The sequence below is a fragment of the Macrobrachium nipponense genome, chromosome 46, assembly GCF_015104395.2.
Source record: "Macrobrachium nipponense isolate FS-2020 chromosome 46, ASM1510439v2, whole genome shotgun sequence".
Lineage (NCBI taxonomy): Eukaryota > Metazoa > Arthropoda > Malacostraca > Decapoda > Palaemonidae > Macrobrachium > Macrobrachium nipponense.
The window spans coordinates 17,693,127-17,765,215 of record NC_061106.1 but is presented as its reverse complement, the minus strand read 5'-3'; the positions used below and the strand labels follow the sequence as shown (position 1 = coordinate 17,765,215).

Below are 72,089 nucleotides of genomic sequence, written 5' to 3'. Positions count from 1 at the left end.
CGGCCCTCCACTGTACCAGTTGTCGTCAATATAATGAGTACGCGAGTCAGTCTCAAGTTCATTTGTCACTCGTCCAATCTAATCTCCCATGTGTGGCCTTCTAGGCCTGCCATATGTGGAGGGAAAAACTCCCTGCACCTCTACCCTAAGGTCAAAACTCATTGAGTGCGGAAGGGATACAAACCTGTTTCCTCTCAGCTGGCTATGTGCCTCACCTGAGTAGAGGAAAAACTGAAGACCTCCCATGTGGCTCTCGGCCTCTCATGTATGGAGGGAATCTGAAGACCTCCCATGTGGCTCTCGGCCTCTCATGTATGGAGGGAATCTGAAGACCTCCCATGTGGCTCTCGGCCTCATCATATGTAGGGTTAACTGAAGACCTCCCATGTGGCCTTAGGCCTCTCATGTACGGATGGAGACAACCATGTCCATCGGTGCGTCTGCGACGGTGTCGTCGATCGTAGTGATGTCCTCTTGTAATGTTGTACCTGCCTGTCTGTACTCTGCCTGGTTGGCACTTGAAAGAATACCCTCACCCTCAGATAGACCTAGACATGTTCTTTCCTATCTGTCCTAATACTTAAAATCCTCTTGTGATATATCATATCATGGAATACCTCTTATACATATTCCTAATAGTCGCTACCCCTTACTCTAAGCCTAACTCAGACAGCAAGATTGTTGGGTTTAAAAATAGAATTTTGGCCAAAGGCCGAGTATTGGGACCTATGAGGTCAGTCAGCGCTGAAGGGAAATTGAGAAGTTTGAAAAGGTGTGAAAGGAAAGAAAACCTCTGTTGCACAATGAGTCCAGTGTTAGGAGAGCGTGGAAAATAGGATGAGAGAATATGAAATCAGAAAAGTGAGAGAGAGAGAGAGAGAAACACAATCGTCTAGGATAAAGAGAGAATATAAAATCAGGGAAAAGAGAGAGAGATAAAATCAGGGAAGAGAGAGAGAGAGAGATTACGATCGTCTAATATCTCCACCTCCGCAAATTGCAGCAAGTTAAAAGGGTATTATCTTAACGATAATACTCGTATAACTCCGTACAGCTATGAACAACCGAACGAGACCTTGTTGCTAATGCGATCGACTCCTATAACAACATCACTTTATTGTATTGGTCAGCGTGTGACAGTAATCGAATCCGATAGCAACATCCGTTATTGTATTCATCCGCGTGGGACGGTAATTACTGTATTCATGTTATAAATGCAGCTGAAGCTAATAAGGCAAAATTACGTTCATCAGCAACCTGGACAGAAGTCCCGAGCTTTTGTATGAATTCCAACGCAGCCGTGGTAAAAGAAACTAATAGCATGAAAGAGCTCATTACTGTTGTTTTCACACAGACAAAGGATTAATAACGTATAGTGTAAGGTTCGTAATACCTATGAAAACGAGTGAAAAAACGAACGGAATCCTAAATTTAACGCCATCTAACCCGAGGGAAAAACTAGCTTCCAATGAGACGTATCAGTCAAATTTTGGTCTTAAATTACATCGTAAGACGAACAGTATGACTTCGTTACATAAGTTAAGTATCCAGATATTCATTAATATGCTAACTAAGGACAAAAACATTAGCCGAGACCAAGTGATATGGTTGAATCTGAAGCCAAGGAGAAAAAAAAATAGACTAGCCGGCATCGTTGTCTGTCTAAACCACACCTCCTTACAATAGTGCTGTTTGACGACAAGCTAGTGTAATTGTAATTTAATTGAAAAGTAATATAAATATTTAAAGGTAATTAAATTAACTTTATTAGGCCTAATATTAATTTCAGTTGTCATTGTAAATTTGATAATACGACTGGTAATACTTTGTAACTGTAATTGACATAAGCTCAATGTAAATACTGACGGCAATAGTCTGTTAGACGTATGAAGACGTCATACATACAAATTCCTTATATCTGACATCTGATTATATGCCCCAAGATAGATACCTCATTGACTATATTAAATGTCAACATAGTTGAAGACACGTCTCCTTTAAGACGTCTGTACAAACTTGGCATAAGTGAGAGTGTTGTTACGTTAGTCATTTTAGTCAATCAGGAGAGAATGAGATGGATACGGCGACGCAAACCCGTATTCGTCATCCGCTGAGTTCCAGCGTGAATGACTGCCGAGTTTAGTGTTTATACTACGCCATATGATGATACACATAAATACAATTATAATGCTTTAGTCGGACAGAATCCGATCTTCATTCTGTTCGATTACATTCATATTAATTATCCTCAGATCGGATTCTCGTTCGTTTTCAATTACACCTGTATTGAATTATCCGAAGTCAAGAATGCCTTAAGCCTAAAGCGTTAGCCAATATAAAAATAACTACCGATATGTTGTACAGCGAATACTTTAGGTTAGGCTAGGCTACTGAATATGCATACGATATATCATCGTGAACACTAGGCTAACCGTAGTTAATTTTATTCGATTTCTCGTTCATACTGAATATCGTAAGTCAATCTGCATTGAACGGAGAATTAGTTGATATTAACAATTATCGTATCGTATACGTAGAGGAAAGTAACCTTAAAGACGAAGGAGCATATCTGAAAGACCAACCCTGGCCTAAAAGCTTCTGATGCAAGGAACTCGAAGCAGGAAAAAGCCTAAAGATGCTCTAAGGACACTGTGCCTCTAAAAACTACTACTTTTAATAGAAACCGACCCGAAGAAGCCTGCACTTCTCTTCCTAAACTAAACACTATGTAGCCTATTATCCCTACTCGTCTATATCTGACCTAAGTTTTATCATCCTGAGAACTTACACATCGAGGAAGGGGAATCTGCTGCCAACACTGGCCTGCTCCGCGCCAGGGGGGACGGCGGATCCTGCCCTCTGGGCTTGCGGATCCCCATAACCCCCAGCACCGGTTAGGGCTGATTCTGGAACAGGCAGGGGAGCTGGAAAAGAACGATTAGTAATTTCAGTATCCCTATTGCTCGATCTATCCTCACATAATCTTAACATAAAATCGGTAACAGAGATGTCATCGAGGGAAGGGGAATCTGCTGCCAACACTGCCTGCTCCGCGCCAGGGGGGACGGCGGATCCTGCCCTCTGGGCTTGCGGATCCCCATAACCCCCAGCACCGGTTAGGGCTGATTCTGGAACAGGCAGGGGAGCTGGAAAAGAACGATAGTAATTTCAGTATCCCTATTGCTCGATCTAATCCTCACATAATCTTGACATAAAATCGGTAACAGAGATGTCATACTCGATGTCAGCGTACTCTCAAGTCTCTTAAAGAGCACTGTCTCTAAGTCTTTATCTTGATCTACGTTAGTCTCTTCCTGCCTACAGTTACTTCTTAATACGAGACCTTTCCTATGTTTGAGATACCCTAACATCTGGTCCAAAGACCACTCCTGACATTCCAAACATCTGGTCTTTACATTATATTGGACAGGCCTACAATTTACGCATAAGGAATGACTATCGTGTCATAGGGTACTCATCCTTTTCTTGCATTGTTGGCAAAGACGATACGTTGTTGAACTTCCGCTCGTCGTTTTCTGTGATGTCGTAGCCTGTGTTGTTTCTTCCTTTGCAGAATCAATGTCTAATGACAAGGTATTAAGAGCAATCCAACCGTAATCCAAAGGGATGCGTAATTCGTCACCAAAATCAATCAAATCAAAGGTGCAAATGAAGGCTGGGCAAGACCAAAAAGGAGTTCGCTGTGGATACATCTGTACTCCACCGCGAACGATAAGTGATGACGTGAGAGGGCAGGTGTGACCGGCCCGTGAGGCAGGGCTACTAGCGGTGGGCTGGTAACTAGGTAACGAGGGTGTTTGCCAGGAGATTGGCAACACTGATCGTTTATTTTAACCAAAGATTTGGTAAATTGTTAATAAATGATGGTTCGGGCTGGTAAGTGACCAGGGCTAGTTCAGGTGTTCAGGGGTGTATTGCAATATATATATATATCATTTACTTATTCTATAGAAATTGCTTTTAAACTTATCCAATTTTAATTGATTAGTGTCAATAACACAGAGATGTCACACCAGTTTTAATAGACATAATCAATAAATCAATCATGATATTGATTTGATGTAGCCTAAGCTTAACCACCTCAAGAAGGCATATACTTTAAAAAACTAATGGTTTTGTTGTGAGTAGCCTGTCAGTGGCACTAGGTTAGGGGGGGGGGCTCCATCATGCTTAAGACAGACTAGCTAAACAACGACTTATTCTAAATATAGGAATGGCCTAGCATTTCTGCACACAGTAGTTAGGGTAACTAAGCCAAAGCTCCCCATCGGGTATTACTTTGGTTTTTCTTTTTCCTATAGTATTTGGTTGCATACCTACTGTAAGAAAATACGAAATGGCTGGCTTCTACCATAGCTCAAACCACCTTCCCGAAAATGAAGTTTTTATTGTAAAACTAATATTGTAATACCTACCTGAACACCTGAATAAGCCCTGGTCACTTACCAGCCCGAACCCTCATTTATTAAAATTTACCAAATCTTTGGTTAAAATAAACGATCAGTGTTGCCAATCTTCTGGCAAACACCCTCGTTACCTATTTACCAGCCCACCGCTGGTAGCCCTGCCTCACGGGCCGGTCACACCTGCCCTCTCACGTCAATACTCTTAACTCAATAACTCTGTATGAGAGGGGAGGAGGGTGGGAATCATTCAGGTGTTCAGGTAGGTATTACATATTAGTTTTACAATAAAAACTTATTGCAATACACCCCCTGAACACCTGAATAAGCCCGATTAACAACATTAATTTGGATGGTGGGGAATCAACTCTGCCCGGCCCTCCACTGTACCAGTTTGTCAAGGTCAATATAATTAAGCACCTCACCCGACTCATTTTCTTTACCAGAATGCATTTGGAGACGAGTACCCGAGTCATCTCAAGTTCCTTTGTCCCTCGTCCAAACTAATCTCCCCATGTGTGACCTTCTAGGCCTCCCTGTTGGTGGGAGGGAAAGACTCTGCACCTCTACTCTAAAGGTCAAAACTCATTGAGTGCAGGAGGGATACAAACCTGTTTCCTCTCAGGTGGCTATGTGCCTCCTGACCTGAGTAGAGGAAAGCTGAAAACCTCCCATGTGGCTCTCGGCCTCTCATGTATGGAGGGAATCTTGAAGACCTCCCATGTGGCTCTCGGCCTCTCATGTATGGAGGGACTCTGAAGACCTCCCATGTGGCTCTCGGCCTCTCATGTATGGAGGGAAACTGAAGACCTCCCATGTGGCCCTTAGGCCTCTCATGTACGGAGGAGAAAAGAAAAACGTTGTGGTGCCATCCATCGGTGCATTACTGCAACGGTGTCTCCGTTCGTAGCGCTGTCCTCTCCTGTAGTGTTGTAACCTGCCTGTCTGTTCTGTGCCTGATAAGTGGAAGAATACCCTAAGATAAGGCCTAGACCGTTCTTTACTATCTGTCCTAATACTTAGAATCCTCTCGTGATAGTCCTATCATGAATGCCTCCTACATATCCCTAATATTTGCTCACTACTCTAATCCTAATTCTGATTACTGACTTGTATAAACTAACGGTTATCCCCTATAAACTGCTCCCGCTGCCACGAACGGACACCTAAAGAAAGAAAAAACCCTTCGTCGGACTGAAACTGAACATCCCTCAAGTAGAAAGAAGTGAAAACCGAAACAGACTTCCAAGTTGCTGCCTGCAGAATCGCCGATACTGAAAAATTTCTTAAGAAAGCTGCCGAAGTTGCCATTCCCTTAATACTATGAGCTCTGACTCCTGTCAACTCCTGAACTATCTGAAGCAGTTGACACTTTAGTTATTGCCTGTTTCGAATGACTTCCCTGAGGAAAAAGCTGATTGCGTTTTTGGAGATCGATCTAGAGGGATTTTTTGGGGGAAAACGAATAAGGTTCTGGGTCTGGGTTTCAGTTCCTTCGTCTTTATTCACGTAAGCTCTCAATGCTCTCACCGGACATAACCGCAACTCTTCTTCGTCTCCTCCCACGAAGTCGGTCAACGCTGAAACTTCTAAACGACCTGGGAAGAGTTAGACTCTGACTCTGTTCTTTGCTCTGAATTCGGGAAGGTAAGACAGAACAGATCCTCTCCAACCCACGAGATATCTTTCGCGATGGCTTGAAGTTCCCCTATTCTTCTAGCTGTTTTGCTAATGCTACCAGAAAGAGGACCTTTTTCGTCAGTTCCTTCAGCGTTAAACTCTCCAAAGGTTCAAATTCTGAAGACGCCAACAAACCTAAGACCATTGAAAGATTCCAGGGAGGTGCGTGAGATGGGTCCTTGGCTTCTCAATCTTGAAAGACCTCAACAAATCATGAATCACTCTGCTGGAAGATATTTCAGGTAGATGGAAACGAAAAGTGCTACTAAGCATAGCTCTATACCCTGCAATTGATGAGTACGAGAGATTCTTCCTTTGTCTAAGAAAGAGCAAGAATTCCGCTATTTTCGGAATTGTAGGACTGGAAATGGTATGTCCCTGCGACCTGCACCAACTTCTATACATGGCCCACCGTACTTGGTATAGTCTTCTTGTGGATTTTCTTAGACGAGAGTAAGCTGTCTAGCCACTCCTCGTGAAAAAACCCGCTTCTCTTGCTGCTCGCTGGATAGTCTCCATGCAGCCAGCCTTAGCACTCGAAGGTTTTGGTGGAACCGATTGAAATGTGGCTGTCTTAAAAGTCTCCTTTCTGTGAGGAAGAGTAGTACTGGGGGCATTATTAGCATTTGTAGAAGATACGGGAACCAAGATCTTTGAGGGCCAGAAAGGAGCGATTAGGGTCATCTGATTGTGAAACAAAAGTCCATGAGTTTCCTCAGTACCTGATCCAACATGCCGAAAGGAGGGAACGCATACACCTTGCATCCTGTCCCATGACTGTAACATCGCGTCTGTTCCCGCTGACATAGGATCCGTCACCGGTGAAAAGTAAACGGTAGTCGGTGGTTCTGACTCGTGGCAAAAAGATCTATCGTTGCTGGCCATCTTTTTAAAAGGAGGTCTACTTCCTCCTGGACCAAGGTCCATTCTGCCCCCAGAACTTCCCTTGATCTGCTCAAGGCATCTGCCACCACATTCCTTTTGCCTTTTTGACCTGCGATGAATTGTGGTAGAATCTTTACCCTGTGTGTCTCGCACCATCTTAAAATTCTCTGTGCCACTTCGTTCAGATTGAAGGATCTTGTACCTCCCTTCCTTTTCAGGTATGCCAATGCTGTGGAGTTGTCTGAAAACAAGGCCACTGTAAGATTTAACACCTGTTCCTCGAAGGTGCATAATGCCTCCTCTACCGCCCTGAGTTCCCTGAAATTTATGGACTCTCTGCGATCCGGATCCCTCCAAAGGCCCTTGGCTTGAGCTCCCTCCAGGGTTGCTCCCCAACCCTGATCCGAGGCATCTGTGAACAGATGAACGTCCGGAATCGGAAGGTCTAACTCTACACCGGTGGTCAGATGATGTTCTTCTGACCACCACCGAAGATCCTCTCGGCAAGAATCGTCCCAGCTGATCACTGCACTCTGTCCCGAAAGTCCCAGCGATTCCTGAGACATGCCTGCAAAGACCTCATCCGTAGACGAGACCGAGGAACCAGAAGGGAGAGAGAGGACATTCTCCCCAGGAGACTTAACCATTCCGAAACTGGTTGTTCTCTTGTCGACCTGAACTCCTCCAGTTGGCCTAGTAACATCTCGACCCTCTCTGAGGTCGGGAAAGCCTTCAAAAGAGGCGTCTGAAAGTCCTCATCCCTAAATAAGTCTTCTCCTGTGAAGGTACAAGATCGCTCTTGTCTTCGTTTATCCTTATACCCAACTTCACACATAAATCCAGCAAAAAGCTTGTCGCTCTTACTGCTTCTTTCTTGGAGTCCGCCTGAATTAGCCAGTCGTCCAGGTATCTTCTCATCCGAAAACCTTGACTGTGCATTATCTTTGAAACTGGAGACATCACTCTCGTGAAGACCTGAGGAGCCGTGGTCAGCCCGAAGCAAAGTACCTTGAACTGGAAGGTACCCGGAGGACCCGAGAAACGAAGGAGCCTCCTCGACTCCTGATGGAATTGGAATTGGAGGTACGCATCCTTGAGGTCCACCGTCACCATCCAATCGTTTCTTCGAACTGACCTCAACACTGAAGCCACGGTTTCCATGTGGAATTTTGTACATTTCACCCTCTTGTGAGCTCTGATAGGTCTATAATGGGTCTCCAAGACCCTGACGCCTTCTGTGTGACGAAAATTCGACTGTAAAACCTGGGTTGGGGGAGCAGGCTCTATTGCCCCTTTTTGGATTAGAGCCTGAATCTCCTCTTCTAAAGCTATACCCCTGATGGATGAAGGAGTATAACTGTGCAGACGAATTGGTGTCTTGGAGAGTGGAGGAACCGAACAAAGAGGAATCTTGTACCCCTTCTCCAGCACCTCCAAAACCCAACTGTCTGCATTGTACTCTCTCCAGTGGACGGTGAACTGAGAGAGGCAACCCCCTACTGGTATTCCCGAGAGTGGTGTCTCCTATTTGCGAAAATTCTTCCTCGAAGCTCCTGTCTTCGAGGAAGTCGAGTGAGCCGACTCTTCGCGAATCTAACCTTCTTTGGAGACCTAGAAGGAGAACGAGAATCTGCTCCGCCGATTACCTGGAGGACGACAATCCTTATTTCCTTTTGGAGATCTAGCTCCTTGTGCTGCCACCCTGATCAATGCTTGTTGAGACTCCACTGTTGAGGTTGATGATACAAAATTCATCATATTGGTCACTTCCTGTTCGTTAAATAACGAACTCGTCAATGTTATTGGAGAACGGGACAAAATCCCTTTTGTGTAGATCCGGGAAATGCGGGGGCAAATGACTAAGGTAAAGGTCTCGCCTCTTCTTACCAATGAATGTCGTACACCCTGCCACACAATTTGCCTGGTGTGCCAGGCCCATGGAAACTGAAGTGATGAGGTTATCAAACAGTCCAGGGTCTGAAGGAACAAAACCATCCTTCTTCAAGAACCCCATCAAGCCAGACAGAGTCCACATTGTATGTGACCAAGGCCTCCGTCTGATTCCTGAATACGCTTTCCAAGGCAGCTGCCTCTTCAGAGAAACACTAACGAGCCTAGATGAAGCCAGAGATCTAGGAATTAACCCCCTCAATAGATTCATTGAGAAGGAACCCGAGTCCCGACGAAGGGTTCCCAGATACTCCATACAACGCCTTCCTTGGAGAAGGAGCGCCGAGTCCTGCCTATTAAGTCCTACCACTGAAGCTAGTCTCTTGTCCCGCCTCTTTCAGAGCTTGTTCGACTCTCCCGAACCAAGGAAGTTTGTTCGAAGAGTACACTACGGGAGGTTTAGTAGCATATAATTCCTCGAAAACTGAATGACTCTGCTGGAAACGGTTGATCCTCTCCCTTTGCCTGCAGGAAAATATCCTGGATGAAATGAATCATCCTGCTGTATTCGCTGTCACGCACTTGACTCGAAAGATCCTCAACAGCAGCTGTGTCTTCATCCAACTCGTCTTCTTGATTACGTCCGAAGGCCGAGCTCGCCCTGTCATAGAAGCGGACTGTACATCTCCTAAACCTACCGATAAATTCAACCCTTCACCACTTATACCCCACCCCTCCCTCTGCCAGCCAGAAATACCGTCAACAGGCACAGGTGGATGACGAGGCGTATCGACCACTCTGCCAAGACGGCAGTGTTGTCAACAGCTCAGGTGAGCTACTGTCCAATGACTAGTCTGGAAAGCCAGACTGTCTATCAGGTGCAGTGTTACCGAATGCAGACGAACTCGGCATCGTCATATTCACGCGTTCTCCTGTCTCGACGACGCAACAGTCGCGCTCGCTCCGCCCACCTCTGGTTGCCAGATACTCCCGGCCAAGCAGCCTGAACACCTAAAAATTCTCCTGTCCTTACCCCTTCCACCTTTCCTGTCCTTGCCCCTGCTACCTGTGTTTGTATGTTTCCTGCCTGTACATTAGTCATATTACCTACCTGGAGTGTTGACCATCCCGCAGCTACTGTCACTCCGCTACTAACCTAACCGCCATATCTGGCATCTTCAGTACTCTATCTTTAGTCTGCCATTGCGTTGTTCATAGCTAATGTACTCCGAGAACCTACGTCTACCGAAGCTTTAGAGACTAAATGGTGAATGTTACCAAGAGAAGCAATACCTGAATCTGGAAGGATATTCGAACCCAATGAACCCCCGTACGGAGGTTGATGAAAACCTACACCGTCAGTGCCGTCTCTCTGCCCTGACGAAAAACCAACGTTCATGTTCCTACCACCCCTTGCCAACGAGCTAGCCATGTTACTGTCAGTCAATACAGTATTCCAACCTGACTCTCGGGTTGTGCGCAGTGAGCTCAAAGAACCCCCAAAACCCTGTCGATATTGTCGTATCAGTCTTGAGGAACGAAACTGAAGAGTAAGGGTACATCCTAACAGATACATTGTCCGTACTATCCGACCAAATCACCTGACCACTGACACCATCCGAACAAGGAATACCGGAATCAGATGCTCCCCCCACCCCCCGACTACTAGGAAAGGAATTGAAAAAAGTCGAAGAACCCTCAGAAGTAGGAAACATAGAGGAAGGAGAAATAGAAACCCCTACTGACCCAGAAGGCATAGCAGATATCAGTTCCGAAGAAGTAACAGAAAAGGAAGAAGAAGAAGGAAGGAGGAGAGAGGAAGGAAGTTGAAACATAGATTCAGAAGGGCTACATCCCTCATTCATCTTCTTTAAAGAGAGCCAATAAATTGAAAAATCTCCACCTTGAAAATCAAAACTAAGATCATCTTCAAATTCAGGAAAATTCTTAAGCACGTGATTTCTGATGTCACTGTAGTTCATCAGAAAACACTGCCTAACTAGAGTTCTATACCCTTGTGATAGCCCGAGAAAATTAGCATTGTACTCTGCTATATTAGCCCTTGATCTAACCTACCCGAATGACTAGGATTAACCCCCGGACCGAACGGAACTCGAGAAGAAGAAGGAATCTCCTCTACGAATTTATTAGTAGACGAGGACTGAATTACATTCTTACTAATATCTTTATCTGTTTTTCCCCGGGATGATAGACCCGAGGGAAAAATACAATCCGCTGGATCGAGCGGCGAAAGAAACCCTGGTCATCTTTACTTCTGGTCTTTTGTTCTAAGGCTAAAGAGATCTTTTCCTCCACACCTGGTGCTATTTTCTTATCTGTCACTTTGTCTCCTAATTCTGATATAAACTTACCATCTTTGTTAGGGATTAAAGGGGAAACTGCTACTAACTCTGCCTGCTCCGCGCCAGGGGGGACGGCGGATCCTGCCCTGTGGGCTTGCGGATCCCCATAACCCCCAGCACCGGTTAGGGCTGGTTCTGGAACAGGCAGGGGAGCTGGAAAAGAACGATTAGTACTTTCAGTATCCCTATTGCTTGATCTATCTTCACTCAGCCTTGACATGAAATCAGTAAACAGAGACGTCATACTCGATGTCAACCTACTCTCAAGTTTCTTAAAAAGCACTGTCTCTAAATCTCATCTTGTTCTACATTAGACTCTTCCTGCCTACGTTTACTTCTTGATACCAGACCTTTCCTATGTTTAAGATACCCTAACATTTGTTCCAAAGACCTACTCCTGACATGCTAAACATCTAGTCTTCACATACATTGGACAGGCCTCAATTTACGCATAATGAGTGACTGTCGTGTCTTAGGGTACTCATCCTCTTCTTGCATTGTTGGCAAAGACGATACGTTGTTGAAGTTCCGCTCGTCGTTTTCTGTGATGTCGTGTCATAGCCTGTGTTTGTTTCATCTTTAGCCGAAAATCCATGTCTAATGATAAGGTATACAGAGCAATTCAAACCGTAATCCAAAGGAAAGCGTAATTCGTCACCAAAATTTAATCAATTCAACGGTGCAAAATGAAGGCCGGGCAAGACCAAAAAGAAGTTCGCTGTGGATACGTCCGTACTCCACCGCGAACGATAAGTGATTGACGTAAGAGGGCAGGTGTGACCGGCCCGTGAGGCAGGGCTACCAGCGGTGGGCTGGTAAATAGGTAACGAGGGTGTTTGCCAGAAGATTGGCAACACTGATCGTTTATTTAACCAAAGATTTGGTAAATTTTAATAAATGAGGGTTCGGGCTGGTAAGTGACCAGGGCTTATTCAGGTGTTCAGGGGGTGTATTGCAATATCGTAAATATGGCCCTAATTTGTGACTTGGGAGATAAAACTTACTTCAAGAGGAAAGAAGAGGTCTTGAGGCATTGCTTCGATAGATGCTGGCTCTTGACTAATGTCTATATCCTGGGTTACAAGACGTGTTAAAGTACTTCTTCGGGAAGGTGGTCATGCTACAGTAGAGGCCGGCCATTCGGTATTTTACCCTATTAAGAATTTACGTTATATTTTTGTTGGTCTGCTGTAAATTAACCTGTAGGTAATCAACCTCAGTGACATGTTGACCACCCTTGAATGCTATCGCCCATGCGGAGTGTTAGGTATAGGGGAGATTTTGGTAAAAATTAAGAGAGTTTTTCTAAGCAGCTACTCCACACGGACTACTAGCCTATTATTGTGGAAATTTATTTTTCCTATACTTTTAGTGTTGATGAAGAATTGGTGGTTTAGTAGTACCTAGGTATATTGACGGTCAATCATTAGGTAACCTATTAACCCCAAATCCACACAACATGGTTGAGGATCCTTTTGGAAAACGGGATTTTGGGTCGGGGGAAAACCTATTAGCTATAAAAGGAACTACCTAGGCTACTAGGTAGCTGTAGGTAGTTATAGTTACTAACCTAACGTAAAGTAGCAGGAAGTATAGCCTAGTGCCTATTAGGGGGAACAACCGACTGGACTAGCGGATCCAGTTTCCACCGCATGTGAAGCCACCCTTCGAAAAAGTACTTTAACACACCCTGACACAGGAGATAGGCATCAGTCATGAGTTATTGGTGGTGAGAGCAGGAGCTCGAGACCTCTACTCTCCTTTCGAAGTGAGGTTAATGAAAGTCTGGCTCTACGCAGTGCACACATACCTCCATGACGCTTTCGGAATTTTTACTTACAACTCCGAATATTTAGAAGATTGACGCCATCTCGATGTTTGTGGAGTCGCTTGTGTCAATAAACTTCCCATTCCATGTGCTAAATCCGCACACCACTTGTACCCATAAACGCTGGGCACTTTCTTCACAAAGATAGTAAACAATGACTTCCAACCACGACTTATCCAAGGAAACTAATATTTTTTGGTAGAAGAAGATGAAGCGTGCACTAGATAATTATTTAAATAAATAGTTAAACGGCAGTATAAGGTCATGAATTGCATAAATTTTTTACATATTCATGATTATTAATTTGAAAATATTCATTGTTGAAAAAGTAACTAGATTCCTGACTCAAATAACAGTTTTGCTGTGAACAGTACCTACGGGGTTCTTCGCGCTCTTCAATTGTTTATTAGTGTTGCTAATTGGTATGTGTTTACCCTCCAAACTGGGTATAAGACTTAAACAAAACCGGGGAAATAAGTGAAATTAGCGTATCTATTTGTAGTATATATACATATTAGAGCAATTTTATCATTATTGAATTACTATGACAACTAGAATTCATGGAAACAGTTTGTAAATGCACTGGTGTACGTGTGAAGCTCCACTAGATTGGGAATGACGAGTCATTTTGCCGTCTGCTCGTATCTACTTTAGAAAAAGGGATAATAGACATGAATTTAATAAAGATTTTGAAGTAACAAAGTAAAGTTAAACTAAATAATGAGTAAAGTAAACAATTAAGGGAATAAAGCTTTGCACCTCATAAACCGTGTACTCGTGTGGTGCCCGCAACTGAGTTTGTGGAGTGAGCGCTTAGGAACCAGGAACAGCAACGTAGTTCAAGTGCAATTTGGAGTGAATTAAGACCAAAACTGAATGGACTGGCCAACTCACCAACTACCACGGCTAGGCCATCCTCCGAAAAAGTACTTTTAACACCCTGACACCGGAGATAGTCATCAGCCATGAGTTGTTGGTGGTGATAAAAGGAGCCCAAGACCTCTACTCTCCTTTCGAAGTAAGTATTTTCTCCAAAGTTAGAAATTAAGGCCATATTTTAAGATTTAAACAGAGGGTAATGAAAAGGGTGGCCAATGCAGTGCCCACAACCCCAAAATGCTTTCGAAGTTTTTACTTACAACTCCAAATATTTCAAAGATTGACGCCATTTCGATATTTGCGGAGTCGCTTGTGTCAACAAACTTCCCATTTCCTGTGCTAAAACAGCACACCACTTGTACCCATAGACGCTGGGGCACTTTCATCACAACAATCGTAACCCCGACCTCTTACCAACACTTATTCGTACTTATTCAAGGGGACTATGGCATTCTTTGCGGCGTTTCGCGGCGTTTTGCACTCTTCAATTGTTTATCAGTGTTGTCAATTGGTAAATGTTTACCCTCCAAACTGGGTATAAGACTTACACAAAACCGGGGAAATAAGTGAAATTAGCGTATCTATTTGTAGTATATATACATATTACAGCAATTTTATCATTACTGCATTACTATGACAACTAGAATTCATGGAAACAGTTTGTAAATGCATCGGTGTATGTGTGAAGCTCCACTACATTGGCAACGATGATTCTTTTTGCCATCATCTGCTCGTACTTCAGAAATATCTGTAATTTTTCGGGGTTAATTTGGTTGCAAAAAAGGGATAATAGACATGAATTAAATAAACATTTTGAAGTAAAGTTAAACCAAATAATGAGTAAAGTAAATAATTAAGGGAATAAAGCTTTGCACCTCATAAACATGTAGTCGTCTGCTGCTCGTAACTGTGTTTGCGGAGTGAGAGCTTAGGAACCAGGAACAGCAACGTGGTTCAAGTGCAATGTGGAGTGAATTAAGACCAAAATGTGTATAATTACAATCAAATAAGCACTGTGGAGTTTCAGTTGTGATGGCAGTAAGGATAAAACCACCGATTACGAGGTAAAAATTAATTCAGTTCAAACCATGACCCCGGGAATAAAAAGTTTCATACTTTCACTAATATAGGCAACAAAATGTTGTTTTATTGTGCTGATTACAACTGCAATCTTGAGTAAGATCAATAAACGTTACATATATATACGCTAACATTGTTCAAATGAGTGCTGGGAAGGCTGGGAAAGATGGTGGATTGTCTGTGGTTAGACCAGCCAGCCACACGATTGCCACTAAATTAGATTTCAAAACTGCCTTGAATACAATTTTACGAAGAGCTCACATGCTTATTTTAGTTCATATCTTTTGAATTGTATGCTTAAAATTTGTAATTGTATTCTTGTTTCACCAATTAAATATCGAATGAATAAGGCCTGGCCAGCACGATGATGATGGATCGTCCGCGGTTGTTTACCCTACTTTCACTAATATAGGTAGGCAACAAAATGTTATTTTATTGTGCTGATTACAACTGCAATCTTGACTAAGATCAATAAACGTTACATAGTATATACACTAAAATTGTTCAAATGACTGCTGGGAAAGATGTTGGATCCGCTGGGCTTACGAACGGCACCTCAAGCGTTGCCGCTAAATTGAACTCAAAAACTGCCTCGAAAACATTTTATGAATACCTACCTCACATGCTTATTTTAGTTCGTATGGCGCTTTCATACCTAGGTATACCTTATATCACATTATGTTGAAAAAACTTCAATCTTTTGAATGGTATGCTTATATATGTAATTGTATTCTTGTTTCATCAATTAAATATCGAATGAATAAGGCTGATCCACGCGATGACGATGGATCCACTGCGGTGTTTCCCCCTACTTAGGCGGGGGCCTCTGCCCCCGGTGAAGGAAACTCTACTTGTTTAGAACACCAAAGCTATTTTACAGAAAGAAGTTAACTCACCGGTAACAAAAGACATGGTAAAAGTCCTGTACCCTAGTATGCAGTGGGATGATGGGATCGCTAGTATTCGTTAGTCGCTACTCGCATTACCTGAATGAAGAAACACAATAGTAGTAATCATAGTAGTAATTGCAAAACGTTCCCTCTGAAACGGCTCTCCTAGCTACTCCGGTATGCTTGAATTAGTTTTTGTGTGGTACCATATACCTACTTCTGATACGTCTTCCATATTCTTAGTTACTTTATTTAACAAACATAGTTAGTATTTACCGTATCATTAAAAGTTGGTCGGTAAAGTAAGAAATTATCTAAATTTTCATTTAAGTCTTCTCATTGTAATAATTTGGCTAGACGACGTTATTGACAAAGTCGAAATCTCCTTTATCATAGATGTTTAAGTGTTCTTGTGGCTTTTCTCGCTGTTTTCATTTAAACTGGCTTTTATTTTGGGGGTTAGGATGTTACCTTTTTTTGTCTCTTCATAGCTTATTGTTATATTGTAAGGACAATCTGCTAATTTTTTATAAGTATAAAACTCTGCATTTGATATAATATATATATGTATATATATATATATATATATATATATATATATATATATATATATATATATATATATATATATATTATATATACATATATGTCTTTTACTGTAATACAAAAGTACAATATGAAGATAAGTGGCCCATGAAACACTATTTGAATATTGCAACCATATATCTGTCCATATTTTATCGGTGAGCAGAGGCACAGAAGGAAGTGCTCGATATACATGGTTACAACGTTCAAAAAGTGTTGTGTTTTATGGGCTTTTGATCTTCATATTAATATAATATATATATATATATATATAGATAATAAGATATATAATATATTATAAATATAATATATAGTAAGTTTATTTGTACATAATATTAACTTTCCAACTTTATCAAATTAACAAGTCATTGCTAAGAGTTAAAATAACTATACTCCATTCTCTTAGGGAGGGTAGCACAATTCTTATGTATTTTATAGGGGTCGTGCGAGTTGGATATGTCTGCAAAGTGATCCTTGTAAAGTGCCGAGTTTGCTAGATGTTCAAAATGAGTACGAAGAAGCGGAAGGCAAAAGAGGAAAATACTGTGGAAATTAAATCAATTAAGTAGAGGAAAGATCTAACTAACTCACGAACATTATCTCATAATTATCTAAGCGGCACGTAAAGATGGAACACTAAAGAAAATACTGGATGAGGATGAGTCAATTCAAATCGAGAGAGAGTCAGCAAAATGCAGGCATTGCTCTGATGTTGGCGACGAAGGAACGTGCTGCGAAATATGTGATTCATGGTTCCACTACAGATGTTCAGGTATTGAGGACAAATACACACCCATACTTTGGAGTGACAACATATTGTATACATCTGTAACAATTTCAAGAGGCCTTGAACAAAGAACAAAATTAAAACACTCATTGAAGATGATCTTGAAGAAATAAAAGCAAGCACAGAGATATTAGCAAAGTTGACGCAGGATTCGGCTCTGATAACTATAGTATTATCACATCAACCGTGCATTTGATGTCTAGGCCAGTCCCTTACGACGTATCCCTCAGGAGAGGTGCAACATAGATCCCACCCATGTGAACTCTCGAGAGAGACGGAGAGTTTCCAGCACTGTGATTGGCTTATCAACAGCCAATCAGGCGCGTCGTAAGGGACTGGCCTAGAAATCAATTTCACGGTTGATGTGAATCTGTGGTAGAACCTGGATACAACAGGTCTACATGGGTACTTTTGATTCGCTGAAGCGAATAGCGGTGTGTTAGGAGAAAGGTTCACAGAGCTCTCTCTCTCTCTCTCTCTCTCTCTCTCGTCTTCTTCTCTCTCTCTCTCTCATCTCTCTCTGCGGCCAGGAAGATATTTTCTGAACTCTAGGTTCATGTTCATCAAGTTGATTGGAGGGTAAGTCGTAGAAACACAGAGGTAGCAAAATATACTGAATTATTCAAGTTTTACATCTTGAGATAGCTTTGCAGAGAAGACTTTAATGTCTATACGAGACTATAGGAGAAGAGGAAGTGTTTGTTACAGATTGGTTTACAAATCCATAGGCTAGCAAACCTAACAAAAGATACATGTGTACGAACGAGCACTACTTATCTAGGCTAAGACACGTTATCTCATGAGAGCCGAAGTAGGTTGCCCAGGGAATTAGTTGTTGTTGTGTGTTTCTATTTGTGCTTAGCTAAGGTTCACACGCATCCTGGGCTGTGGCAGTGGCGATTCTAGGGGGGGGTCATGGGGCGGCAGCTGCCCTCCCAGATTTTGGCCATGCCCCTGGTTTGCACCCCCACTTTTTTAATGAAATATTATATATGGAATTAATCATTATTGAATATAACAATAGCCACTATAACTAGTCACACAAAATTGAGCTGAGTACTCTCAAGAACGTGATGCAAGGTTCTGTTTTGCTTGTAGGCACTTTGCATCACCTTCTTATGGCAATATAGACGATGCATTTGTAAAGAGTGGCTTTAGACGATGGAAAAAGGCACAAGGAAAAGATGGGGCCATTGCAAAGCACCTGAGCTCATATATCCACAAATCCTTTATACTGAGGGCTATCAGAAGAAAGTCCGTGAAAATCGTCATTACATAAAAACTCATGGTAACATTATACTCCTGACAGTAACACAAAATATAGCACAAAGAGGTCACAGAGAAGGTGACGATGAACAAAATCCAGGAAATATCAGTAAACTTCTTAGATACATTGCCGAACATGATCCTGTTTAGCTGAATGTGTCAAAAGTGGTCCAAAAATGAGAAGTACACCAGTTCTGCAATACAAAATGAGATGATTGATACATTTGCATCGATTGTGAGGGGAGAAATAGCTGAAAACATAAAATCCTGCCATTACTTTTCTGTTCAAGCCGTTGAAGCCAAGGATGTGAGCAAAACTGGGCAATTAGCACTAGTAGCACGATTTTATGATGAAATCTCACACTGTATTCAGGAATGTTTTATTTCATTCACTCCCATGTCTTCATTGGATGCTGCCTATATCACAGACATAATACTATTGGCTTGAGATTTGATGGAGCATCAGTCATGAGTGGAGGAATTAGTGGCGTTCAGAAACGTATAAAAAAGAAAGTACCCTATGCTTATGTTCATTGTTATGGTCATAAGTTCAACTTGGTTTTGGCAAGTGTTGCAAAGATTGTACCACAAGCATCTGAATTTTTCAGTCTTCTTAAAGAAGTCTATATCTTTGCTAGTAATGCAGTGGTTCATGAGAAGCTCCTTTCTGTACAGTGTGAAATGTTTCCTGAAGAACAAATTCGAGAACTTCAACATCTCAGTGATACTCGCTGGTGATGTCGAGCTACCTACTGTGAAAATGCAGATGATACTGGAGCTCGAGCTGTATCTGCTAGAGGTTTACATGCTCAGATGGATGCAGAATTTTTTTGTTTATTGCAGTTTTCCTCTGAAATTCTGGGAAAAATAAAGTATCTCAGCAGCTGCAGGACAAACAGGCAGACATTGGAAAAGCAGTTAAATTTATTCCTAGTCTTCGTGAAGATTTAGCTGATGTAAGAAACTCCAACTTAATTGAGAATTACTCTAATAGGGTTTACGAACTCTGTAAAAAAAAATGTGACATTTCACCAACAGTGACAAGAAACAATTCAAGAAAACCTCGACAGCTCCGTATTTTATCATGTTGGAAACAGTATGAAGTACTAGACTGTTTAAATAGCGAATTAGATCGTCGTTTTTTTCCAAAGACTCATGCGTGGTCTGTGGCATTTCAGCTCTCTGTCCTGCCGGACAGACGTACTTACATGATGATGACTTGAAGTCATTTGCTTTATCATATTCAGTTAATCAAAATGATTTAAAACACGAGCTACCTTTAGTTAAGAAATTGCTCCAGAAAGAACCTCAGCCACCTACATCATTAGTAGAGTTTTTGTCATTTATTCATCCATATAAATCTGTCTTTGATTGCTTATACAGGTTACTATTGATAGCTGTAACACTTCCTGCTACTAGCGCTTCTTGTGAAAGAAGTTTTTCCAAAATAAAAATAGTAAAAACATTTCTTAGAAATTCAATGACTAGTGAGAGACTAAGTAACACTGCATTATTATCAATTGAAAGTAAACGGACTGAGAGTTTTGACTTAGATAGTTTTGTAGATAGTTTTGTAGATGAGTTTGACAGCCGACATGATAATCGTAGAGTTAAACTGCTCTAAATATCTTGAGAATTGTCTCGACATGGTCCATAACTGTTTTGTGTTCAAATGTGTATTCTAAAAACTTACCATTCTTTAATAATTGCATATTTGTATGAATTGTATAGTTTTGAATGTCGAAATATTTTGAGAATTTTCATGATAAGCCTCATATCTGTCTGCTCATTTCATTAATCAATACATTTCCTTACTTTGTTCAAATGTGCATTATACAAACTTGTAATTCTTTAATAATTGCACATTGTTTGGGATTGTATATAGTTTTGAACGTCAAACCAGCATTTTCAGAATGGTCGTGACATGGTCTATATCTGTCTGTTCATTTCATTAGTTAATACCTTAATTTTGTGCAAATTTGTATTACACAAACTTGTCATTCTTTAATAATTTGCATATTGGTTGGGATCGTATATAGTTATGAATGTCAACTGAACCTTTTCAGATTTGTCAGACATGCCCCATGTATATGTGTTCTATTTCATATAGTTACTACCTTTCTTTATTTGGTTCACATGTGTATTATATTTATCATACTATCCATTCTTTAATGTTTGTTTATTTTTTGGAACTGTATATACTTTTGAATGTTAAATTTTCATATCATACAAGTCAGGTAAACTATCCGATGGATGCTTTACAGTTGTTTTGCTTAGGAATCAAACAAAATTCTATATGAACATTTACTATTAGTCAAATTCATTCCTCCATGAGTAAAAATGTTTCAAAAATTGTAATTATTTTAGTCACCTTTCCTATGATGCCCACCCAATAATTATCTTTGTCCCGGAGTTGCCCCCCCCCCCCCCCAACTTTTTAGAGGGGTGGAATCGCCACTGGGCTGTGGTTTTTGGCAGACTTTCCTGTTTAACCCCTGACCTGATTACGTTATGTGTACTTCTTTTAAGGAATGTTCCCACATTACTTTTATCATGTAATAATCATTACATATCGCTCGGTCACGATAACAAAATCAAATATATAAGAACAGTCAGGTCGGAAAGTAGCCCTACCACTGGATGTGTGCAAATGTTATTATATCAGATACAGATAATACAAAGTTATGGTAAATAATTAACTCATATAATCAAAACATGATTATTAGGTAAATATTAATGGTATATATGCTAAGGAAGATTATATAGATATATATGTAAAAATCATAGGTGCTTTGAATGGAAATCCCAAAGAAAAAGAATATCTAAAATATTCGCAGCAGAATTACATAATCAAAGATAATATTCTGTGTAGATCCATGATGAGGAAAACCCGAAGTACACCGCAGGTGACTAACGACCAGGTAGTAGTACCAATCTCTCTTATACCGACTTTCCTAAACTGGTTGCATTCCAATCCCTTACATGGTCATCCTGGGTTCTCTATCATGTCACAGAAAGCCAAATAACTATTCTACTGGTCTACGATGCTTGCAGATATAAAAAAAAAACATAGAAAATTGTCATATTTCCCACGAAAACAAAGGAAATTCAATTTAGTCATGGCTCAATCATTGAAAGAACCGAAGCCCTATTTCTTACGTCAAGTAACGTAATTCTGGAAGTTGATATGCAAGCAATTTTCTTGCCAGAGAATGATGTAATTAACCTGAAAACAGACTTATCTCGATTTGCTGAGTCACTGAATCAACTGCACAAAACTTACTTTACCTAAAGTGACGAACATCCGCTTGCTCAGACCTTGGGTATCGCTGAGTTATTGTCTTTTGATTTGCAAAATAAGACGGCCGAAACAGAATGCTTAGCACACGACCTTCTTATGTGGACCGTACGACACACCAGTGTAGAAAGGCGTAACCCTTTTATATTTGCTGAACTGTTTAACCCATGACTTGATTACGTTATGTGCACTTCTTTTAAGGAATGTTCCCACATTACTTCATTACATATCTACTATAGTGACGTAATGCTGAACATTGATGAAATTCAAAGCAATTGACAATGTTGATAAAGATGTAGTGTGACAAACAAAGGCAAAACTTTTGCTGAATTACTAAAGACAAATGAAAAGAGGCAAATTATGATTAGAATAACGAAACCGGTTGATAGGTTAAAACAACAAGAGATCTACACTTATTTGTAAGATTCCCAGACGGGGAAAAACTTAGAAGAGGCAAAGAAGGAGATTCAAGAGATCAGCGGCAATGTATCAGTGAATGAGAAGGGTAAACTTAAACTTAAAATAAAAATCGCATATGTCTCGAAGGATGAAGATGATCATTGTCAATAATATTGTAAAGAAAAATCCCTGGATATGTAATCTCATTCATGGAGAGGACGACCTGAAAATTGTAAAGGGAATGAAAGCCTAAGATGTACACCACATATACGAAAGGTTATCTATGATAGAGATGACAAATTGTGTACCAAGATTTCTAGATTTTGTGTTAGGGTAAGTTCACACCAAATGCGTCGCGTCGGGTCCGCTAATTCATGACTCACCGTGAATCGCCACCCCAGAAACCGTTCACACCAAATGCACCGAGTGACGTCATGTCGCGTCGAATCAATTCACAAATAGAGCTGGATCTATTTTTGACGTCAGTCATAGTGAGTCTAATGTCATTTGGCCTTAAATAGAAATGGGTTGTTAGAGTTTTCTACTGTATTTCTATATTGCATTTCAATTTACAACCAAGTTATGTTCTAATAAATCTGTACTCCTTTATATCTTATTTTCACTTTTATATAGGACAAAATTTAATATAATTAATTTTTTTATCTTTTCTCAATATCCATATGATATAAATTTAAAATCTTAAAACTAATCTAAAGTTTTTGAAAATCATTATGGTCGAGTAGTTAATTATCATATATAAATACATATATTATTTTTCTTGATGTCTCGGCTAATTCATTTAGAATTGTATCTTTTAGTTATCTTGTAAAATTCAATAAAAATAAAACTTAGCTTAGTAAAATGGCCATTTTTCCTCAGTTCCAATTGCCCGCCTGTAGTTAGCATTTTTTTCTCATAGACTAAAAGGTAAATAAAGGACAATCCCCAAATTTATTTTAATAGATAAGACGAAAAAAAATAAAATTCCGCATTGGGGGAGAGAGAGAGAGAGAGAGAGAGATCAGACAAAAAAGATACGTGCTGCAAAAAATCCCTAACGCTCTTACAAACTTAAGAGCTTCCCGTACACACACACACACACACACACACACACACACACACACACAGAGGGGGGAGACTATATGAACTGGGTATGGCTTCTGCAGCCTGCAGGTAACACACTTCAGCTGTTGTTGGGACGTTGTTGTCCAGATGTTCGAAATACGGAGAGAAGTCTAACGCAGGAATAGTCATGTTGCTAACTGTGGATGCCTATTCACTGGTGAGGTTCCTCCTAACTGCTGATGATGGAGCTGAACAGCCCAATGAAAAGGAACTAAACGAGAGAATTGTGGCCTCGCGAGACACCATCCAATGCCAGAGAGAGCAGCAGGTGAACTTGGACAGGATAATTCTTCATCTGCAACAGAGGCTCGACTACCATGAAGAGATTCAGAAGGCGGGCGGAAGGGAAGAACACACTTGTGTGATCCAGATCACTCAGGAGGTGTTGCAACAGCAGGCCTGGCAAGACAAGGCCCACTCACTCGAAACTGAAACTTGCTTCTGAAGAAGGAAAACGATCACGAGAAGAGGGAGAAACGGTAGCTGGAAGAGAAGATCGTCAAGATGACAGAAGAAAATCAGCAGTGAAGGACAACGCGAAGGAAAATGGGCAGAGAAACGATGCCCTATGTGAGAGGATAAGGGAACTGACAATGCAGTTGGCAGAGGCAAACTGCCAGGCTGAGAGGCTCGAGAAACTCCTACGACAGAAGGAGAAAGGCCTGCAGCTAAAGACCAAAGAAGCGGCGTGGATGGCAAGGCTCCTCCAGGAACAAAAAGACGCGACCGAAAAGTGGGAATCCGACAGGAAAGACCTCGAAGCCAGGTTCCAGCACCTGCAGAAAGAAGTGGAAGACCTCACAAAGGAAAAGTGTGTACTCCAGTGAGAAGTTCAGGCTGCGAGACTCAAGAGGAATGAGCTGACATACCTTCTAAAAGAACGAAATCATCGCCTGGAGTCACTGAAGAGGAAGACTGGTGTCCAGGGCGAACGGAACGACCTGCTGGAAGATAAGGTTCAACAGCTGCAAGGAGCAAAGGAGAAATTGGTGTGCAACCTCAAGAACCTCGAGGAGAAATACAAACGCCTGGAGAAGGAGCAACTATTGATCTTCAAGGAATGGCGCGATCAAGTCTGTGCTGGCCTCACTCAGACGGATCAAATGTGAAAAATTTGAGGAGAATATTTGTTGTATGGAAAGTTTGATGTTTATTTGAAATAAGTTTGAAGGAAATTGAACTTGAACGGAAATAAATATGTTGAAATGTTTTCTTGGAGTTTTATTGATTCCTGAAAGCGAGAGGAAAATGGGAGGACTGTAGAAACCGTGAAGAAAATGAGAGGATTCGTGGAATGCCAGGACAAGAAGCAGAGAATTCTGAGAACCCCCAGGAGAATTGAGAGGATTAGGTAGGATTCATGGAGTGCCAGGGGAAGAAGCAGAAGATTCAGAGAAGCTTCAGGAGAATTGAAAGGATTGAGTAGGATTTGTGGAGTGCCATGAGAAGCAAAGGATTCAGAGAAACCCCAGGAGAATTGAAAGGATTGAGTATGATTCACGGAGTGCCAGGAGAAGACGCAGGATATTCAGAGAAGCCCCAGAAGAATTGAAAGGATTCAGTGGCATACTCTGGTTCTAAGGCTAAGCATAAGTTGCTCTCTCTTGGGACGGGTGGGCAAGGCCCGCCTCGTGTCCCGGGAAGGGCGAGCAAGGCCCGCCACGTGTCCCGGGACGAGCGGGCGAGGCCCGCCACCTGTCCCAGGTCGGGCGGGCAAGGCCCGCCATGGGTCCTGGGATAGGCGGGCGAGGTCCGCCACGGGTCCCAGGATGGGCAGGCGAGGCCCCCAAGGGGTCCCAGGACGGGCGAGCGAGGCCACCCCACGGGTCCAGGGACGGGCGGGCGAGGCCCGCCACGTGTCCTGGGACAGGCGGGCGAGGCCTGCTTCATGTTCTGGGATGGGCGGGCGAGGCCCGCCTCGTGTCCCGGGTCGGATGGGCAAGGCCCGCCTCGTGTCCCGGGATGGGAGGGCGAGGCCCGCCACATGTCCCGGGACAGGCGGGCGAGGCCCGCTTCATGTCCTGGGATGGGCGGGCGAGGCCTGCCACGGGTCCCGGGACAGGCTGGTGATGCCCGCCATGGGTCCCGGGATGGGCTGAGGCCCACCATGAGTACCAGGATGGGCTGGCGAGGCCCACCTTGTGTCCCAGGACAGGCGGGCGAGGCCCGCCTTGTGTCCCGGGTCGGATGGGTGAGGCCCGCCTCGTGTCCCGGGACAGGAGGGTGAGGCCCGCCACATGTCCCGGAACAGGCGGGCGAGGCCTGCTTCATGTCCTGGGATGGGCGGGCGAGGCCTGCCACGGGTCCTGGGACAGGCTGGCGAGGCTCGACATGGTTCCCGGGATGGGCTGGCGAGGCCCGCCTCGTGTCCCGGGACAGGTGGGTGAGGCCCTCCACGGGCCCCAGGATGGTCAGGCGAGGTCAGCCTCATGTCCCGGGACAAGCAGGCGAGGCCCGCTATGGGTCCCAGGACAAGGGTGGGGCGAGGCCAGCCACATGTCCCAGGACGGGTGGGCGAGGCCTGCCACGGGTCCTAGGACGGATGGGTGGGCAGGGCCTGCCACGTGTCCTGGGATGGACGGGTGGGTGGGCAGGGCCTGCCACATGTCTCAGGACGGATGGTTGGGTGGGCGGGGCCTGCCACGTGTCCCGGAATGAACGGTTCTTTCCCCAAGAAAAGGGATCATGAGTTGAAAGCCACAATAATGTATTGATGATGTAGTTTTTAAAATACGAAAAGGTTAAAAAACAGGGAGCTTTCAACCGTTGTGCAAACGCTCGAAAGTCCCCTGTTTTTAACCTTTTTGTATTTTGGAAAAATGCTTTATCGATACATGATTGTGGCTTTTAACTAGTTAGTCCGGTCACGGCATAGTCATGCACCACAGATAAAAACGATCAGAGTCAATACTTGCAGCTCAAAGTATTGGGGTATTCATGAGGGCCATGCATCCACCTAACTGATCCAAAAATAGTTTCTAAGCACTTGATTCATCCTCTAGATCATTATATAGTCTAGGCTATATAAATAGCTTAACATATCAAATAGTCCAATACAAAATTTGCTAGAAAAATACCCTTACTGAAAACTCAAATAACGACCTGCATAACCTTTCACTCATGTTTCTTGAGTTTACATCTCAATCCCTTTACCTGGAATTCATCAAATCAGTTATCTGTTACGAAATCAGCTGTCACCAACCACTCTTGGAATTAAATTAAATATCTTTCTCCTGGAAGCTTTACAGCAGTGCACATGTTTTGGACATCAACTGGGCTGCATACTTTACATGTTGTCTTTGAGTTCCTGGCGCAGTGATTTTGAATCAGTTTTGGTGTTAGATTGTGTTCATTTGCTGTTTTATCCAACAATTCTTGTACAGAAGCAGATGAAATAAAATCTCCCCTTTCTGTGTGAAATCTATGTTCCATAAAATTGTTCCTTATTAGCTTAATCATGTGAGGCACATCAGCAAATGCAAATACACTCTTATCTGCACATGGATTTTTAAAAGGAACTTTCAAATTCACTTTCTATAGGAAATCTCAAGAAACTTATACCTTGCCCTTTGGTGTTATTCTCTTAGTTATTACAACTGCAAACTGAGCAATACAAACCAAGAAACTTTTTGCTTCCAAGTGCAATTTCAAACTAAGCAGACTGACTAGGCTCATGTAGCAAGACGGGCTTCAGTGACGTCATATTTTGCCACTGCTCACGAGTGTTAGGCCTGTTTTATCTAGATCTTGGCCGATGCAAAGTATACGACTGTTACATGCCCTATCGATGCTAAAAGTATCAGGAATTTGGTCATAGCGCAACAATATTATATTGTAGAAATGACCAAGTCTGCCCTAGATAAGGTGGAAATCACACATCAAAATCCAACACCTTCAAGTGTAAAAACTATGTTAAGAAAGGCCATAGTGATACTAAACATAAAACATATGGCAATAAGTGCATAATATATATAAAGAAATGTCAAAGGTGAAGAATAATATGGCTCTGGCTTTGACTATTTATCTTCTAAGACTATACAACAAAATTCTCCCTGAAGTGAAGATCATACAAGAAAACAAATTTATAAAAAAACTTAAGACTCCTATTCTGCAAGAGCTAAGACCGCCTAAGATGTTGAAAAAAAAGCTAAAAGACAATTACAAATTACAAAAAGCATCTTATTTTGAAAATATACATGGGCTAGTGAGGTGATCATCCCTGTGGAGGGCTGTACGACATAAAACGAAACAAAGTGAACAAAGTGAAGCCTATACTTTGATTATTTATTCTTAGCATTTAAAATTTTATTACATGCAACAATACCGTAAGATTAATTTAATATACATGTAAATCTATATGTTCTTTCAAATTGGCGAAACAAACTAATTTAGTGAGTGATAAAGAACTGTTTAGTTTCCTCGCATGGTTTTCGTTATACGCGTCGTTGTTACTTGCTAATTCCTAAGTATATTTTGTTTAGTGTAGTGTTATAACTAAATAGGTAATAGGTACGCAAAAGGAGTACTTCTTCATATACCCTCCATTTCCCTGTTTTACCTATCCTAACACCCATATCCTTTCCTTGATATGTCCATATATAGCCAAAGAATTGTTGCTTCCAGTTGTCCTCTTTGCCATTGTCCTAACATGTACCAGTAGGCCAAGTGGTGGGAATTTTATCAACGTTCAACTATTTCCAGGAGCATATCTACAGGTCATTGGTTTATTGGCGTAATAGGCTAGATACCTATGACTTGATTCAGTTTAGGGGTAAATTAAGATCGGTATGTTTAAACTAGGTTCATTTTAATGTAGGCTGAAATACGATTCCTAGATCAGGCGACTTCGGAGTCGTTTTAGGGTAAAACCGCTGTGCGACCACTTTTTAACTCGATATTTAATAGGTGAAATAACGATACAATTGAATATTTAAGCATACCATTCAAGAGATTGAAGTTTCATCAACAAAATGAGATTATGAAACCGCTATACGAACTAAAATAAGCAAGTGAAGTCTTCGTAAAATATGTGTTTATGACAGTTTTTGAATCCAATATGACGTGTAATGATTGTGTGCAGTGTGCAATTCGGTTCTACAATCGGGACCACGTCCTTCCCAGCGCTCATTTGAACAATATTTGCGTATAGGGGGAAACACCGCAGTGGATCCATCGTCATCGCGTGGATCAGCCTTATTCACTCGATATTTAATTGGTGAATCAAGAATACAATTACATCTTTAAGCATACCATTCAAAAGATTGAAGTTTCGTCAACATAATGTGATATATGAAAGCGCCATACGAACTAAAATAACTATGTAAGGTCTTCGTAAAATATGTTTTCAAGGCAGTTTTGAAATCCAATATGGCGGCACCCGCGTGAGGTGCCTTTCGTAACCACTGCGGACACACCATCTTTCCCAGCCTTCCCAGCACTCATTTGAACAATCTTAGCATATAGCTATATGTAACTTTTATTGATCTTAATCAAGATTGCAGTTGTAATCAGCACAATGAAACAACATTTTGTTGCTTATAGCCTATTAGTGAAAGAATGAAACTTATTCCCAGGGTCATGGTTTGAACTGAAATTCATGTTTACCTTGTAATCGGTGGTTTTATCCTTACTACCATCACAACTACAACTCCACATTGCTTATTTGATTGTAATTATATATGTTTTGGTCTTAATTCACTCCAAATTGCACTTAAACTACGATGCTGTTCCTGGTTCCTAAGCGCTCACTCCACAAACACTGGTGCAGGCAGCACACGAGTATATGGTTTATGAGGTGCAAAGCTTTATTCCCTTAATTGTTTACTTTATTCATTATTTAGTTTAACTTTACTTTGTTACTTCAAAATGTTTATTTAATTCATGTCTATTATCCCTTTTTTGCAACCAAATTAACCCCCAAAAATTACAGATATGTATATTTGAAGTAGATACGAGCAGACGACGGCAAAATGATTCATTGTCGCCAATCTAGTGGAGCTTCACACATAAACCGATGCATTTACAAACTGTTTCCATGAATTATAGTTGTCATAGTAATGCAATAATGATAAAATTGCTCTAATGTGTATATATTTACTACAAATAGATACACTAATTTCACTTATTTTCCCAGTTTTGTGTAAGACTTAGGGTAAACAACCACATGGACTAGCCAACACACCGACGGTCACGGCTGGACACCCTCTGAAAAAGTACTTATAACGCGTCCTGACACCGGAGATGGTCATCAGTTGCGACTTGTTGTTGGTGAGAGATGCAGCTAAAGACCTCTAATCTCCTTTCGAAGTAAGTATTTTCTCCAAAGTTAGAAATTAAGGCCAAATTTAAAGCTTAAACAGAGGGTAATGAAAATGGTGGCCAATGCAGTGCAAACTTCACCAAAATGCTTTCGAAATTTTTACTTAGGATTAAATAACTTAGAAGATTGACCCTATCTCGATGTTTGCGGAGTCACTTGTGTCAACAAACTTCCCAATTCCTGTGATAAATCCGCACACCACTTGTACCCATAGACGCTGGGGCACTTTCATCACAACAATTGGAAAACGGTCCCTGGCCACAACGTTTTTAAGGAAACTACTGTTTTGGTAGAAGACGACGATGAAGCGTGCACTAGATAATTATTTAAATAAATAGTAAAACATAAATATTTTACATATTTATGATGATTAATTTGAAAATGTTTGTTATAGAAAAAGTAACTCGATTCCTGACTTAAATTTAAGTCATTATTTTTCGGAATTAGAATAAGTAGAGATATTAGGTATTCTTTCAAATCAGTAAAGAAATTAATTTAGTGGGTCTAGGCTGACAGCATGTTTTTTGGGGCTACAGTAAATTCAGACAGCATGGTAGACTTTCATCCCTACATGCATTAACTTCGACTTCAAAGTATATTTTGTTTAGTGTAGTGTTATAACTTGATAATACGTATGCTCTCCTTTTTCTTGTTTTACCTATTTAACCCCCATATCCTTTCCTAATCCTTATCTGTCAGGATACAACTAAAGAATTGAAGTGGCCATTTGTTCCCTTTGTCATTGGAGTGGATGTTGGTAAGTAGCATGAATTTGATCAAAGTACAACTTTATTTCCAGGAACAGATGTAGAGGTCATTGGTTTACTAACCTAATAGATAGGATTTGTTACAGTTTAGGTGTAAATTATGACTGTGTTTAAATTAGGCTACCTTTAATGCTGGTGTTTAAATTAGGCTAACTTTAATGCGGGCTGAAGTCCAATTCCTAGATTAGGTCACCGTTGTCTTGGTCAGGCGACTTACTTAATAGTTCAATAGGAAGCAGTTTCGTCGATTAACGTTTGACTGACTTGGTTTAAAGACTTTACTGTTTTCCTTACTTTATTTACTTGTAGAGGTGTTTACTTAATTAGGCTGTTGTAATATTGGAGCTTATGAAAATTAACTTCTTAGATTTAGACTGAAAAATTTTACATAGATTTACGTAATTCCATGGGTATTAGAATAATTAGCCAAATTAGGCATGCTTGCTTGTTTACCTTCAATTTTGGTAGTACTTAGTTTGCCTTAACTTTACCTTAATCTAGTCAAAACTTACTTAATGAATGAATTCCTTGGCCTAACTGAACTTGCCTGGAATTCTTATGGCCTTCGTTTAACCTGATAAATGCCTCAGTATCATTTTACAATAGTAGTCCAGTGTTGCAGCTATTGTGACAAAAATGCTATTCTTCAGAATCTAATAGGTATATAACTTTACCAACGCCTTTGTAATTACTTTGTGCATATACATATCAGCAAAATATTTTTCCCCTAATTATCCTTGTTATTTTGTTATAAACCATCTAAGTTACTTATATTACGTGACGTTGCATTTTGCCCGACGAGTAGGTGGTGAGGTAGTACCACAAGTAGCGGGTCTGTCAGTTGCCACTCATGGGTGGGGAGGTAGTTGGGTGAAACAGGGTTGTTGCTTGGCCTGATAGAGGATAGTATATTTTCATTTACTACACCCCTTGTTACGTTGTGATGCTGTAGCCTATTTTTGACAAGTAACCATTAATTACAACTTATTATATTGTATATCGGAGAGTGTAATGATAATGAAAATTACTTTTAATTTTGTAAGAGCATCCATATAATACGTACTGTACTAGAACCACAACCACTACCTATCGCAAGAATATACAAAAGATTTAGTAAATTCTTGTGTGTGTGTGAGAGAGAGAAACAAGAACACAGAAAACAAAATTCATTGGTATCAAAATTACCCTTTATTTTAAACAACCACTCATCAGATGCTCAACAGAAAAACATTCAGGAGTGTTGCCATAATTTACACAGGCAACCGCATGTTGACATAGGTTTTTGGAGTTGCCATGTCTATTATTTTCCTAACTGAGTAGGATATTATGTATGTGTGTTTGCGTATGCTGTTATATGTATATGATTTTTTTTTATTGTGCATATTTCTAATATATTAAAACAAGTTAAATTTGGTCGGTGGGGAATTTTTTTTTATTATACATAAATATACATGACTAAAATAAAGTTCTATACATTCAAAATTTTACCAGACAAATAGTTATATCATGGAAAAATAATGCAAGTTAAGTAATGTCATGAGGAAATTTTTGAGAAGAGATAGAAAATGGCATTCTGAAGAGGCTTATAGCAGTTCCCCCTACAGCCACTCAAGAGGCTTGCAGCAGTTCTTGAGTGAATTAAGTTCGAGTCCCTTGTAGGCTGAAAGAATTTACCTAAAATGTGCTTTTACTTGAATGTATTTACTTACGATTTACAAAGCAATTTATGAATCCTGTGGTCTTTCTGGCACAAGTCTGAAAACACGTTATGTGAGCAAAAGAATTGTACTGAACTCCCCCTTCTTTACTATTTACCTTATTACCAAAGAATATTCAGTAGAGGGAATTACTCTTGTAATTCTATTCCTTCGATCCTCCCCTGAAATGAATTAAATCAACACCCACATTTTGAGAGAGAGAGAGAGAGAGGAGAGAGAGAGAGGAGAGAGAGAGAGAAGAGAGAGAGAGAGAGAGAGAGAGAGATGATATGAAATTTCAACAAACATTTTGAGAGAGAGAGGAGAGAGAGAGGATTTGAGAGAGAGAGAGAGAGAGAGAGAGAGAGACGAGAGAGAGAGAGGAAGAAAGAAGAGAGGAGAGAGAGAGAGAGGATATGAAATTTCAAACACAAACATTTTGAGGAGAGAGAGGAGAGAGAGACGAGAGAGATGAGAGAGAGAGAGAGGAGAGAGAGAGAGAGAGAGAGAGAGAGAGAGTATTATAATGTAATTATATGATATACTATATTATATATAATATAATAGATATACATGTAGCATGTATATTGGAGGTGAAGAGGGCATTGTGGCATTTGTACTATATAAAATGTCTATGTAATTTTAATAGCCTCAAGGGCTCATATATATATATTTATATAGATTGGAATGACAAAAAAGCATTATTTTCTTGTTTTTTTATTCTCTAATGACATATACATACAATGTGTAATGATTTTGACAAAATTAACTAAAACAGTAACAAATAACAATCAAGAAATGCATCTTTTGTTTATTAAGAAATATAATCGTTTTTTTATACTAAAAATTATAAAACACCTACTTGTCTAAAAATAAAGACTCCTTTTTCTACAAATTTCAAATAGTATTCCATGTACAACATTCTGGTTAAAAAAATATTTAGATAATTTTTTGTAGTGTATGTAGCTATTGCAAGTACAATACAGTATAATTCAATATTACTTGAGATACCACTTGAATCACAGTTATGAGAAACATTCAGTCATTGGTCAAGAGTTTCATGGGCATTTTCACCCTTTTTTTTTTTCCAGAAAGCCGAGAAAATAAAAGAAATAAGCACCTTTCTGTGAAACAAGAATTGATCTTGACCAGTCATAGTCAACATCATTAATTGTATCATAAGGGTCCCAAAGAAAGATTGATTTCCAGTATTTAAAGGATGAGTGGACCGGCAACTTGGGCAATCTGAACTTTGCTGATGCTTCTTATAGGGATTCATCTGTTATCTATTACTACATCCTGATTCTAAAGTGAGATGGAAATATCACATTTACTAACAATAAAGGGAATTAATAACAAGTATAAGAAGGCTGTTGAAAATCTATTAAGATTCCTTTTCATCATTGTAAGACCATAGCCAAAGTTTATGATTTTACTTTACCTTAAGTTTATGATTTTACTGTACCTTAAGATTATGTCTCGTTCAAATGAGATGTCAGTCTAACTTAAGTCAATTACAATATTTTTAATTATTTGATCAATATTATGCAGACTTACAGTTTATGTGGGGAGACAGAGCTCTTGAATTCTACTGCTAACAAGTGACATGATAGTTAAAAGACATGTAACACCTATCTTATTAAGTGAGTCTCTTGTCTCGCTTTTTGATATTGTTCTTTCACTGGTTTGAATGCATATTATGTTCATAAGGTAGTTTAATAAGGCCACCGAGTCACATTATAGACTCGTAGGACTTGCCTATTAGAAACAATTACAACAGATGTAAGAGAATGGGATAGTTGTATAGGGAGATTGATTGATTGATGTTGCTGGATGGGAAGACACCAATAGGGATAGATTCATATTAAAATTGCTAGAGCAAAGCGGCTAGGAATTTAATCAGTCTTTTGTATTGTCCAAGGGGTGCCATGCAAGTTACTGCTTTTTGAGAGTTCCAATATATTCAATTATCAACCGAGTTTCAAAATGTGAAACAGTGTTATTATTAAACTAGTACTTAAAAATAATAATAATAATAATACTATTGATAATAATAGTAATAATAAGGCAGTCCCTGGTTATCGGCGCTCCAGTTTTTCGGCACTTGTCTAGCGAGGACAATAAATTTAGCTGATCTCAAGGTATTGGTGCTATTACAGCCGATATTTCGGTTATCACACTGGCGGGAACGGAACCCCTGCCAATACTTCAAGTTTACTAAATGCTGAGGATTATTAAAATATTTTAACTAAGCTATAGCTAAATCACTAGTGACAGAATGACATCAATTAAGTTGCTAACTGCAACCTAAAGCATGAAAGAAAACAGGATTAATACTTATCTGAGATCATAACTGTTGCTATTACTGTTCAATATAAACCTTGTAACTAGCATAATATTACTCTGATTCAGTCCACTTTTAAAAACATTAAAAACCAGTATTATAAAAAGTGTGAACTATGCTTAATGCAGTATTCATCTTCATATAGATTCTCCATTTTATAACATTGGCCGCTCATTAGTTTTTTCACACTACTAAAAAATGCAGCACTTTTCAATATTACCACACATGTGGAAGACCTTTTACATAATTTACTAATGATAAACGTAATGCAATTTTGTGATAGCAGTACTTTTTTTTTTTTAACCAAAGTTCATGTTACATAAAATAAAATAGCAACTATTTTTTTTTATAATTGGTCAATTATGATTTACATATCATAACATTGTGCAGTACATATACAAAACAGGCAACTCTCCCAGTTTTTTGTGCATAAATATCAATGAGGCAACAACCATTCAGACTGTTAATAAGTAAAAAATATATATGTATGTATATCTGAAGTTACTGATTTAATAATAGACAAGGAATGACATTGAAAACCTGTTTTTTAATTAAGTACATACATTCTCTTGTCTCTTTATCAATACTATATGTATGTATGTATACTGTACACTGGTTTGGTTAAACTATTAAATATAATAATAATAATAATATGTAATATAATAATAATAATAATAATAATAATTACTTGTTTTCAAAATGAACTAGTCTCATTTCAGAAATGAAACATGTTTTATGAGTAGCAGAAAATGATAATAGGCAAATGTGATAAGCTTTGGAAAATAGTTGTGTAAAAGCTGCAGGTAAATAAAGATGCAATTCCCAACAATAACCTATGTTACCAAGTGGAAAAAATTGATGTGCAATTCTTATTTATAAAGAGCAAAGTCATATACGTACTAGTGACGTGCTTACTCTTGCTGACACTATATACTATGATTTTGGATACACCAGCATACCTCATAAATTTAAGTGTTTAAAAATTAATACTGATTAATGTTCATATAAGAAGTAAATAGACTGGTTCTTTTGACATAATTGGAAGCTGCTAAATGCAGATGAGATATGATAAATAACTTTATCTGGTTTATGATATATCACGGCCAAAGTCATCACAGTAACTTGGAAGAAAACTTAGTCATGAGAGGGCATAATTGGTTTCACAAAAAATCCCTCTGCTGACATATTTGTTTATAGTACTACAGTACGGGCACTTTTACAAAGGTGATAAGTAGACAGACTTTGAAAGATTGCTGTTGATAGCTGAGCATTTATCTCCAGTATTTCAACAAAGTTTACTTTGATAAGACAAGGAGGAAACAGTTAATCAGTACATGAGACAATTCTAGTACTGTAAGAATAAATGATTCTCATACTCACAAATTAGCTTGAAAATCTCCTTGAATAAGAAACAAGATAGTATATGGTTTCTTCCAAGGTTTTATAACAAAGAGTTGTAATAAAGACAGTCGAGTAATCATGGTAAAATTATATTCACAATATATCAATCATTACTTGCACATTTAACACAAAGCTGCAATAACAATAACACATTTAACACAAAGCTGCAATAACAATAACAATACTGTGCTAAATTCTATACCCATTAATACAGGATTACGAAATACACAACCACTGAACAAGACAATTACTTGGCTGAATAACTGGGATTACCTGATTCATGCTTTTCGTGCCATGAATGTCTACTAGATGGTCAAACATTTAAGACAGTATTCACGGGTTACAAACACCTTGACAATTTAGTAATACTTGAATGATTGTAACTATTAAGACACTATTTATTAAGATTTTTAATATCAATCACTATCTAATTGTAATTGTTCCCCCGAAATTAAATACTCACTTGTTGCAAGTGTGAGTAACTTAATTCCTCATCTTAGCTCTGACTGAAAAATCAGGTGGAGTCTGGTTTCTTGGAGTGCTTGTGAACGGCGTCAACAAAAGCTGCCAAATTTTCTGGGTCCATATCAGGGTACATTCCATGGCCCAAGTTAGCTATGTAGCGGTTACGGCCAAATTTCTCAATCATTTCTTTTACGGCATTGCTGATGAATTTCTGTAATGAAAGAAAAAAAATGTTGTATCACTAATAAAGAACACAAATCTGCCTGAATGTATAAACAGTGGAAAATTCAAAGAACCTAACTTCCTTCTGCTCACCAGTTTCAAATTACAAACCCAAGCAAAGAGGAAACTATATTCTTGCTAAATACATTACATGTTACAAACAAGAGACTAATATAAAAAGTGATGAAAGAAGGAAGCAGGTTCAAATACACAAAGTAAATACATAATGTACACCTAATATACTGGTTAGGATTGAAACTCAAAACCAAAGGATATTTCTATTTGTAATAAAATCATAAGCTAGAATTTCTGCAAAGGATAAGAAATAACCCTTGTAAAAGCAAAGGATATTTTTTTTTTTTTATTAAAATACAATAATTTCAGATTTGTAAATGTAAGAGGAACTTCAGTAAAAGCATTGTTTTTTTTTTATTTTTATAGTTCAATGATATTTCAGTTTCATGAAAACAAAACAATTTACCAGATTATGCCCTCACAACAGTCCATAATGACAAAGTGATCCCCAAACCAGAATTCTTTTGTTCAAAAAAGAAAGGGAGTACCCAGCCATCTACCACCTCATACACCAGAATGAGCAGGAAGCTATAACTGGCATCTTGGGTTGGGGGAGGGCCACCACTGTGAACATAATTGCTAGTTTGAATGAAAACCAATTTTTTGTGTTAAGCTAATGGATCCATAAGGGTTCTTGGAACTCAAGTATTAGGGACCATGGCTTTAAGAAACTCAAATGGTTTGACCCAAGGTGTTGATGAACCAAATAGAGTACAGGAAAGGGTTCATGCATGGTCTAGTATTGTAAGGTCATGTATAGAAACAAATCAACTGACAACTAAAATGCAGTGATAAAATTTGGATGACTATATCTCCAAAAATAACACTGGGATATGAAAATGTGGAAGACAGAGCTTTAACATCTTCCTCCAAAGTAATGTTACATGTACCATGATTACTGTTTCGATAAATTTAACCATTTACTATAAGAACAATACACTTAGTACTGACATTTAAAAAGTTAATAATTAAGCATCAAATGATCACCTGCCCATTTTCATTCTGTGAGACTTAACAAGGTAACCCAAAAAGACTAGCCTGGTTAGCAGAACACTGCCATTGGCTGGAGGTCTGATTCTGTAGGAAGTGCTGAAAACCCAACACTAAGTCAGGGATATAATCCTTCCTGTCCCCGAAGTGAAGGTCAAAGCGGAAATGCTGAAGGGGTGAATGTAATGGAATGGAATGAAACAAGGATTTTATGCTCTGAAGGGGTGAGAAATCTTGGCTACTTGTTGACTGAATCTTAGATATAAAAACATTTATGCTAATACCCTCAAAATGAAAACACTGATGTGAGCATTATTTGGCCATCCATGGCAAAAACATTAAGTTTACAAGGCTAGCATCATCGGCAAGACAACTGCAATCAGTGTGAAAGCTGTCAAGCCTTGAAAAATGTTGCTTCAGTTTGGTCAAATTGGGAACATGAGGCTGATCATCATCTAGGTAAACCTTGACTCAATGACTGTTGAAGAATGGCTGACCTTTGGCTGTAATGGAAGAAAGGATGGCGTTCCTGTCCCAGATACTAAATTGAGGTAAAGGCTTAAGCACAAGTCTGACACCTGACAGCTTAATAAAATTGGTTTCCTGGATGGTCCCCCACACCCATGACTCAAAATAAAATATTGTTGTTTTTGGTGTTGGTGAACTGTACCAGTTTGAAGCAGGAACAAGCTCCAACTGCCCTAGTTAAAGAGGTCACACCACTAGTCCAAAAGTTGTTGCAGCCCTATTGTAGCTGTCTCTATTATCAATGATTCATTTGGTGCACCAGTGATGTTAATGACACCAAAGTTTCGGTAAGACTGTCGAGTAGTGGTTAGGTGCAAAAACCTGTGTCTAGAAATGGAAGACATTCTTTAAACATTTGAAGTACACTTGGAAAGTGGATGAACAGAATTTTTAACTGCACCTTAAAGGTCCAAAGAACTAGGACACTCAAAACTGCAGGGGCATACGTACTGATTATTACAACTTAAAGACTGAAAACAGAGATGTGTGTTTAGGCAACCAAAACTGCACTAAATAATTGCTGCTACTGCACCAAACACATTTCTGTTGAATGACTATACATTTCACTATTACCACTGTTACACCCCAGAAGGCCACTGGCTGCACTAAGATTGACTTTGGACATCTTTGCTTATCAAGTATTCTTCATCAACAAACAAAATACTGATTTTTGTTAAAATTATTATTATTAATAGGTGTTAGTTTTTCCAGACCTCTGAGTCTCAAGTAGACTCTTCTCGGGCTGGTTCTCAGGGATCATCCTGAGAAGAAAAAAAAAAAAAAAAAAAAAAAAAAAAAAAAAAAAAAATTTAGACTTTCTTAGAGAAACCCGTCTTATTTAAAAAATTTATGATTTTATTAATTGAAAAATCCCTGCTTTCCGCAAGAATATTTTTCATTTCTGAACTCCGCAGAATAAATAGATCCTTTGCTGGGTCCAATGGGTTCATTTCCTCAACAAGCAAATGCTGTACTGTCATGGGTGTTTGACATCTGTTTACATTTCACTGGGTCAGCATGTGGTGTTGACATCAAGTGACCATGTGAGAATCTTGTGTGTCCTATACGTAGCCTTGCTATATCACCTCTTTTGCTCTTTCCTCCTGTGAGGATGTCCTCCATGCATAGACTTCAGTTTTTATATTTTTAAGTTTGTTTGTTGTTGGCACCGAGGCCCATTCTTCTTTCCAATCCTGGTAAATTAATGTTTTAACTGATTTTACCCAGTCTGACACTGGGGCATATGAAATTGTTGGAGGGATAGTGCAGGCTAATTTGGCAGCAGAGTCTGCATATTCATTTCCTTTATTCCCACGTGTGCTGGGATCCAACATATTTCCATTGATATTCCTGATTGGAGGAGTTGATGAATTTTATTTGAATTTCCTGTACTATTTTGGTTTCCTGATTTATACTGTCCTATTGCATCTATAGCGCTACGTGAGTCACTGAAAATTACAGAGACATTTGCTTTTGCCTCAGATATCATATCTAGAGCCATCTGTATGGCTGTGACTTCAGCAGTAAATACTGATGATATTGAAGGTAGGCTTTTTTTACTTAACATATTTTTCGAATATGCAGATGCTCCTACTCCAACATTATTTTTGGAGCCGTCTGTATATATCATAAATTTGTCGCCTTTTTCTTCTAATGTGCTCCAAAGCATGTTGGCGGTACATTTCCGTACTTGTCATTTGTTTTTTTGAGTAGGTAAGACAGGGAGGTACATATCTTTACTCTATTTAAAATCCATGTGGTGGCAATTCCATTGGTGGGTGAAAAATTGGATTCATATTATGTATGTTTCATTATGTATCTAGCTCTTTTTGGGAAAGAGCTAGTACTATTAACTGCTGTTACTTGATTACAGTTTTGGAAGCAGTAAGTTGCAGGAGACGATCCTGCTTGTAATGAAAGACCTCTTTGTATTGTTATTAAATTACGGTGATGTTTTAAGGGCAAAACACCTGCCTCCACCAAAAGTGAGTTTGTTGGGGACGATCGGAAAGCTCCTGTGCACAATCGCACGCCTTCATGGTGCACTGCATCGAGAGATTTTAATGCAGATTCTGAGGCGGATGAATATATTGGACAGCAGTAATCTATTATGGATAAGACTGTTGCCTTATATATCATTAATAAAATGTCTCGCTTTGCTCCCCAATTAGTGTGTGATAACTTTTTAATATGGCAAGGGCTTTGATGCCCTTGGCTTTAATGTATTTGATGTGCTCTTTCCAATTTAAATGTTTGATCAAATATTACTCCTAGATACTTGATTTTTGTACAAAATTGTATTTCAGTGTTATAAAGATGCAGTTTGATTGTTTGGTTCTTCATCCACCTTTTGTCTTTGTAGAAGACGATTGCTTTTGTTTTATCAGTTGAAAATTTAAATCCAACTGAATTTGCCCAACTACATATATTTGAAATGGCAGTACTGAGAACTCTCTGAGGCATGTCTCAAATTACTACTCGTATAGTAAATGACAAAGTCCATCAACATATAAACTGTTTTTTACACCACTTGGTAAATTTATAGTAATGTCATTGATTGCTAAAGCAAACAATGTACAGCTCAAGACACTACCTTGAGGGATTCCTTCTTCAGTTATAGGTTACTGAGTAGGAATTTTTCTACTACTTTACTTGAAAACGTTCTGTTTGTTAAGAAGTCTTAATAAATATTGGTAAGTGGCCTCTTAGTCCCTTGGAGTGGAGTTTTTGCATGATGTTATGTTTCCATGTTGTATCGTATGCTTTTTCTATATCAAAAAAATATAGCTACGTTTAATTTCTTTTGTTCAAAGCCTTTTTTGATATGATCTTCTAAATGTGTTAAGGGATCTAGGGTTGATCTGCCAGCTATTGAACCAGATTGTGTTGGTGTTTAAAACATGGATTCTTTGGTTATTACATACGTTAATCGTGCATTAACCATTTTTCTAAGATTTTGCATAGGCAACTTGTTAGAGATATCGGTCTATAATTGGATGATTACTTGCATCCTTTCCTGGTTTGTTTATTGGAATAATTATGGCATGTTTCCATTTATCAGGAAAGACACGTTTTAGCCAGATACTATTGTAAAATTTTAATAAATATGATTTAGCTATAGCTAATTTTCTATCATTTCAAATGATATTTTATCATATCCTGGTGCAGAGGGATGACAAGAGTTGATGGCATTATCTAGTTCATCCATGTTAAAAAAATATAGTTATATTCCAGGTCTTCAAGAGTTTCAAAATTGAGTATTATATTTTCTTTTTGTTTTCTGATACTTTGAAAATGTGTATCTAGGCTGGAGTAAGCACTGATGTTTTCAAAATGTTTCCCAATTATGTTTGATATTTCATAAGTATCATGGTATATTTTTCCATTTAAATGTATTGCACTTCTTGGAGGTCTTATATGTTTTCCATTGATTTTCCTTATCTTTGCCAGATATCCCTTGTGGATGTGTTTGAAGATATGTTTGAGACATATTCCTTCCATGATGCGATTTTTTTCAGCTATTACCGTTTTTCTAAATTTGGCTGTATATTTGTTATATAGTGGTTTAATGTGGTTAATTGTTATGTTGATAACTATTTTTGTTTAATATGTTTATACTATAGGGCATTTTGTTGAGTGATTTAAGGCGAGTTTTGAGTCTGTTTAGATTGCGACTCAATATATGTTTTATTTTACTTAATGTTGTTAATGTTGGATTCCACCATGGGACAGGGGATTTTTGTGGAATGTGTTTTGGTTTTTGGAATACTTTTATCTGCAGCATTTATTATGAAGTTTGAGAAGGATTCACATGTAGTATTGTGATCTTCATTATGTGGGAATGGTGGTTATGTTTCGTGTGTATAGGAAATAAAATTTATCCCAGTTAGCTTTTTGGAATATTATATCTTGTAGGTGGCAATATTTTGACATTACTTAAGTAGTTCAGAATGATTGGGAAATGGTCACTTGTGTATGAATCGTCTAGGACGTTCCATTCAAATTTCTCCGCTACATCATTTGAACATAATGAAATGTCAATTGAAGAAAAGGTTAGGTGTGTATTTGAAAAATATGTTGGAACTTCACTTTCATTGAGACAATACAGGTTGTGTTTCATTATAGTATTCTCTATGTTGATTCCGGATGTGTCAGTGGGGTTATTAATATCCCATAATGGATTATGTGCATTAAAATCTCCTACTATAAGTAGTGGTTCCTGTATACTTTTGCTAATAAGTTCAGAAAAATCACTGAAATTTGCATTGAAATTTGGTTGGTTATATAAAAAATTACAAATAGTAATTTTACTTTTATCAGGCATATACAGTTTAATTGATGTTATTTGATATGGCATAGATGGTATGTCAACAGGTTCATATGTAATGCTATTATGAACGTATATGGCTGTGCCTAATTTTCCACCGTCAGTTGGTGAATAACAGGCATTTTATAGTGTTGGATATTTGTAGGGTTACTTCCTATATGTTGTAGACATATGCACATTGGGTTGTGGTCTCGTATGATTCTTTGTAATTCACCCAGACGTAGTCGGGTTAAGAGACCATTTATATTCCATTGAATGATTTTATATTCCATTATTGGGAGGAATTGGTGTTAAATTCTGTAAATTGATTGCTGATTTTACTTTATCTCGTAGTTTATATGCATTTGAATTTTTTATTTGTGGTTTTTTAATCGTTGTATTTGTATGTGGTTATTAGATTCTGCAGTTGTTTGTTTTTCATAGTTGAATATTAATAAGTCTATTTTTGATTTTATAATTTCCTTTTTGTATTTTAAGGATTCAGAACATAATTCGTTCTCATGTTGGTGTGTTAAAGGGGCACCTCCTTAATTTGGTAAAATTGTCAATACAATTTCGTACTGTGTCCTCTGTCTTGGTAGTTAGTTGGTTATATGTACTTACAAAGCATTCATTACAACCACAAGATGAAGCATGTTTGGTAATGTTAATTATTGGTTCAGAAGTTTTTGGTCTAGCTTTAGAAATTTCTGGTTTTGTAATTCTATTGTTCCTTTTCTGTAGTGATAAGGACTGTTGGTTTGAGGGGTTATTTGTTTTGTTGTTGTTAATGGGATATTTCGGTCTTGTGGATGGTTGGGGGGTGATAGTTATATTTTGGTTTGGTTTAATGGTATGATTTTCATTAGTATTATTTGATGGAACTTGTAAAGAGTGATCTTTACTGTCCAGATGTTGGCTGTTTGATTGAGATTGAGGGTAATTGTGTATTTCCACTTGTGATGAGGTTAGTTTAATATCTTTTTTAAAATGTTCTCCTGGTGTAGTTGGAGTCTCTCTGGATTGATTGTAATTTTCAATATTTACCTTTTTTCCCTTAGGTGGGGTTCTTTCTAGAATTCTTTTCTTTTTGCCAGTTCGATTATCATCATTATTTAATTCTTCTTCTATTGGAAGTTCTTTTCCATGGATAGAACGGAATTCATCTATGTTAGTGGTGGTATTGGTTGTTGTAATATCACTTTTATTTTGTGTTTCAGTATTATTGGTATGAAATCCAGTTTCCCTGTTTATACTATCTTGTTTGTCATTGTGCTGTTTGATGTCTTGATTTTTAGTCACATTTGAAAAGGTGGGGGTTTTGGATGGATTGTTAACGCCTCTTACTTTTAGCTCAAGTCTGGCTTCCATGACTGACATTCCTGTCCTATTTATTAACAACTGAAGTTCTGTGTTATATTGGTACAATGAACACTCCTTAGATTTTGCGTGATGGGCTAGTCCACAATTAATACATTTTGATTGATTACAGTTCCAATTAGTGGTATGGTCATCTGATGCACAGACTGCACATATAGCTTTATTGCGGCATCTTTTGTATGTGTGTCCATACCTTGAGCACTGTGTACATTGTAATGGTTTAGGAACAAAAGGACGAACTTCTCTATTTTGTCCAAGAATTTTTATTTTAAATGGTAAGTCTTGGCCTGTAAATTTTATTTTGGCAATGTTGATATTTTTACTTTTATCTTTCCTACTTGAAATAGAGTATATTTCTAAATCGTGGATATTGTTATATCTCAATTTTAGGGAGTCTAGCAATAGTTGTTTTGAAGGAAGCTCCTGCTCGCTATTGGGTAGGATGACTGTACCCTGTACATAATTCAATGTTTCGTGGCTTGTAATTATTACCTTTATATTATTTATTTCTGTTATACTTAAAAAGGCAGTGGACTGCTTTTTATTGGTTACTGGATAAGCCATTCATTGTCCTTGATGTGTCTGCATTCCATGTCTTGTGTTGGATATATGTTAAGTAATTTGTTTTCTAGCATCGCTGCTGAGATTTTGTTGTCAGCTTTGAGGACTAGAAATCTTGACCAATTATCTGGTCCAAAGAGGTCATCAAAATGTACCAATGTGGGATTAAGTCGGTAATTTTTGTTTCTTTTTGGTCCTGTTTTTGTTTTATGTTTGCTTGTCTATTATGATTTTTTATATATTTTTCTGTATTGCTGGGAGGATTATTTGTCTCTAATTCAGAATTATTGTTCATCATATATGGTTCCATTGTTACGATATTGGAGTTTACTAATTTATTTTTGTTTGTTTCTTTTTTATTTATGCACTCTATTTGGTTTTCTGGCTCTGCTGCTTTACTTGGAAACAGGGTGTTCCTTTGTATCTTTATAGTACTTTCACTACTTGTGGCAGTACCTAGGAAATTCGGGAGTGACGTGCCAATGGTCATCAACTGTGCCGTAGTTTTTCCATCATGGGTGGGGCCCAGGGGTACTCAAATCATTTATTTCACAGTTCATAAATTTTGAGTTTATACAAAAAAAAAAAAAAAAAAAAAAAAAAAAAAAAAAAAAAAAAAAAAAATTCTTGAAAAGATATCATTGGCCCTTCGCGAAGTTAAATCTTCTGCCAAAGGCACAAGTGAGAAAGGACTCCCAAATGTCCGCATCCCTACCCTACCCCAAAAGGGGATGGCATAACATGACTTAGTATGGCTCAAGTGTAAGCAGAACCCGCTTGCTAGGACTAAGAGTATTATTTGTTAATACAATTAGCCCCATCCTAATCACATTATGGGCAAACTGGATAGAATGCCGAGAGTTCTATTCCTAGAACCAGGCCCCCCCTGGAATCCGTGGTCCAGCTCCACAGAATAGTTTCCGCCTGAAAAACAGGTCCGAACATTGTCGGGTAGATGATGGATCTACCACAGTTCTCACTATTTAGCTTCGGATTTAACTCCACATTAAGCCATGATATGTTTTCTCATTTATTTGCTTTTAAAAATTTTGGCAAAAAATGGAAAAGTCCACGTAAGTTTACTCGAAAATATATAATGTCATATGGGACTCTTGGGTTCGAACCTGGGAAGAGATTCCTGAGGTTCGAGAGCCCCCTCACCACGTCAAGGTGGTCCCAAAATGAGGGGGTTTTGTTAAAAAATAAGACCACTATCTTTTGTTTGTTTTGTCAGGTTAAGAATTTCTTTTGTGTAATTCTATTACTAGATCATCTGTAATATTCCAAAATCAAGTATTAAAGTTGTTATCTTTGAATAAATGTAGAATCCATTTTCAAACAGTTGAGTAAAAACTCTTGTGACTAACTTACAGGTTTTCATTAAACTTCCAAGCTTGGGTAATTCATCTTGACTTTTGCTAGGAAGGATAGGTTTAGCATTATCAGCACTCAATATTACGGTTCTGGCCAAGTTTTAAGAATAAAATCCAAGAGAGATTGGTGTGTGTGTGTGCCAATTCACATTAATAAAATCATCAAACATAAGTCTTAAAGTTTTATGTTAAGAGCTGCCATGGGCAACATTCTAAATTTTTATTTCGGTACGTATAGCTATTGGAAAACGAATCTTGATTTCACTATCAACTTCTGCAACCATTAAATCTGTTCAAATGTGAAATAAAGAGAGTGCTTAAGGTAACTCAAAAACTCATGAAACGGCAAGCACAGAGCATAAACATTACATAAAAATCCATAATATTGTCATTGGCAACCAACTGAATAAATTCTCTTTACTTTTCTGCATATAGGGCGCATGGGTCAAGAATTTCCCTGAAGAGTTTTATTTGGCCCAACAATTTCTCGAGCCAAGGTAGGATCAACGGTCCAGTCGATTCCAATAACTTCATAATCAAGAGCAGCAAGATCCTTCAGAGCATAATGTCCCCCTTTAGGAAATACAATCTGTGGGAAGGAAATAGGAAAGATTTACAAGTAAAGCAACATTTGGCAAGTCCTTATGAATGAATACTCTGATGATTCATTATATTAAAAATAAAATGAAATGGTCTACACATTGTCAGACTACCACTACTAGAAATTAAACAATACTATTCTCTCCCTCTTGACTGATGGAGCAGATTCAGATATACTAACTTGATTTTAAAGATCTTTAAGGCAGCTGAGACAAAGTAATTTTATCAAGGATGAATGGAGTGAGTGGTAATGACTAACTGTTAAGAAATACACGATTTTAATTCAAACAATAAAATAAGTTATTTTAATAAAAAAAACAAAAAAACTAACACTCAGCATTTAGGAAAGTTACCAACATTGCAATAGGCATAAAAAAATGGTTGATTAAAATATAATACCTACCATTGGAACGTCTTCCATGCCCAACTGTGCTACATTTTTCTTCACATCATCACAGATTTGCTTAAGGTAAGGCAAGGCAAACTCACGGAATAAATAAGGCCCTAAATGTTCTGCGTGTGATTCAAAAACCTGCAGAATCTGGAATGTTATAAAGAGCTTGTTAATATCAATCTTGAATGGTATAAAGAGCTTTTTAATGTCAATTATTATTTCCCTTTAAAACTTTGAGTGGGACTGCACACTCAGTTTGAGTACAATACATGAATATGTATATGGTATGGGCTTGCAAGCCAACAGCCCTTAAACTTTGGTATCAGTAATAAAAAATCAAAATACAGAAAATTGCCAAGCAAGTGGTGGGTTAATGTGGCTTTTCTTAACAACATTCACTCCAGGGTGTGACATCCTTGCCTAGATGAGTTAGGGTAGAAGAGAGACTAGCCTTGGCAGGCAACTCTTTCAGGAGTAGGACACTCTGGGAAATCAAACCAGTGGGTAGAAGGGATCTAGCCTTGGTAGGCAACCATTTTAAGAGAAGGTTACTATAAATACAAACCTTGTTCTCCAACCTTGGATTGTGCCATGGTCTTTGGTTTGAGTTCCCTTGCCTGAGGGGACAATCAATCATTTTTCCTCTTATTCACTTTCCTGTTCTTTTTTTTCGAAAAGTTTGTAGGACAGGCTGATAAAGTAAAAGTTGCTTGGTGGATTATCAGGAAAGTGCCTTCGTCTTTACCCAATCTTTTCCTCTGAGTGTTTAATTTCTAAATCCATCCTGACTGTCCTCCCCAGTTGTTGTGACAAACCTGGCAGATTTCTTTTGCCTTACAAGGTATGCTGGCCCCACTTTGTTGACCAGGTGCCTCCAGCACTTTCTTTAATATGTGGTGACATTTATTCATACTACCTACTCTCAAAGGAATTTTTAAAAATATATATGTATGTGTGTATGTACTGTTGTTGTTGATGTTATTGTTTATTGTTTTGTTGATTTTTACAAAGTTACTTTTGTTATGAGTCTATTCACAGTATTAGTTTTGATACTGATTTTGTTAACTTTTGATTTAGTAAATCACAAGACACTTATTTAAAAACCTCAGAATCCTGGAGTGGGTTGATATGCTTTAGGATTACTTCAAGATTTCCTTACAGGCAGGCAGCAGTGGGTTGCTGTGGACGTGATCTTAAGTGAACCAAGCCCTATTTTGTCTTGAGTTCCACAGGGCAGTGTTCTTGGTTCACTGTTATTTTTAGTGTATACAAGTGATATGGTTGTTGGCCTGAAAATCACGATTGTTCAGTATATTGATGATGTGATTCAACACTTGTGGGTGTAGTCAAGTCTCAACTTATGAGAAATGAAGCTGCCCTCAGCCTCAGTCGAGACATGGAGTGGATCAGTGAATGGTGTAGTTGGTGGGGTATGAGTCTGAACCTTCAACTATTCTAGGTGTAACTTTTGACTCGCATCCAACTTTTGAGAAACATCTAATGAAAGCTTCAGAAAACGTTGCGCAAAAGTTTGGTATCGATAAAATCGGTATATTCTGTTTTAGGTCATTTGTACTTCCTTTACTAGAATACTGTTCTCCAGTGTGTGGTTGTCTGCTTCTGCCAGAGATTTATCTCTTTTAGGTAGAGTGGTATGTGGATGTAGGTTTCTACTATTTCCTAATATAGTACGTAGCAGTTATGACTTGGCCCATCGATGGCTGGTCTAGTTTGTCACTTTTTCATTAAGTTGTATTTTAACAGAGAGAGACATTTCCCAATCACAATTGATCCCTGATCCCCTTTATCTTCCAAGGTCTGTTTTTTTCCATCTGTCCATCCGCCTGTGGTGTTTTTGTATGGTAACACTGCGTCCGGGCTTTAAATATTTACGGTATGTGTAAGTTTTAGGTAAATAAAAGGATATCTGGGTGTACATTTACAACTGAAAAGTGTTTTAATAATTTACTGTATGTGAAGTACACCGTTAATATTCGAAATAGGATATTATTATAATTGTTGAATGTAAGCCGAATGTAACTATCTAAAGCCCGGGACGCAGTGTTACCATACACAAACACCACAGGCGGACGGACAGATGGAAAAAAACAGAGTATAGATTTACTAAACAGCAGCACCAATATGTAGTAAATGTTTAGCCTCGCTGTCGAACTTCTCAGTTCCAGAGGTCCTTCATTCTTCACACCGTTCAACTGTGGAACAACCTTCCGGAGGATGTTGTGCAATTGGAACTTCAGAAATTCAAGCAAAGATGCAGTGCATTACTACCCTAATATTACTCTCCTTGAATTTTAATGTGTTTTTATCTATTTTTTTCTTTTTTTATAAGTGGGATCTCTTCTTTCTGTAATTCCCTTTACCTTCTTTTACTTCTTTCTAATGAACACTATATTCTTTGGAAGCTTGAATTTCAAGTCAATGGCCTCATTTGGGCTTGTTCCCTATGAATAGGTTTCATCTACCTATTATTAATAATAATAATAATAATATAATAATAATAATTATTATTATTATTGAACAAAAATATAACTTATTTTGATTTTCAATAAATTACATAATTTCAAATACATATAGAATTTGTTAAGATTGACAAAAGTAAAAAAAGCACTCGGTGCCAAGCAATAAGTTCTATTAGTTTCTGGTGGTCAGGTTAGTCATGCCAGGCAATTGCAAAATCTGACCCACAAACCTTTCTAGATGAAAATTCAGATAATATTTTTAATTATGCCTATTTTTAAACAAATGATTCTTAAAAATTTCTTCCATTTCTGAAATGCACCAAATTCTAAGGATTATATGTCCTTGAAGATTCACTAACTTTACATCTTGTGGCAATAATCTGTTATTTTACCATACTGAATAGCAACCTGAATTTATTCTGGTAATATATGAGAAAATATCCTTCTTTTTAAAAGAATTACTAAAGTTATACATTCAAGATACATGGTACTACAGTACTACTTCCAAAGCTAAGCTAAGTAACGATGACCAAGGAAACATGGACTTACTTGTGCTCCAGCTTTGACTTGACCAACCAGGTAACTGACAGTTGCGTCCGTAATGATTTTAAGAAGTTTGTGACTGGCGTCTGGAAATCTATACAGCCAACCTTTGGCATTACTCATTGTTTTTGAGCCTTTCCCTTCAATCATATAGGCCATGATTGTCCACTGCAAATGGTAAAATCTGTTACACATGATTTATACATACATTGAACTGTCAAAAGAGTTGAATACAACTCATTATAACTACAAAGGTCAACAGCAAATCACAACAAAAAGTAATGTCTAGTATTTAAAAGCAAAAACTCATTTCTGTATACTATATCAGTAACAAAATTACTCAAAATCAATGCAGTAAATAGAAATACAGATGGTTAGTTTCCTACACTTTACTTTGCACAATCTAATAAACCACACATGGCAAATTACATGATGTGTTCAATAAAGTTTTTCATTTGTACATCAAATTATTAATGACATGATTTCCTTGACCAACAAGAAATACGATAAGTTCATATTTACATTCATGTTCACCTTAGCTCTGGAGCTTCCAGTTTCTGACTGAACACATATCACATACAACAGGTAATTCTTTAAAAATTCAGCCAACATAGCAATCTGCTTGAGAAATGTGCTGAAGCATATGATCCAAATATAAATTATTACCTAGCAAACTATGCAAACTTACCGGAGCACCACTAAATCCAATAAGAGGAGCTCTACCTTGGAGCTCCTTTCTTGTGAGGGTTAAAGCTTCAAAGACATAATTCAGCTTGGTACAAACATCATCTGGTGATCCAAGCCTACTGATATCCTCTGGTCCACGAAGAGGAGATGGAAATACTGGGCCCTGTATGAACAAAAGGTACATATCAGTGAAAACTTTCAAAACATCTTTTGGTGGTAATAGCAACAGATTTGTCTACACAACTCAAATAAAACAGCTTTGTTCAACATAAATGCTAAATGACAAAGTCAGTACAGTATAGGGTATATACTGTAAAGTATTTTGAAAACATAAAATTAGCTCCTAAAAATTGAAATGCCATGCTCAGAAATAAAAACAAGCACAGTGAAGAACATTTCTTTGAGGAATAAGTTGGAAATAGAAAAACCAAGACTCAAAATGGTAAAATTTCAAACCTCACTACTTGATAGAAAGTTGTTACAACACAATAGTAATACTTACTTCCCCTGGTTTCATTTCCACTTTCATCCCAAGTGCCTCAGGAATGACTAATATATCAGAGAAAATAATAGCAGCATCAAGGGGGAATCTCTCCAGCGGCTGAAGTGTAACCTTGCAAGCCAACTTTGGCGTCTGACACATGGTAAAAAAATCACATTTAGCACGCTCTTCCCTGAATTCTGTTGAGTGATAAAACATTGTTAGTGTTACTATGGTGGAAAGATGAGATGATTTTCATGAAAAATTAATTATATTCTATATGCCCATTACTTTAACTTATCCATGCATCTGGACAAAGAACCATTTAGGATGAAACTCGTGAAATATAATTAACAAAAGGTGATCTAACATCACACAATAAACTTCAGCTTAATGAAAACCACTGTAAAAATGACTGGCCCCGAACAATGGAGATGCTTACGCTGCCTACAATTTTAATGATGTACCAAGTACAGTACGTAGTTGCAAAGAATTTAAATGTTTACAAGAGTACAATTTGTCAAATTTGTAAGCATGAAGAAACAAATCAGAAATGTTGTCAACATGTTGCTCTCCAAAGAAAAATTTGTCATTGATGCTATGAACTTACCAGGAAGATACCGTCCAGCCTGCCTCATTGCCCAAACAGGGACAACATCCACTTCCTCTCCTCTAGCTGCTCGAAGCAATCGATCATTTTTCAGTTCTGGGAATACCTCCTGAGGAAGAGTTTTCTCCTTAATCACTGATTCTTGAGGCAATGAACATGCACAAATTAACTATTGGAAATAAACTAAAAATTGCAACAGTTTTTAGATACTTAATTTAAGATGTACAAAATGTGTTTTTACTTCTCACCAAATAACCCATAGAATACAAGGTAAACAAGCACATACATAGTGAAACACCGCACAAAGAAAAATTTTTTAACTATAGCAATTCAATATCAATAAAACATTGAATGGAAAGCTATTTATTCCTGATATTGTCAAATACAGTAGTTTATGTACTGCAAAATGACAAAAGTGAATCCTTCTGAACTTGAATGCATTACTTGGAATGTTTTGAAAGTAATGAGGAATGATTCAGTCAGCCAACCCGTGTCTTTCCACTTGGCACTCACCTTGAGCACTAAATATATTTATTTAATAATATGAGTAATTGAAAAAGAAAACCCACAAATTCAATTTGTAACTTGTTTACTTCTAAGTATTTACATTAAGTTTTACTCCACACTCGAGTACTTTCAGGCCCTTCTGTGGCCCATTCTCAAGAGATGTTTGGGATGTTAGCCTGGGTCAAGGCCCAGCAGTCTTCTGGAACTTCTTCTCGTTGTGCTGTCATTTATGCGATGGCTGTTCTGGTTTTCTTGAGAGTTGCCAATCCCCTCTTGTCGCTCTGATATCCTGAGCTGATGGTCAATGGGATTCACCCTTGTGGTAAGGGTGTGGTCACCGAAAGTCTGTTGGGCAGGAAACCTAATCTCCAGGTCAGCAGGGTCAATCTTAGCTAGACAAGAGGGGATTGGCAACTCTCAAGAAAACCAGAACAGCCATCGCATAAATGACAGCACAACGAGAAGAAGTTCCAGAAGACTGCTGGGCCTTGACCCAGGCTAACATCCCAAACATCTCTTGAGAATGGGCCACAGAAGGCCTGAAAGTACTCGAGTGTGGAGTACAAAACTTAATGTACAATAAAACTTAGAAGTAAACAAGTTACAAATTGAATTTGTGGGTTTCTTTTTCAATCGTCAGAAGAAAACTGAAAGAAGTTTTTGTTTGGTTTAATATTGAGTAAAATACGATAACACATTTTTTATGTATATCAACAGTAAAAATTATAAAAACTTATAAAGCAGAAAAGTATGGCGAGAACAGTTACAGGTATGCTTTCCAGCCTAACCTATCCTAGGGTTCTGAGCCCTTGCATGGTTGGGGAGGCTCTAGACTCTCTACCTACATGACTTAGAGTGCCAAAAAAGGCCTTGAGTAAAATACAGGGATGCAACCTAAGGCTACCCTAGGGCACCAAGCACTACCTGGCCTGGGTGGCAAAGTGCCCCCATCTTAACCTGACCTGGGTGGCAAAGTGCCCCATCCTAACCTGACCTGGGTGGCAAAGTGCCCCATCCTAACCTGACCTGGGTGGCAAAGTGCCCCATCCGAGCCTGATCTACAGTGATGTCAATCATAATAGTGAAATACAGGAGTCATTCACCTTAATCTAACATTACACACCTGGTCCTAAATGGCACCTGGGGACACCCTTCTCCTTTTCGGCACTACCTACAGCACATTTTTTACCGTATGGTTGGGAGGAATACAGCTATATAAAATACACCCATTAGTACTTCTTACAGCCATTATGAATCTGAAAAAACTATCATGAAAAATGGGGGGGAGTCAGAAAACATAAGGTATTTTAGTGTAAGAATTTATATAAATTCTAAAATTTATTACATAACAGATAACAAAAACAGCTCCATAAGTTCTCAAGAAGGGTGGATGCACCAAAAGCACCTGTTATCTCCAAATTTAGGCAAATGTTCAAGAACTTGAAAGTACCAACACCTTCAAACTTATAACTTACCTAAATAAACCAACAGATACGAATAACTTACCTAAATAAACCAACAGTACATTCGTATGGAAAACATACTTAACCAGTATTTTTATCAAGTATTTTACCATGTCTGATAGTAAATAGGAATATCAGCATTAGTGTCTTGATCCCTAGGTTGGGTTAATAGGCTTACCATGATCTTGAGTTTTGAGTATTTCATTAAATCTCTTAGGCTGCATTTGCACCAAGTGAAACGATTCAATTCATGAACAATCAACACGATTCATGATTCGTTTTGATTTGCCTAGCTAATTTCAACATAACCGCTTACACCAAGTGAATCGAGTCAATTCAAATCATGCCTCTTTGCTTGGTGTAAATTGTGACATTGAAATTAGGGTGGCAAATGAAGTCTAATCATGAATTGAAAAGATGTGATTTGTTTGCTGTAAATGCAGCCTTAAACTGATGTGCTTCACTCATTTTGAGATTTCCCCACACCAAAAGAAAAAAAATAGTTTCCTATTGTGGTTCCATCAAATTGGTGGGCATAAGGCTGGCTCCTTGGCTGTCTCCCAGCCTCTAGGACAGCCATCCTCAACCAAGGTTCCGTGAACAGTCGCCAGGGGTTCCGTGAGAATTCATGTTTTATTTGATTATTTGTTATTTATATATTTTTCTTTGTGAAATATGCCGTTAGAAATCGTAGGCCTACAATTTATTTTATTGTAACATATCATGCAAGATTTTTTTCTCAGTTTTACTAAAGGTAATTATTACAAGTGTTCACGTACTTTTATATGTATATGTGTGTGTGTGTGTGTGTGTGTTCCAGCAGATTCTGAAAATTTATTATTTCTGAGAGGGACCGACTGTGTTATCACCACCAGAACTCCCACTGCTCTTTGCACGCCCAAGACAAAGATAGAACAAAATTGGTCAGAGTAATCCCAGCCCATAGTCGGGTGCAATTGGGTATTCAATGCCAATACACTAGTATAGGCTAGACAGATTTCGGTGTATAGTATACTGAGGTTCCTTGGGATGAGAAAAATTGTCTCAGGGATTCCTCAGAGTGCCACTGCTCGAGGAGTAGGGTTAACTTGCACTAAAGGTAGTAGTCTGCAGAGTAGGGGATCAGAGTTACTGTAGGCCTATAGGCATTTCAGAGGGAATATCATCTAACCAGACTTATCTTTAGCTAACCTAACCTTGGACGCCATGCGCCATGTTCTAACCTAGGCCGGGGAGAGGGGCGGTGATTGCTTTCCCCTGGAACTGCCCCCCTCCCACCTTTAAGTAATTAATGAACTCATCCGCATTCCGTTTATATCTTATTGTTAACATCCCAGAACTGAAGTTACAATAATAATAATAAAAAAAAAAAAATGGCCAACCTGCACCGTAGCCTACCGTAAGTCTCCTTATTACCATTTTACGTTAAGTTATACTGGCCAGCCTTACCTAGGTTATACATCGTCTGACAACCAATGATAAGATTGCCTCAAAACGTAACAAATTCAGACCTACCTTAATCCAAGCTGAATAAACCTTACCTTACCACTCATACTTTTTGCAGACGTAACGCTCTAGTAAACGATTTCACCGGTACCACAACTTTCCACCGTCTTTATCGACTACAAGCAAGAATAATGTTCACACGTCACAACCAAAACAAACTCTTCTTCTTCTTGAACTATGACGTCATCCGCCTCGGAAACTGTGCTATCTCTTGTTTGTCAATTTCTTGTATTCTTAGCCACAACTTTGCCTTGAAGGATGAGTTAATTTTTATTTAATTTTCATAGCGTGTCGATAAAAGTTCATGCCTTTGAAATATATAGTCAAATATCTGTTTGCCTTCCTATAAAAATTCTTGCCTTTCAAAAATATAGTCAAATGTCTAAACATCTTTTTCCCTTTAGTGTAGTGAGTCAAACATTTATTTATTGATATATTTTTACTAAATGTTGTGGTAATAGTCTTGACAAAACGACCAGTACATATAACATAAAAAAACAAACTTTGCGGCCTCACTCGGGGTGTATTCCCAAGATTTTAGAAAGATTACAGCTTTCAAAATGTCTCGATGATCACTTTACGTGGTGTACCCGTGCGTTAATCTCAAATTTCTCCATTTTCATGTTAGATAGGTCTGGAAAAGTACTTCTGCGTTTAGTGTCCTTTCCTAAAAGTGTTAGATGTAGAAGATTTCACATTCATTTCTACCGATTATGTTTTTTTTTTTTTCAAAGTACGACATGCTATTTGGAGGAGAATCTCGATAAGGGTTTTGAGTGTAGAGTGATTCTTATTAATTTTAGTGCTGCTTTCGATATAGTAAATCATAAGTCACTTATTTTGAAACATCAGAATCTTAAGGTGGGTGGATATGTTTTCGGATTATTTCAAGATTTCCTTACAGGTAGGCAGCAGTGAGTTTCTGTTGATATGATCTAAAGTGAACCAAGACCTATTGGGTCTTGTATTCCACAGGGTAGTGTTCTTGGTCCGCTTTTAATTTTATCGTATGCAAGTGGTAGGTTGTTGGTTTATGTCGATGATACAACACTCGTGGGTGCAGTAAAATCTCCACTTATGGGAAATGAAGCTGCCCTCGGTTTCAGTCGTGATATGGATGAATGGTACAGTCGGTGGGGTATGAGGTTGAACTCCAGCAAAACGAAAACTATTGAATAGCAGATCTCTTACTGATTATCCACCCCAAGGGGAATGATTTACTAAAAGAGTCTGAAGTTTTGACTATACTTGGTGTAACTTTTGACCCATTATCTTACTTTTGAGAAACATCTAATCTAATGAGTGTCAGCAGATGGGGTAGGAAAGTTTGGTATTGTTCGTAAGGCCTCATATATTCATAACGGTGATAAAATCACTGCAACCTGTTTTAGGTCATTTGTCCTTCCTTTGCTACAATACTGTTCGATATCGATATCTGTTTCAGTCAGATTCGCTGTGATAGGTTTTTGTTTCCTAACATTAGCAGCGCCTCAGTGGCGTGATCGGTATGGTCTTGACCTGCCACCTCGGTGACCGCGAGTTCGATTCCCTGGCATTACTGAGGTGTGAGATGTGTATTTCTGGTGATAGAGGTTTCACTCTCGACGTGGTTCGGAAGTCACGTAAGCTGTTGGTCCCCGTTGCTGAATAACTATGGGTTCCATGCAATATAAAAACACCATACAAACAAACATTAGCGGTTATGACTTGGACCATCAACGGATGGTCTCTTGTTCACCAATTTTCGATAAGCTGTATTTTAACAGAGAACTTTGGCTATTACAGTTGATCCCTGATTCTGTTTTCCTGCCGTGAGCAGTTCCAGAAGTCTTTTATTCCTTACACTGTTGGACTGTGGAAAATTCCCTTAGGATGTAGTGCAGTTAGGACTTCAGAAGTTCAAGCTAAAACACAATGCATTCACTTTGTATTTTAATGCTTTATTTTTACCCATTTATTCATTCATTCAAGTTCCTAATAACTGACTGGCTCTGCTTTCTGTATGTCCTATTATTTTCTGTAATTTCATTAAATGATCACCATTATTCTTTGGAAGCTTGAATTTCAAGTCAGTGGCCCCTGTAAGCATTGGCCTTCAGAAGGTATTTATCTTCTGAAAAATATAATGATAAATAAAGAAGTACAAAGGTTAGAAGGATATAGTCCCTATTTGTGGAAGTAGGTATCAAGGTTTATATCGTTTGTTAGACGTGAACGTCCTTTTCTCTTGCCAAATATACGTTCTTTACCTCACTGCTAAGTTTGATCAGAAAATGAGTTGTCGAAATAATCAAACAAAAACTATCGTAGATTCACATCAGCCATGCATCTGATGTCTAGGCTAGTCCCTTACGAAGTTCCTGACTGGCTGTTGATAAGCTAATCACAGGGCTGGAACTCTCATTATCTTTTGAGAGTTCACACAGGCTGGATGTATGTTCCACCTCTCCTGAGGGATACTTTTGAATGAATTATCCCTCAGGAGAGGTAGAACATACATCTTACCTATGTGAACTCTCGAAAGAGACTAAGAGTTTCCAGTCCTGTGACTGGCTTATCAACAGCCAATCAGGAGTGTCGTAAGGGACTGGCCCAGACATCAGTTGCACGGTTGATGTGAATCTACTATAGCTTATCTGAAAGGCTTTGCAAGATAGTCTGAAAGCTGTCATCACGATTGACAATAAGTTCCCATAGATTATTACCCCTTAGGTGGGTTGGTGCCGTCAGTGCACCTCACGCGGTGCACTGTAGGCATTACTTAAGGTTTTTTTGCAGAGTCCCTTCGGCCTCTAGCTGCAACCTCTTTCTAACAATCGTTACATAGTACAGCTGCGAGTTTTTTTTACCTATTAAACCTTTCAAGCCTTGTTATTCTCAATTTCCCTTTCAGAGCTGAATGACCTCGTGGGTCCCATTGCTTGGCCTTTGGACTACAATCTATATTCTATTACATTCCATATATATCAGAAGCCAGTAGATACTCATAACTTGTCTTTTCGTTAGCTTTATGCTTGCTTTCTTTCGCCACGCAACTTCGCCATGTGTTCGAATCCACTCTACTTTCAATTCAACCTCTTAAGGTGTAAGAAATTAGTGGTGTTTCGACATTCCTAATGACTAATCTTCGTTGTATATATTACTAAATCAGCTGTGAGTTTTGAAAGATAGTTGTAGTAATGTTTTTTATCGTTTTTTTGTTTTGTGTAAATAACGTTTGTTCTGGGCAAAATATTTTAAATACTTTATGGTGAAAAACTGTGAATATTTTAAATATTTAGTTATTAAAGATGTTGTATTTCTGGTGATAGAAGCCGTTGGTCCCGTTGCTGAATACTGGTTCCATGCAACGTAAAAACACCATACAAACAAACAGACATCAGAGAACAATGTCATACTGTGCAGCATGTATCAGACTGTTGAGGTTTGCTGTTTGTTACAAATCTTTTTATCATTGCTGGGTAGGTATATTACATTCAGTCATTCACACGGATTTTGAGCCGACATGCTTGCTTGAATGCTTGTGGAAGAGATATACATAATCAGTTTGGGAAAGTCAGTAATCGTCTGGACAGGTTTAACTTGAGGAAAGCACTAAAAGGACTTGAAGTTCCGAGAGCAAATTCCCTAGATGTATACTATGTTAGATTCACATCAACCGTGCATTTGATGTCTAGGCCAGTCCCTTACGATGCTCCTGATTGGCTGTTGATAAGCCAATCACAGGGCTGGAAACTCTCAGTCTCTCTCTCGAGAGTTCACATAGGCAGAATGTATGTTTCACCTCTCCTGAGGGGTACTTTTGAAAGACGTATCCCTCAGGAGAGGTGGAACATAGATCCTACCCATGTGAACTCTCAAGAGTGACTGAGAGTTTCCAGCCCTGTGACTGGCTTATCAACAGCCAATCAGGAGTGGCGTAAGGGACTGGCCTAGACATTAAATGCACAGTTGATGTGAATCTAATATAATATTGCACCAGCCCACTAGGTTAGGTTAGGTTTAGTTCAATTCTATTCCAAGGTGAAGTTGTAAAAAAATTCGGGTGTGGGATACATAATGAGATTATTCTCAAGAAGATTCTATGGTTCATTTTTAAGACATGGCGTCCCGCTTTTTGCAGGGAAGGTCTCGGTGCTCGGTTGCAGTTCGGGAATGTGTGTCTCGAGGGGTAAGGAAAACAGTCCTTGTTACTTAATTTTGCAGTCAGTAGCACCTGAAGTTCGTTTTTTTTTTTTTTCCGCCAATGAAAATTTTTCATGAAGTCACTTACCTGCTTCTCTGGCCTCATTTTGGTATCTTCCTCCTCATAGCGAAACAAACGGTATTTTGCAAGGTGTCATCATCGTTTCTCTGTTGCATTCTCTTTTTATTTATAAGAAATAATGACGAGCGCCTCAGTGGCGTGGCTGGTAAGGTCTTTGCCTGCCACCTCGGTGGCCGCGAGTTCGATTCGCGGGCATTCCATTGAGGGGTCAGCAATGTGTATTTCTGGTGATAGAAGTTCACTTTCGACGTGGTTCGGATCCACGTAAAGCCAATAGTCCCGTTGCTGAATAACCACTGGTTCCATGCAACGTAAAAACGCCATAACAAACAAACAAAAAATAATGACAAAGAGTTTGAAGGAAGTTGTCAGCGATGTCCAGTATAATTCCCTGAGTAATTTTAATGATGTAACAACTGAATACGTTCCTCAAGGAAGACATTCTCTCCTGTTGAAAAGGCAGAGTCCTTGAGTTGTTAAAATTAATAAAACTATTGGAAGTGGACCTTTCCCACAGGCATTTGATATCAAATGTGATTTTCTTCTTTTTTGATAATTGAAAAATTTATATCAGTTACTCTAGGTTTCAAAACTTTTTTAGTTTTACTTATGTTTTCTTTTACGGAGTTCAGAAACATAAATACGCAACTAGGAGACGGAAAATAGAGTTTCATATCAGATAGTTTTTTGTTATGTTAATTGCTGCTTAAATGGTAGCCGAAAGAGGTAAAATGAGAAAGCTAATTTGCTATTACAGTGAAAAAATTAGCCAGATATTTGTAATATTGTGAAAGGACTCAGGTTTTTACTGAGGGACTATAAGCACGCGGCCATACTTGCAAACGAAAACGGTAACTGTAGAATTATCAATTCTTAAAAAATTATCAAGTTTGTACCCCTAACTCTGAAGGTAACATCCGCTTTTCTCTGTATATCGCCAGCATAATTTTTAATTCTGCTCTTATTTTTTATTATAAACATAACTGATAAAAACGTAAATATAGCCGTTTGTCTGAGAGCATGTCGATATTGTTCCTTCGTGTTAGTGCCACGGTCTATCGAACCAAAATCCCCGCAGGTGGTTAGTGCCGTCAGTGCACCTCATGCGGTGCAATGTAGGCATTACTTACGGTTCTTTGCAGCGTCCCTTCAGCCCTAGCTGCAACTGCTTTCATTATTCCTTTTTACCGTACATCCGTTCATATTCTCTTTCTCCCCATTTTACTGTTCCCCTTCCTAACAATTGATTCATAGTTTAACGCGAGGTTTTTCTTCCTGTTACACCTTTAAAACACCTTTCACTGTCAGTTTCTGTTACAGCGCTGAATGGCCTTAGTTGCCCCAGTGCTTGTCATGTATGCCTAAAATCTATAAATCAATCAATCCATATTCTTAAATTAACCTGTGAGGGTAATGCATATTCAAATGCAATTGCTTAACACTCATTAAGAAATAAACTTGAGTCTCTCCCTTTCTTCAGTATTTGGAATTTAATTGAGATTTTTTCGCTAACTTGAAATCCTCTGCTCTTACAACCTCTTGCTGCTGATATCTTCATTTCAAGTAAATAAATGTACGAATGAAAAAAAATTAAAATCTGTTCATAGATGCGGAAATACTCATTATTCCGTTGTTTTTTGTCATTTACTTCTGTGCAATGGCATGTGGCTTTTATGGCATCTTCAAAGTACTGCAAATGAAGCCAATGCCAGCTGTCCTCTTAAGGAAAATTTTTATGGACTGGAATAGCATTATAGAGTAACATAAAAAAAATCTTTGAATAGAGAAGTGTTCATTTGAAATAGTGATTGAACATATTTAAAAACGACGTATGTCCTACTTGCCTAGAACTAGATACATGATAGAGTTCTAGGTAGTGGGGACATAACTTCCTTTGTTTTAAGTTTAATTAGTGATCAAATGAACGCCATATTCAGATGTTTTATAAAAGTGATTCTCAAACACTACTCCAGTCAGTACAACCCCCCTTTTTTTTTGGCCATGCCCCACCTAATCTATTCAATCTTGATGTCCCCTGCGGTGATATACTATAAATCTTATATTCAAGTGGAGGAGGAGCCTAAAAGGCCATTAACTTGTTTTAAACATTCTCGAATTGTCCCGCCTTAAAAGATTACATTAACCCTGGGCGTACGCCCCATGTGGGGAACCACTGGTCCCAGACTAATGTAACCGGCATATTACATCATATGCTCGAGATTGCAGGTAGTCCCTTATCCCTTTGTACGTTATGTTTCAAAGTACCTCCCCATGAAACAATCGTGGTGGTGAGCGGATCTAGCAAATTTGTGAGCGTACATCAGGGGACGTGTACTCTTGAACATGTGACTGGGGTTCAGGGACGAGGCCCAAACTTGCGCGAGAATGTTTGCTGTAGGTTAGTTTTTTGGGGTATGAGTTATGTTAGGTTCGGTTATGACTGGTAACATCGGTGCTTACTGATGCTCCCAATGTGCACTTGTTTCCAGGTTGCAAAATCCCGAGATGTATACTAGTATTGTATCAGGGATCCCCCCCCTATGCCCCTAGGTTAGGTTTGTTCTATGATGACCTGAAGTGGCAATTTGGGTGTGAGAAACATAATTAGATTATTTTCAAGATGATTCTGTGGTTAGATTTCAAGATATGGCGTCCAGCTTTTTTCATGGAAGGTCCAGGGACTCTGTTACAGTTCGGGAATATGCTTCCAGGTTAGCGGTTTAGATAGATCTGGCTTATGCCAGAGTGGTAAGGTGTGAAAGGGATCAGGAGTCCTTGTCGTGGTCTCTGGACTCTGAATAACCAAGGAGACGTTCCCGTTCTTACTTAATCACAGCAGTCGATCCAAAGGTCTAGAGAAACAACAATCCTGTGCCCCAGTTCAGTTCAGTCAGGTTCTGGATGAAATCGGCTTTGCCTTTGCAACGGCGCCTTAGTTTCTCGTGTGTGGTTTTCTTAATTTTGAATATTTTATTTTTTTATACTCAAAGAATCTTTGCAGCGTCTCATTTTCTTTGAATTCTGTTTAGCTGCAATTCTCACTCCTCAGTTTAAGGACAAATATTTTCTGACTGGCTCCCCTTGATAGACAAGAAAGGCGATTCTTGCAATAATGTTAATAAGAAGAGAGTGAACCCCTTGTAATGATAATAATAATATAATATGAAGGGAGTGGACCTTAATAATATATATATATATATATATATATATATATATATATATATATATATATATATATATATATATATATATTTGTCTGTCAGTCATCCTATTCGATTTGATGGTTTTTATAGTGTGTGTTCCGGGTTGGCATCATGCCTCTTCAGGAGTCCATCACTTTTCTCACTGTGTGTGCTGTCTCTTAAGCACACTCTTCTGCATGAGTCCTGGAGCTACTTCGGCATTTAGGTTTTCCAGGTTCCTTTTCAGGGATCTTGGGATCATGCTTAGTGTTCCTATGATTATGGGTACAATTTTCAACTGGCATGTCCATATCCCTCATATTTCTATTTTCAGGTCTTGATACTTATCGGTCTTTTATCTCTTTCTCTTCTACTCTGGTGTCCCATGGTATTGCGACATCAGTAAGTAATACTTTCTTCTTGATTTGTCAATCAAAGTCATGTCTGGTCTGTTGGCACTTATCACCCTATCTGTCCTTATACCATAATCCCCAGAGGATCTTTGCTTGATTGTTTTCTATCACTCCTTCAGGTTGGTGTTCGTACCACTTATTACTGCAAGCTAGCTGGTGTTTCTTGCACAGGCTCCAGGGGAGAGCTTTTGCTACTGAACCGTGTCTCTTTTTGTACTGGTTCTGTGCAAGTGAGACATTCGGTAGCTATATGGTTTATGGTATCGTTTTTCATATTACACTTTCTGCATTATTATTATTATTATTATTATTTTTATTTTTGCTCTATCACAGTCCTCCAATTCGACTGGGTGGTATTTATAGTGTGGGGTTCCGGGTTGCATCCTGCCTCCCTTAGGAGTCCATCACTTTCTTACTATGTGTGTCGTTTCTAGGATCACACTCTTCTGCATGAGTCCTTGAGCTACTTCAGCCTCTAGTTTTTCTAGATTCCTTTTCAGGGATCTTGGGATCGTGGGGCCTAGTGCTCCTATGATTATGGGTACGATTTTTCCACTGGCATATCCCATATCCTTCTTATTGCTAATTTTCAGATCTTGATACTTATCCATTTTTTCCCTCTCTTTCTCTTTCAACTCTGGTGTCCCATGGTATTGCGACATCAATGAGTGATACTTTCTTCTTGACTTTGTCAATCAACGTCACGTCTGGTCTATTTGCACGTACACCCTATCCGTTCTGATACCATAGTCCCAGAGGATCTTTGCCTGATCGTTTTCTATCACATCCTTTCAGGTTGGTGCTCGTACCACTTATTACTGCAAGGTAGCTGATGTTTCTTGCACAGGCCTCCAGTGGAGGGCTTTTGCCACAGAATCATGCCTCTTTTTGTACTGGTTCTGTGCAAGTGCCGGGCATTCACTTGCTATGTGGTTTATGGTTTCATTTTTTGTATTGCACTTCCTACATATGGGAGAGATGTTATTTCCGTCTATCGTTCTTTGAACATATCTGGTTCTTAGGGCCTGATCTTGTGCCGCTGTTATCATTCCTTCAGTTTCCTTCTTTAGATCTCCCCTCTGTAGCCATTGCCAATTGTCATCGCTGGCTAGTTCTTTAGTCTGTCTCATGTATTGTCCGTGCATTGGTTTTGTTGTGGCCAGTCCTCTGTTCTGTCTGTCTTTCTCCTGTCCTCTGTATATTTCTGGGTCTTCGTCTACTTTTATTAGTCCTTCTTCCCATGCGCTCTTTAGCAACTCGTCTTCACTGGTTTTTTTTTCAGATATTGGCCCCAGTGCTCTGTCGTTCGATGTTGACGCAGTCCTCTTTACTTAGTTAGTCCTCTCCCTCCTTCCTTTCGTGTTATGTATAGTCTGTCCGTATTTGCTCTTGGGTGTAGTGCTTTGTGTATTGTCATATGTTTCCTGGTTTTCTGATCTATGCTGCGGAGTTCTGCCTTCGTCATTCGACTATTCCTGCGCTGTATCTGATTACTGGCACTGCCCATGTGTTTTTGTATGGCTTTTATCAATATTTCCGGCGTTGAGTTTTGACTTGAGTATCGCCTTGAGTCTCTTCATATTATTCTTTCCTGATCGTGTCCTTCATCTCTTGGTGTTTTATATCCCCTCCTTCCATTATTCCCAGGTATTTGTATCCTGTCTCATCTATGTGTTTGATGTTGCTCCCATCTGGTAGCTTTTATCCCTTCAGTTTCTCGTTACTTTGCCTTTTTGTATGTTGACTAGGCGCATTTTTCTATTCCAAACTCCATCCTGATGTCCCCAGATACATCCTTACAGTCTGGATTAGGGTATCTATTTCCTTGATGCTCTTACCATACAGCTTGATGTCGTCCATGAACATCAGATGGTTGATTCTGTTGCCCTCTTTTCTTGAGTTGGTACCCGGCATCCATCTTCTGTAGTACTTTTGTCATGGGAATCATGGCTACTACGAAGAGTAGTGGGGACGGTGAGTCGCCCTGGAAGATCCCTCCTCCTATATTACCTCTGCTAGTCTTATTCCAGAGCTTGTAAGTATTGTATTCCAGTTGCGCATTGTATTTTTGAGGAAGCTGGTGGTATTTTCCTCTGCCTCCCATATATTTTTCAGGCATTCTATTAGCCATGTGTGTGGTATCATGTCGAAGGCTTTCTTATAGTCTATCCATGCCATGCTTAGGTTGGTTTGGTTTTTCCTTCTCCTACTGTTCTTCATTACCATTTTGTCTATCAGGAGCTGGTCTTTTTTGTGCCCCTACACTTCCTTCTACAGCCTTTCTTTTGGTGGTGGATGGTGTTTGTCTCCTCTAGGTAGGTGTATAGCCTTTCACTGATGATACCTGTTAGTAACTTCCACATTATTGGTAGGCAGGTTTATAGGCCTGTAGTTTACTGGCTATATTTCCCTTACTCTTGTCTTTTTGTACTAAGGATGTTTTTCTTCCTGTGGTCATATTTCCATTTGGGTGCTGGTGAGTTTGAGATACACTGCTGTAGTTGTTCTGCTATTCGTGGGTGTGGTAGGGCCTTGAAGTTTTTTGAGCCAGTATCCAAATAGACTTCAATCGGGACCTGGGGCTTTCCAGTTTGGCATTTTCTTTAGTTGGTGTCTGACGGGGGTCTGTCGTGATCTGTGAATCTTTGTTTTATTCTCCCTGTTTCTTCTTCCTTGACTTCCTGGAGCCATGTTGCATGTTTGTTGTGTGATACCGGATATTGCTCCATATGTTTTCCCAGAGTCTCTTACTTGGTTCGGCTTCAGGAATTTCTGGGTGGTTTGTCTTCCCCTCTTAGTTGGCTGTATAGTCTTTTCTGGTTGGTTCCGAATAGTTTGTTCTGTTGGTATCCCTTATTCCTGTTCATGTACCGTTGGATCTAATGAGCTTTGGCCTTAAGCCTCTGTTTTACATCTTCTATTGTGTGTTTGTAGTCCCCTCTCTTGTACTTTGTATTTCTCGTTGAGTTCCTCCCTTGTTTTCTTGCTTCTTAGCCTTTTTTTTCTCCATCTCTTTCAGTTTACTCAAGTCAGATCTCATCACCATGATTTGCTTTTTCCAGGCGCCTTTTCCAAGGAGGTTTGCTGTTTTGGTTTCTGATGGGTTGGTTGTGCTGGTGGTATTATTATTATTATTAATTATTATTATTATTATTATTATTATTATTATTATTATTATTATTATTATTGGTCTATCACAGTCCTCCAATTCGACTGGGTGGTATTTATATGTGGAGTTCCGGGTTGCATCCTGCCTCCTTAGGAGTCCATCACTTTCCTTACTATGTGCGCCGTTTCTAGGATCACACTCTTCTGCATGAGTCCTTGAGCTACTTCAGCCTCCAGTTTTTCCATATTCCTTTTCAGGGATCTGGAATCGTGCCTATTATTATTATTATTACTATTATTATTATTATTATTATTATTATTATTATTATTATTATTATTATTATTATTATTATTATTATTATTATTATTCTGTTTAAAAAGACTGGCAGCATCTGTGTAATTGATTTTATACAAGGTGTTTTCATTTCTTTTTCACTTTTTTTTTTTAATTCATGGCTGATATCTGCTAAAAATTGACTTGTGTATAATTTGGATTATGGACATCGGGCTAGCTCTTAGCAAATATTGGCTTAGAAGAAAAAGAATAGTAAGCAGATAGTAAGCAATAATATTAGTAATGAGTCCTCAGGAGTTTTACATGCTGGTCATGGCATAAAGCAGAGCACAAATGTTTCATTTCCTAGAAATAACGAATGTGTAAGTAGATTGTTGGTAATCACCGCTGCTGATAAAATGACGCAGGACAAAATTAAAGACCAGTGAATGAAAATGGAAATTGTATTTTGGCAAAAGTTTCAGTGACAAAAACAAAGTAAGCTTCGTGTGAATGAGAGCGCCGAGTATTTTATTAGTTTCTCCCCCTCCATCGAAAGAACTTCTACCTCATCTACAATAAGATATAGCTAAAAATACGTCTAAAGATAATGTTGGCTCGGTGAGGTCACCGGAATACTCTTACAGGGGATTCTGCCATCACTCTTGCACTCTTGCGCTGTAAGAAGATTTGACGCTTAGAAAAATAAATACAGCATTAAATATACAACAGGACAATCATAAATAACGAAAAAGAGGGATAAGAATAAAGAGTAAGAGTGACCAGCCCCCCTTTTTCAACGGGAACGCAGACAGAGTATTTTGTTATTTTTTTGAGAGAGTTCGTAAATGTCTTGGTGTCGACGAATCACTCGCGTTTAAACTCCAGATCTGTTTTGCTGACTCTGAACGCCCGCGCTACTGATGGTGCTGTGTAGAGAACTGAGCGCTGACAGTGATTGGTCGGAGCTGGGCTGTACACTGACGTCGGCAGGAGGGAGGGCAGAGGTCCTGGACCGACGTGGGGCCTACCTAGACACCCCGGTGGAGGTGGTGGGGGAGGGGGTATACCGGGCGACGCGCCAATCATGTGGCGATCTGGAAGGGGGCTGATTGGATTTGGGTGGATGATTGGTCTGTCGTTGTGAGAGGCAACCAATGGAGAGGTGAGGGGAAGTGAGGGGAGGCAGTGGATGGGAATGTGAGGTAGAGCGTGAGAGGGCAGAGGGGAAGGGATGGAGGTAAACTGTTGCTATGGAAACCGACTGTATTGTTGATTGGGGTGACCCAGAGGTAGTTGAATAGCCTGTGTGGAGATCAATGCGTTTTTTTAGCGTTAAGAAAAGTCAAGTACTTGTTAACTAAATAGTTTCTGAGATGCACTATATAATCATCAGTTACATTGATTACTGAAGAGAAAATATATGTTGATATCGAAAAGTTATTTCAGACCTATCAACTTATTTCTTAACCATGTGACCAGAGCAAAATGTGACGCAAGGTCCAATTAATCACACCCACACATACATACGTACATAAACAAACATAATATAATATTTGATCGCTTTTCTGTTCTCGTTTGCATTATGAATTTGTTCTTCTTAAGAATGGCTGAACTTAACCAGTTAAGAATGGGTCACCTTGGCAAATTTTCTCTAGGAATCTGCAGTTATGCATTAGTTTGCAAAGCTTGTAATCTCCCCGCCCAAAATTTCATTTTCAAGAATTTTCAATCCTTACTAAGGTCGCGAATACTTGAAACTGGGAGTGACGTTCCCGTAGGCTTTATCAACTCGCTTCGTGGAGAAAGCTGCCGAAAACCGCATACAAAAGTTTTTGTCGCTTTGGTATTGTTTTCCGTTATCGTTACTTGTTAGTAAAAAAAACAAAAAAAAACTTTTTAAGACAGAAAGTGCAACAAATCCGTGCTTATTTTTTGTAGAAACTTTGATCTACACTTTGTGGTGATTAGGAATTTGCAGTAGGAGCCAGGACGAAGAATTTAGTCGGTTTTCCGTAGCTGTTTGCATTTCTAAAATTCGGTTTCCACTCATTGCAAAAGCTGATCTTAGAAGCTCACAGAACTATGGGTAAAATATGTTAAAATATTTATTTAAAAACCGATTTTAACTTCAACTTAATCCAGTGTGCTTATTTGTTAGTTTTACTAATTAGCTCAGTGTCATTTATACTATTTTATAAAGAAATGTGCCATTCGTATCGAAAGTGTCTCAGTTTTTCAATGCATTAGATACCGCACTATTGTAAATGCAGTGTTAAATCATATCTCGACGAATCAAATACAGTATGAGCTGGACGTTCATCATTTCATTGCTACTTTTCAATTAGGTCAACGTCTATTGGTATATATATATATATATATATATATATATATATATATATATATATATATATATATATATATTATATATATATATATATACAATACATATGTATATATATGTGTGTGTGTGTGTTTTTGGGTAGTGTGTATATATATATATAATATATATATATATATATAGCGTGCGCGCGCGCTCCTGGAGAGAGTGAGAGGATATAAGGTTTATACCTACCATAGTCTGTCTCCAACTACCATAGGACGTGGATTAAGGATGCCCAGCGCTGAGTAATATTGCTGTGCCATGAGCTCCAGGTCATTTGTATACTTTCTTTCCATTTTGTACTTGTCCTGTTTTGGAACCATATTTTTGATCTGAAAGGGAAAGGTCGGATTTATAATAATAATAATAATAATAATTCCTGTGAATGATGGTTTTATTAGACTACATATTAACGATGGTATTAGGAGCCTTCTAAGACCCTGACCCCTGTGGGCATCATTCATCGTCGAGTGCCACAGAGAGAGAGAGAGAGAGAGAGAGAGAGAGAGGAGAGAGAGAGAGAGAGAGAGAGAGCAATTTCATTCAAAAAGTTATTTTCTATTACTCCCACAGTTGAATAACTCTTTGTTCTTCACAAACCCATATTTGGTCCAATTTTCTCAAACTCGAGGAAATCATGCATACACGTTTATCTTCGTAATTACGGTTAGAATAAAGTTATCCATTCATGATCAATAAAAACTTGCTACCTGTATATCAAATTTATTTCATTCTGCTACGTGAGAAATATCTGGAGAGGGACCGGCAAGGGATTTTGTCTACTTAATTGATATTATCCTGAATCAAAGAACTGCAAGAGATATGCTGTATTACGTGCAGCGATGAATGGGTTATTTTAGTTGTCTACCTACAGAATATTTAGGTGATATCCTTCTCAGTTGATATTATCCTGAAATCAAGAACCGCAGGGAAGATATGCTATATTAGTGGAGCGATGAATGATTTATCTGAGTTGTCTACCTACAAGAATATTTAGGTAATATCCTTCTCAATCGGTATTATCCTGAAATCAGAAACTGCAGGAAGATATGCTGGATTAGTGAGACGATGAATGATTAATAGTTGTCTACCTACAGAATATTTAGATGATTATTCTTCATTCCCAACTACAGAAATTATATAACGACGAAAAATTTGATTTTAAAGGCCGGAACTGGATTTATCAATGAAGGATCTTGAATATAATCGGAAGTTTTCCTTTACTTTTGATGTCACTGACAGCAATAACGTATGGGTCCCCTTAGACTTTGAAACGGCGGAGAAAATAGAAAATGAAAATTTCGCTAACAATTATTGATAAACACTGACTAATTTTAATGAGGTTTTGATTTTGAGAAGAGTTTGTTTGTTCCATGTGTTTTTTCGGTTAGTTGTGTTTGTTAGTAGTAGGCTTACATTTTTTTTTTTTTTATTTTTTTTTTTTTTTTTTTTTAAGATGATCCGGATGTGGATCAGGGACCCTTTTGGAGTGTGGGAGTTGGGGATGGATTGACTAATCCTCGGGGATGAGTGAGGTCTGTAGTCTACTGAATATTTGAACCCTACGAAGACGCCTCAATTCAGAGAGACACTAACGCTCAGTTACTCCTGCCCAGTCATGCCTGCACAGTCGGTCTGTGCAGGCAAAACTGAACCCACTCACGTTCAGTTATACCTGCCCAGTTTATGCCTCGCAGGCATAACTTACCGTTGGTTCAGTTTTGCCTGCACGGTTATAACTGAGCGTAGTAGGTTCAGTTTTTGCCTGTACAGGCGGACTGTGCAGGCGTAACCGCTCAGGTGTAACTGGTCGTTAGTGGGTTCAGTTTTGCCCGCACAGACCGACAGTGAAGGCATAACCGAAAAGGTATAACTGAGCGGTAGGTTCAGTTTTGCCCCCACAGGCCGACAGTGCAGGCATAACCGAGCTGGTATAACTGATCGTTAGTGGGTTCAGTTTTGCCCGTACAGGCCGACAGTGCAGGCATAACCGAGCATGTATAACTGAACGGGAGATTCAGTTTTGCCCGCACAGGCCGACAGTGCAGGCATAACAGCGCAGGCATAACAGCGTTAGTGGCGGCGGCTTTAGACTGACCTGCGTCTCGGTAAGCTTAAGCTGCTTGGAGAGCTGGAGCCTCTTGCTGACGGAGAGGTACTTGTTCTTCTCGAACTCCTGCTCAGGGACTTGATCTGGGAGGCCGTGAAGGCCGTTCGGGGCGTTTCTTGCGCTCGTCGGTGCTCCTGGCGTCCTCTGAAATGGAGAAGGAGGACTCAGAACTTTCGAAAAAATACGTGAAAGTTGTCAAAGGGAACCAATTCTCTTTCAAAAATTTTGGGGGTCTGGATGGTTCTTTGGTATAGCCTGAGAGTGACTCATTGCCTCTCATACTGGACACTCCTATATCCTCATGAAAATTCCAGTATTTCTTGGTGTTTGTTTTAATTTCATTTTCATCGTGTTTCATCTAGATTACGTTTTTCTTAAATTATTTCTCACTGGTTTCATGTAAAATGTGGCTCATGTAGATTACGTCTCTATTAAATTATTTGTCACTGTAATTTTATAGTTCATGTAAACTGTGTTTTATCAAAATGAAGTTTCATTTAAATTGAGTTTCATCTCTTATGTTGAATTTTGATTACGTTTCACCTACGCTTTGTTTCATTGTCACTATTGCCATCCAGGAGAGTTTGTAAGTACGAGTAGCAAACATCAGTGTTTCAACAATCCTATGGAAAATTACGAAAAAGTTTGAGAGTTAATATATTTTTATTTAAAATGGTACAATATATATATATATATATATATATATATATATATATATATAGATATATATATATATATATATAATATATATATGTATATGTGTGTGTGGTTTGTGTGTGTACAACGATTTCAGTAACTACGTTACCGATACCATTGAAGATTCTGGGGAAAAGCCATTGTTATCATTTTTTTTCTGAGTTCTTAATAAGGTAGACGCCGAGATGTAGTTTTTTTATATAGAAAATTTTCAGCTACCGTTGTTCACTTAGGAAGTACTTAGAAATAATGGGTTCGGATAGTTTTGTTTTTTTATGGACGTATACTGAAACGCGCACGTACCAACGTACGCACATTTATAAATACATACGCCACACTATATATATATATATATATATATATATATATATATATATATATATATATATATATATATATATATATATATGTATAGTTTATATATATATATAATATATATATATCTATATATATATATATATATATATATACATACATATATTGTATATATTATATATATTTATTTATTTAGTTTATTTATTTATTATGTAGACACATACGTATATTTACATACTACATACACACACATACCATTAAAA

At 38.6% G+C, this 72,089-nt stretch overlaps 2 protein-coding genes and 1 pseudogene across 2 annotated transcripts in view; all 3 read right to left on the bottom strand.

The window, feature by feature from the left end:
* The window catches only part of LOC135214782 (transcription initiation protein SPT3 homolog), a 29,065-nt gene extending 13,009 nt beyond the window's left edge, over nucleotides 1-16,056 (bottom strand). The window contains exon 1 of the mRNA XM_064249136.1: nucleotides 15,926-16,056. Within this exon, the coding sequence (XP_064105206.1) occupies nucleotides 15,926-15,941 (16 nt within the window). The 5' untranslated portion in view covers nucleotides 15,942-16,056. The remainder of the gene's footprint in view (nucleotides 1-15,925) is intronic.
* Nucleotides 16,057-36,197: 20,141 nt separating this feature from the next.
* Nucleotides 36,198-55,256, bottom strand: LOC135214781 (uroporphyrinogen decarboxylase-like). Its single transcript, XM_064249135.1, is given in 10 exon segments — nucleotides 36,198-36,583; nucleotide 45,789; nucleotides 46,229-46,257; nucleotides 46,259-46,396; nucleotides 46,811-46,948; nucleotides 49,831-49,992; nucleotides 50,513-50,674; nucleotides 51,014-51,192; nucleotides 51,603-51,711; nucleotides 55,114-55,256. Coding segments are annotated over 10 exon segments (1,092 nt in total). The 5' UTR covers nucleotides 55,126-55,256; the 3' UTR covers nucleotides 36,198-36,421.
* An 11,943-nt stretch (nucleotides 55,257-67,199) lies between these two features.
* Nucleotides 67,200-72,089, bottom strand: part of LOC135214778 (homeobox protein B-H1-like) — a 51,297-nt pseudogene continuing 46,407 nt past the window's right edge.